Below are 72,089 nucleotides of genomic sequence, written 5' to 3'. Positions count from 1 at the left end.
CATTCAAAGATCAATATTGTGCTGCCACAGTTTCCAATATTCTGTTTCACCTTTTTCATATTCCTCTGTGCGATTTTCAAGTCGTGTCTCGAAAACTGTTTAATCAGTTACCCATCTGGTCATACCCGAGTTTAATAAGCCTGTTTAAAAAAAAAGGCAGGCTCGGGTGACTGAATTTTTTGTTTGATTCAGTTTTTTCTCTTCATCTTCTTTTACCAATAGACTCAACCTTCCCACAGTCAGGCCTTTCCTCCAACTTTCTTAGCCAATTGGTCTCTGAAAAGCTGAACAATTCCAACTTCTTGACTTGGAAAAGGAAGATTGTTGCTTTTATAAGGAGCCAGGATCTCTCTGGTCATCTGGATGGATCAGTCGCAATCCCTCCAGAATTCACCTCGCAGGAAAAGACAGACGATAAAAGGGCACAATCCATCGTTCTTCTAAAAAATCCAGATTATGTCGCCTGGATGAACAGGGATCAAGCATTAGTGGCATACATCACATCAACACTCTCACAGGAAGTTCTTGTTGTCATTCCCGATGATTGTTCATCCAAAGAGTTGTGGGACAAGTTAGTTTAGACATATTCACAGTTCTCTGAAGCAAGAATTGTGTTTCTCAAGCGAGAATTTCAAATGTTGAAGAAAGATTCGATGTCTATTATGGAGTACCTGAATAAAATGAAAGGCATTACAGATCAACTGGCTATTGTGGGATGTTTCGTCAGTGATAAAGACAAAGTGCAGCAAACCTTAAGTGGATTAGGGTCGGACTATCATGTTCTAGAGACATCCTTGTTGTGTCTCCCGGAACATCCAAAATTTGAAGATCTTCGTGCAAAACTACTACAATATGAAATGACCCTAAAAGGGTTCTCTGAGGACACCCATGTTCATTCAGGAACTCAAGATGTGCTGGCCACGGGACTGACTTATGGCAGAGGCAGAGGAGGAAATTCTTTTCGAGGAAAGGGAGGACAAGGGAGAAATGTCTTTAGTGGTCGTGGTATCCTTCCAACGCCCAATATACAGGGACAAAAGCCTATTCCTACCTGCTTCCTATGCAATAAGAAAGGACATATTAAGGAAAATTGTTGGTTCAATCCTCAAAATAAGGGAAAAACTCCACAAGCAGAGGCTAAGAAGGATGGAGAAGTAAAAGAGTTGCTATTGGCATCCTTAGTAGGCTTAAATATGAAACAAAATGATAAAGGCATTTGGTACGTCGATTTCGGAGTAGCAACACACGTCTCAGGTGATGCGAGTAAACTCTTAAATCTTAACCCTTATGTTGGTAAGAGTAGCATAGTCACAAGAGATGGTTCTCATCACTCCATCTCGCATATTGGAAATGCCATTATACCCATGTCCAAGTCTTCTCTTAATCTTTCAAATGTTATTCATGCTCCTAATATCCAGAAGAACATTGTTTCTGTCTCAAAACTTGTTGATGATGTTAATGCCTCAGTTGAATTTACTCCCTCTTCTGTTTATGTCAAGGATCTTCGCACGAGGGAGACATTCGCTGAAGGAAAGAGATGAGGCAACATGTACATCTTCCAAGAAGATCCTTCCTTCGTTGTTCATTCTGCTGATTCATCCTTGAAGCCTCAATATTCGTCTTTTGTTCCTTCTAAATATGTGTTTGCCATATCTGAATGTAATAAGCCAACCCTTTGGCATAATCGTTTGGGTCATGTGGTCGTCATTTTATTGAAAAACTTGTCTCGAATAATTTCATTCCTAAGTCCAGTATGAGTTCAGAAGCTAGTGAAATAAAATGTTCTAGTTGTCATTTATGTAAGAGTCATGTTTTGCCTTTCAATTTAATTAATAAGAGAGCTTCAAGGCCTTTTGAGACCATATGTTCTGATGTGTGGGGCCCTGCCCCATTTGCTTCTGTTTCTGGTAGCAAATATTACCTCATCTTCATTGATAGTTATTCCCGCTATACTTGGATATTCTTCATGAAACATAAATCAGAAGTTTTTGGATTGTTCCAAAATTTTCATTCCTTTGTCAAAAATCATTTCTCTACCAATATACTCAATTTCCAATGCGATGGAGGAAGGGAATTCTCTTCCAGTGATTTTGTTAGTTTCCTTCAACATAATGGGATAAAGAGAAGAGTGTTTTGCCCACATACACCTCAACATAATGGAATTGCAGAGAGAAAACATCGACATATTGTTGAGAGTGCAATGAGCATGCTGCACGGGACTAATTTACCTATCACTCTATGGACAGAAGCTTTCCACTCCACAGTGCATGTGATAAATCGATTGCCCATGACCATTTTAGAAAATAAGTCTCCTTTCTTCTCTTTATTTGGAATACATCCTGACTACCATGAATTACGTGTGTTTGGATGTGTCTGCTATGTTCACGTTGATAACTCATTGAGAAATAAGTTTCAGGACAAAGCATTGAAATGCAGGTTCGTGGGATATGCTGAAGACTATAAGGGGTATAGGTGTTATGATCCATTGAGCAAACACGTCAAAATATCGAGGAATGTCATTTTTGACGAGATGAACTTTGACAATCAGCCTGTTGATCCAAGTTTTCATACTGCTAGTTTAGGTCCAAGTGTTAAGGTGTACAATCCATGGTTAAATTCAGAAATCTTCTCTAATGCTAGAGAAGATTGTCTTACAGATTGCAGCCAAAAGGAAATATGTCAGGAGTCATCAAATATATCCCAAACAGAAGAGGTTACCACACAAAACTTGGAGCCAACAAAGTATAAAGGTATTGTATACACCCGACGAGAAAAGGAGCAAGAGCCCTCATCCTCTTCTTGTAATAATGATTCTGGTCCTTCTACCTCCGCTCCACATATGTTGGACAACATCAGAAGATCCACGCGGGTCCGACATCCGCTTGACAGGTGGGTTAGTTATAAAAATTTTTCATTGGATTTTCAATTGTTCCTAACATCCATAAATAAAGAGGATGAACCCCTCACCTTTTATCAAGCTGGCAACTCTAGAAGATGGATCGAAGCAATGAATGAAGAGATGGAAGCTTTACATGAATGTGGTACCTGGGAAATTGTGCCTAGACCACTAGATAGGAATGTAGTTAGGTCGAGATGGGTATACAAGATAAAATATAAACCAGATGGGAGCATTGAAAGGTATAAAGCTAGACTTGTAGCCAAAGGGTTCACACACGAACAAGGACAAGATTTTGATGAAACCTTCAGCCCTGTTGTTAAGATGGGAACCATTCGTATTGTGTTGGGTCTTGCCATTGAACATGGATGGACGTTGAGCTAGTTAGATGTTAAAAATGCATTTTTACATGGGGACCTAAAAGAGGAGGTCTATATGGAACAACCCATCGGGTATGCAGAACGAGATGCCAATCATTATGTATGCAAGTTGAAAAGAGATTTATATGGATTGAAGCAAGCTTCTCGGTCCTGGTTCGAGAGTTTTTCGTTGGAGATACAGAAGCACAGTTTCTCTCGGTCTCTTCTAGATCACTCATTATTCATCTACAATGAAAGAGATGTAACCACTCTTCTGCTAATATACGTCGATGATATTATCATCACAGGGAATTACATAAGCCATATTGAGGAGGTAAAGAATATATTAAATCAGAGATTTAAAATGAAAGATCTCGGTGATCTACGATATTTTCTTGGAGTGGAAGTTGATAAAACGTGTGATACACTTACTCTTACTCAACACAAATACACGATGGATATTCTTAGTAGAGCAGGCATGAAAGATTGTAAGCCATTGGCAACTCCAAGCATCGTCCATCAAAAATTGAGTTCTAAAGAAGGGGATCTATATAAGGATCCCACTAGATATCGCAACATCGTGGGCATGTTACAATATCTGACCTTTACCAGATCTGACATAGTCTATTCGGTGAATCAAGTATCTCAGTTTATGCATGAACCTCATACATCGCACATGGAGACAGTTAAGCGAATACTTCATTATCTAAAGGGTACTGTTGGTGATGGGCTGGTGTATAGGAAAAGTGAATTAAATAAAGGTGGCCATGAAATCATTATATATGCTGATGCTGATTGGGCAGGTGACCCAGATGAACGACAGTCTGTATCTGGTCATTGTAGTTTCATTGGATCCAACATGGTCTCTTGGAGTAGTAGAAAGCAAAAGACAGTCGCTAGGTCAAGTATAGAGGCTGAGTACAGATCGATGGCTGTTGCGATTGTTGAGGCTACGTGGATAAGACATCTCTTAACAGAGATCGGACAACCGATTGTTCGTTCACTTCTGTTGTGTGATAATCAAAGTGCCATCAATGTCTTTTAACCCCATCTATCACAGTCGAGCAAATCATATTGAGTTTGATCAGCATTTCGTCAGAAAGAAGGTTGAGGAGAAAGAGATTGAACCTGTGTTTGTGCGAACTGACGAGCAAGTTGCAGATATATTCACCAAAGGACTGACAAAAGACAAATTCTGGTTTCTAAAAGGCAAGTTGTTCATGGTCCAGGACCATGCACAACTTGAGGGAGGCTAAACAAATGTCGTTTTTGGTTCTCTAATCTAAGTCGGGTCTGGACCCAATTTCTGTAATGGATCGGATCCAGATCCAAAGTGATGAATGTGTGTTGTAAATATGTTTATTATTAGAGGGTATTTTAGTACCCTAAAAAAGGTTATGTATTAGTTATATATTAAACCTTTAAAAGAATGAGAAACACGCTGAAATCAACAGACGTGTTTTGCAGCCCCTTCTTCTTCTCGTTTTTCTCTTTCCTGCACAGGTGAATGTGGAGGTCTTCACTCTCCAACAATATATATATATATATATATATATATATATATATATATATATATAGAGAGAGAGAGAGAGAGAGAGAGAGAGAGAGAGAGAGAGAGAGAGAGAGAGAGAGGTCCACTCCTTCAAAATGTGCATGTTAGATATATTTTTTTGGCAATATGATCATATGAATGTGATCTCTCCATGGTTGAAAAGGTATGAACAAACTCTTGGAGCAAACGTTTTGGATGTATAGATAGGATTTTACAGGAATCCAAAAATCAACAGTTATGAAATTTGTGAAAATTTCTACGTTATAAAATCTTACGAAAACATCCTAAGTGATCCGAGTTGGGCTGAATATATATATATATATATATATATATATATATATATATATATATATATATATATATATATATATATATATATACAGAGAGAGAGGGTGGGGAATTATGCTGCCCCTTTTTCATTAGGACCCTTTAAAAATCTTACTTTAAGTGTTTTATATGAGATTTGATCAGCCATTAAATGTGTTTATTAAGAAGCAAGATTTGTTTCAACTTGATTTGACGTAAAAATATAAATATTTGTATCATCAAATTACAATTCAATATCAACCTTTGATTTTTTTTTGAATCTTTAAAATACACGTTTGAGAATAAAGATGCTTTATCAAAAACACACTCTCAGAGAACAATGATAAACACATCTAATGGTTCAGATCTAGCACAAAACACCTAAAACTATGATTTTTGGAGGCTTCTAATGATAACTAAACGTGGCAGCATAATCCCCAATATATATATATATATATATATATATATATATATATATATATATATATATATATATATATATATATATATATATAGAGAGAGAGAGAGAGAGAGAGAGAGAGAGAGAGAGAGAGAGAGAGAGAGATGGCATGTGTGTAGCCGTCCATCATAGGGCATGATGGATGGCCACAATCTAAATAAAGGACAAAAATGTGAATTTGTGCAATTTTCCCTTTAGTGACAATTTTTTTGTCACTTTTAAAGATCCCAGTTTCACTGGGATCTTTAGCTGCAATTGAAAAGGCCACTAAATATAATTTTAGTAATGATGTTTGTGTCCTTACATGGGCGTTTAGCTGCGGTTTTGACCGCTGCTAAAGGGCAAATTCATGTTTTTGCCCTTTTTTGTGTTTTTTGGGCACTGGCTGTCCATCACGCATTTTTTGGGCACTGTAGCTGTGCACCTAAGGGTTGTACAACTCTCTTTCTCTCTCTCTCTCTCTCTCTCTATATATATATATATATATATATATATATATAGTCACTGGAATATGAGAACTAATGTGTGAACATAGATTTTCATAGATTTTTTGTTCTTTTCTAGCGACGGATTGGGCGACAGAAGTTTTTTCGTCACTATTTTCGTAAATATTACGAATTTTAGCGACGGTTTGGTTTCTCTCGTTAATCTGCAACAAAGTTGCGATGAAAAAAATTTGTCACAAACTTCCGTCGCTAATTGGCATTTTTCTTGTAGTGTTCATCGAGATTCTGATCAAAGCCAAATGACTTAATGGCCTGATAAAATCTGATGTTCCAGGATCTAGACGCCTGTTTAAGTCCATAAATGGACCTATTTAGTCTGCATACTTTATGCTCTTGACCCTTTTGGATGAAACCATCTGGTTGCATCATATAGATGCTCTCGTCAAGATTCCCGTTAAAGAATGTCGTCTTGATGTCCATTTGCCATATCTCATAATCAAAATGAGCAGCAATGGATAAGAGGATCCTGATAGACTTAAGCATGGCCACAGGTGAGAAGGTTTTCTCATAATTGATACCTTCTCGTTGGGTAAAACCCTTAGTGACCAATCTAGCTTTAAAGGTCTCTCTACCTTTCCGTCTACACCTCTTTTTCTCTTGTAGACCCATTTGCATCCAATGGGTTTAACCCCATTTGACAATTCTATAAGATCCCAGACAAAGTTAGTGTACATGGATTTCATTTATGAATTCATGGCACTCCTCCAACGGTCAGCGTCTGTCCTCTACAACTTCCTTGTACGTGGTGAGATCATCTTCTTGCTCAATGGAGACCGCCTGGAAAGACTCTCCATAAAGCAAGTATCTAGAGGGTCGTCGAATAACCCTCCCACTACGTCTAAGCTGTACAGGCTCCTGATTGACTGGAGCTTGTTCTTCTATTGTCTCTCTCGTATATGGTCCCTCATTTTCTATGTCAGCACCAGGTGGTGACTGATCAATAGGAACATGATTTAATTCCAAGTTATGTGCTAGAGAGCTAGTGAGCATTGGAGGTAAAACCTCCATATGTCTCCCACTGCATTTAGGCACCGTAACTGGTGGAAATGTGGATTCATCCTGAGTAGGTTCAATGCGGATCTTTGAAGTACATAAGCTTGGAATGTCTCCCTTCATCTCCTTCCAAAGAACCTTACTCTTTAATCCATGCTCTTCTATATATGTGATCTAGATGCTTGGTTTTATAAGAACCCACTCTTGAATCATCTCATTTTGATGCATAAACAAGATTTTTTTTAAGGTTTTAAAATCAATGGCTCGTAATGTTCATAAATATTCAAGCATTCAAAAATCACATTTTTTTCAAAGAAAATACATGATCCAATGTTGATTTCTAGCAAATTCACCATGCCAAACACATCCACATAGTTGGATTTGCAAAAAAAAAAACGTTGAAAATGCTCATATTTCAGTTCTCTCTCTCTCTCTCTCTCTCTCTCTCTATATATATATATATATATATATATATATATATAGTGAAAGAATAATGAGCAGTCATAGTGGCATCAGTTGGCGGAGCCCTAGAGGATCAAGAAAATTCGTTATGCATGCAAATTTGGTACAATTTCATTTGGGGACAAGTTGAAATGTAGATTGTGTGCTAATTTTGTGGGGCTCTGCTGTATTCTCTTATCGTTCTTTAAAATATTCTGAAACGCTTCCCTTGTTTGGGTTTGTAAGCTTTTAGAAAATTTGTGGGGTGTTTAACGCCTCACGGTTTTGATGGGTACAAACATCAAATATTCTCAGACTCGAAGTCAGCCAATAGAAAGCTCTTAACACTACCAAAACACAAAGTTTATTGTGATTGGCATCTCTAAACCTACACGTTGAAGGAATAACACAAGAAAATTAAAAAAATGGAGAGTATCTTTGGCTCGTGTAGACCGTAGTCGTTTGCTTGTGTGTTCCCACGTATGCAAATAGAAAAATCATGGCATAATGGGGTGGAGCCTTGGATGGGCAGTCAAGGTTCGATGGTCCCACGGGCGTCGCCCCTCTGCGCAAGCCAACGCTTAGCATAGACCCCGTAGGAAGGAGTCCTAGCCTCAGAGTTTTATGCTGCGGGCACATTGACCGTAGGTATAGTCTTCATGTCCAAAAAAGGTCAGCGATATTCACTGACAATTATCCGTGATATTCTGAATATAGTGTCATTTTCTTTTCATGCTATTTTCAAAAGCCGATGTATTGCTGAATAAATCACAAAATTTTAAAAACATTTTTAAATTTTAAAATACTATGAATTAGTCGCTATATTAACATGATATAGCATATACTACCATTTTTTAGAGGTTTTAATTTTTTTTTTGTGCTTGATTTTTCAAAGGTTCTTTGTTTCAAAATTCATTTTTAATTTTTTTTACAATATTTTTTATTTTACAAACAAAAAACACCAATGTCGAGATTTATGACCATGGTTACCAATAAATAAAGATATGATTTGCCATCTATCTATGGGCTGCCCACAATGTTCAAGTTGTATTGATATTATGATATATAATACTAAGTTGGGGGACGCACTAGTTGGTATTGTTGCCATCTTTGTGGTTGTTTGCTTCCAGAGCTGTTGGTGTTGTTTGAAGAGAAGGGGTATATGCTCATGATGAAGCTCTCCAACGGATGGGGTTTGGTTGTATTGACGCACATCGTTATCTCACAGGGTTGGTTATCACACCCGTTATCTCAAGGTTTCGTTGGGGATATAGCGGAAACAAACTGACAGATCGAGTCTTCTCCACAAGTGTGAATCGATAGAAACAATGCAACAATGATAGTGAAAGAAAATAAAAAAACAAAGACCAAAAGCACACACAACGATTTACGTGGTTCCCTCTCAACTGAAGTACGTCCACGACGATCAATAGGTCAACACCTTCCACTATATTCTTACAAAGATTACAAAGTGGCCAAAAGGCATAAGCCTTACAAACACACGAGGTGTAACAAATAAACAAGAGAATATACCTCACAGAAGAACAAGGAACAAATGATCTGAAGAACCAGCTTGACGAAGCTGTCCTGAAAGAAGTGTAGCAACACTTCTTGCTCTTGTGCTCTTCGCACCCTTTCGGTGCCCTAAAAAGTGTTTCACACACTCTCTCTCTAATGTCTGCATGCACCAGACGACGCTTTGTTTTCTCGCTCATCCATCCCTTAAGTAGATGATGAGACCCGCAGTAAATGCGAAAAGACTAAACATCTTGCACAACTTACGAAGTGCCAGGAGCACCAAATGCTATTCCAACAATACCCGCAAATCACCATGCTGCGATGCCACAAATCGCTATCCAGCGATGACCACAAATCGCCATGCGGTGATGTCACGAACTGACTTCCAGCTGAAGCCGCAAATCACTATCCAGCGATACCCAAATCGTTGTCCTGCTGACAGCACAAATCACTCTCCAGCGATAACCAAATCGCTGTCCTGCTGACAACACAAATCGCTCTCCAACAATAACCAAATCGTTGTCCTACTGACATCACAAATCGCTCTCCAACGATAACCAAATCGTTGTCCTGCTGACAGCACAAATTGCTCTTCAGCGATAACCAAATCGTTGTCCTGCTGACAACACAAATCGCTCTCCAGCGATAACCAAATCGTTGTCCTGCTGACAGCACAAATCACTCTCCAGCGATAACCACAAATCGTTGTCTTGCTGACAGCACAAATCGCTCTCCAGCGATAACCACAAATCGATGTCTCGACAGACATCACGAATCGCCATTCTAGTGATAACCACAAATCGTTGTCCAGCGAATACAAAGTCGACTTACGCAGCTCCAAGCCCAAACCACAAATCACTGATCCACAAAACTCTGAGCAGCTGAATCGTCATTCAGCTGAGAAGGACTTCTATAAATCGTTGTCTAGCGAATACGAAATCGTCCTCAACAAGATCAGGCAATGTGCTTAAAACAGACTACAGCGAATAGGGCTTGGAGTGCAGCGAATCTGAATAAGGAGAAAAACCCAACAATTCTCCCCCTTCTGGACTTATATGGAAGCTTCTTCCATTCCTACTATGAATCGACACTTCTCATGCTTGAACTTGGGCAATGACTTTGTCAGCATATCTGATGTATTGTCATCAGTATGCACTTTCTCCAGATGCAACAATTTTTCATTCAAGACATCCTAAATCCAGTGATATCGAACATCAATATATTTTGATCTTGAATGAAATGAGGAATTCTTACTCAAGTGAATCACACTCTGGCTATCACAGTGAAGAATATACACTTCTTGCTTCAAGCCCAACTCTGGCAAGAATTCTTCACCCACAACAACTCCTTGCTGAGTTCTGTAGTGGAAAGAGCTACACACTTATGCAATTTCGACTGCCAAGCAACTGCTCCCCCTGCAAAGGTAACCAAATACCCAGACGTAGACTTTCTACTGTCTACACCACCAGCCATATCGGAATCTGTGAACCCTTCAAGAACAGGTTCACCTTTTCCAAAGCACAGACTCAACTTTGAAGTGCCCTGGAGATACCTCAGAATCCATTTCACTGTTGCCCAGTGTTCCTTCCCTGGATTTGACAAAAACCGACTGACGACTCCAACAACATGAGCTATGTCTGGTCGAGTACAAACCATTGCATACATCAACGAACCTATTGCCGAAGCATAAAGAATTTTTTGCATCTTGATTCCTTCTTCGTCATTTACAGGACATTGCCTTGAGCTGAGTTTGAAGTGGCCTGCAAGTAGAAAATTAACGGGCTTTGCCTCGTCCATGTTGAACCTTTCAAGAACCTTTCTGATATACTTCTCTTGCAATAACCAGATCAGCCCATGTGACCTGTCATGAACGATTCTCATTCCAAGAATCTGTTTTGTTGGACCTAAATCCTTCATGGCAAAGGTCTCACTCAGTTCTAGCTTCAACTTGTTTATCATGCTGATATCTTGGCCCAGAATCAGCATATCATCCACATAAAGTAAGAGAATGATAAACGTACCATCTGGAAATTTCTTTACAAACACACAGTGGTCTGTGGAGGTTCTTGAATATCCATGCTCAGTCATGAAGGAATCGAACTTCTTATACCACTGCCTTGGTCCTTGCTTTAATCCATACAAGCTCTTTTTCAGCTTGCGGACAAGGTGCCCTTTACCCTTGTCAATGAATCCCTCAGGTTGCTCCATATAAATTTTTTCTTCCAAGTCACCATGCAGAAATGCAGTTTTCACATCAAGCTGCTCAACTTCTAAATTCATGCTTGCAGCTATACCGAGCACAGTTCGGATGGAAGATATCTTCACAGCTGGCGAGAAGATCTCATCAAAATCAACTCTCTTCTTCTGAGCAAAACCTTTCACTACAAGTTGTGCCTTGTATCTAGGTTGGGAGTTGTTGCTGTCAGTCTTCTGCTTGAAGACTCATTCGTTCTTCAACACCTTCTTCCCTTTAGGTGTCTTTACCAGATCAAAGGTGTGATTCTCATGCAATGAATCCATCTCTTCTTTCATTGCCTTAAGCCACTCAGCTTGGTTTGCATCCTTCAAAGCTTCTTCAAAAGTTTTTGGCTCACCTTGATCTGTAATCATCATATACTCATTTGATGAGTATCTCCTGGATGGATGTTTCTCCCTGGTAGACCTTCTTATGGGAGTATGAGGAAGTGACTCTTGGGGTGTTGGCTCCCCCTCAATTTCTGTCTCAACACTTCTTTCCTCTGCATCATCCTAAGGAGGTGGCATCTCCTCCGCAGGATCCTGAACAACTGGTGCATTAAGAGGATCTATGTCAACAAGATCACCCTTACTGGACTCTAATGGCTCAGGCTCACCAATGTCTTCAATTGTCTGATCTTCCAAGAAAACAACATCTCTACTTCTGACCACCTTCTTCTCAACTGGGTCATATAGCCTGTAGTCAAATTCTTCATGTCCATAGCCAAGGAAGATGCATTGCTTGACTTTTGGATCAAGCTTGGACCTCTCTTCCTTCGGAATGTGAACAAATGCTCTACAGCCGAACACTCTTAAGTGTCCAAAGGAAGGTTCTTTCCCAGTCAAAGCTTTCTCTAGAACATCTTCCTTCAAAGGAATAAAAGGAGACAAGTTGATAAGATCAACTGTTGTCCTCATTGCCTCACTTCAGAAAGATCTTGACAATTTAGAGTAAGACAACAAACATCTGACTCTCTCAAGAATTGTGCGATTCATCCCCTCATCAACCCCATTCTATTGAGGTGTCATCCTCATGATCCTTTCAAGCTTGATGCCGTGATTGGTGCAGTATTGATCAAATGGCCCAAGGTATTCACCACCATTGTCCGAGCGAATACACTTTAACTGTCTGCCAGTTTCTCTTTCAGCCATGGCCTGAAAATGCTTGAATACATCTAGAACTTGGTCTTTAATTTTCAGAGTATAAGCCCAGACTTTCCTTGAGTCATCATCAATGAAAGTCACAAAGTACAGTGCATCACCAAGTGTCTTGACCTTCAAAAGTCTACATACATCAGAATGTACAAGATCTAGAACGTGAGATTTCTAGATGCAATGCTTCTATGAAAAAAAACTCTATTCTGTTTGCCATGGAAGCAATGGACACATGGTTCTAATGATGTACCTGCTGCACCTGCAAAAAGCTCTTTCTTGACCAGAACTTGCAACCCCTTCTCGCTCATATGGCCGAGCCTTCTATGCCATAACTCTGTGAATGAGCCAGTCTCCACAACATTCACAACACTCTTGCAGATCTTCGCTTACAAAGTGTAAAGGGAACAAGCATTTGTCCCTCTGGCTACCACTAAGGAACCCTTGGTTAACTTCCACCTTCCATCACTAAAGGTGTTGTTGTAGCCCTTATCATCCAACTTTCCGGCAGAGATCAGATTCAGTCGAATGTCCGATACATGCCTCACGTCTTTTAGCAACAACTTGCAACCAACACTTGTTTCTAAGCAGATGTCGCTTATGCCAATAATCTTTGACACATCTTCATTTTCCATTCGGACATTACCGAAATCACCTTGCGAATAGGAAGTGAAGAAATCAGCTCGTGAGGTAACATGAAACGAAGCTTCAGAGTCAATCACCCAATCAGTCTCCTGACCGATCAAATTTATGTTGGTGCCGTCACAGACAACCATGAGCTCTTCTTTTGTGACTGCGGCGGTGGCACCCTGCTTCTCTTCTGGGCTCTTCTCTCTGCTTTGCTCCTTGAACTTGAGCTTCCTGCACTCCCTCTTCATATGCCCCTTCTTGTGGCAATAATAGCACTCGATGTCCTTTTTCGATCTCGAGTGTGAGTGACCTCTGGATTGGCCACAGAAGTGTGGGGACTTGCTCTTACTTCTGCCTCTCCCCCTGTTTTCAATCACAAATGCCTCAGGGGTAGAAGCAGCACCTGATGACCTTCTTCTGGTCTCATCATTCAGCAAACTACTGGTAACTTGGCTCATAGTTACCGTTCCATCAGGTGCAGAGTTATTAACAGTAACCACCAATGTTTTTCAACTCTCAGGAAGGGAACTGAGGAGCAACAAATCTTGTAGCTCATCATCAAAAGTGATCTTCATTGTGGCCAGCTGATTCACGATGCTTTTGATGTCGTTCAAATGCTCTGTGATAGAGCTACCCTCTTTATACATGAGTTTACAAGCTTTCGAAATAGAAAAGCCCTGTTCACTGCCGTCTTTCTGTCATAAAGGCTTTCTAGTTTGGTCCAAAGACCATGCGCCGAAGTTTCTATAGAAACATGATGAAAGACATTGTCGTCTATCCACTGCCGAATGAAACCGACCGCCTTTCGGTCTAGCTTTTTTCATTCATCGTCTTTCATCTCTTCTCGTTTGCCGCTGACATCCTCAATGGGTCCATCCAGATCTTTACAAACTAAGAGGTCTTTCATCTTAGTTTTTTATGTCATCTAGTTTGTGTCATTAAAACTGATCATACGACCGACAATGTTGTTCTCCATGACTTCACACATGAATATACAAACCAAAGCTCTGATACCAGATGTTGGGGATATAACGGAAATAAACTGACGGATTGAGTCTTCCCCATAAGTGTGAATCGATGTAAACAATGCAACGATGACAGTGAAAGAAAATAAAAAAACAAAAACCAAAAGCGTACACAACAATTTATGTGGTTCCCTCAAAACTGAAGTGTGTCCACGACGACTGATAGGTTAGCACCTTCCACTATCTTTTTGCAAAGATTACAAAGTGGCCAAAAGGCATAAGCCTTACAAACACACGAGGTGTAACAAATAAACAAGAGGATATACCTCACAGAAGAACAAGGAACAAATGATCTGAAGAACCAGCTTGACGAAGTTGTCCTGAAAGAAGTGTAGCAGCACTTCTTGTTCTTGTTCTCTTCACACCCTTTCGGTGCCCTAAAAAGTGTTTCACACACTCTCTCTCTAATGTTCTACGTGCACCAGACAATGCTCTGTTTTCCCACTCATCCACCCCTTAAGTAGATGATGAGATCCGCAATAAATGCAAAAAAAACTAAACATCTTGCACAACTTACGAAGCGCGAGGAGCACCAATTGCTATTCCAACAATACCCATAAATCACCATGCTGCGATGCCACAAATCGCTATCCAGCGATGACCATAAATCGCCATGCGATGATGTCACAAACTGACTTCCAGTTGAAACCGCAAATCGCTATCCAGCGATACTCAAATCGATGTCCTGCTGACAACACAAATCGCTCACCAGCGATAACCAAATCGTTGTCCTGCTGACAGCACAAATCACTCTCCAGCGATAACCACAAATCGCTGTCCTGCTGACAACACAAATTGCTCTTCAGCGATAACCACAAATCGTTGTCTCGACAGACAACACAAATCGCTATTCCAGCGATAACCACAAATCGTTGTCCAGCGAATACGAAGTCGACTTACGCAGCTCCAAGCCCAAACCACAAATCGCTGATCCACAAAACTCTAAACAACTAAATCATCATTCAGCTGAGAAGGACTTCTACAAATCGTTGTCCAGCGAATACGAAATTGTCCTCAACAAGATCAGGCGACGTGCTTAAAAGAGACTGCAGCGAATAGGGCTTGGAGTGCGGCAAATCTGAATAAGGAGAGAAACCCAACATGTTTGTTATCATATCAGCTGGGTTTGTTATCGTTCGTTATCATATCAGCTGGCCACTGCTACTTTATCGGGCTCCACGATTATTGCACAAGCCAACCCGTATGGGCATAGTTAATTGTTACTCAAAACTATTTATATTTTTTACTGTAATGTTTATCATGTATGTAATTTTTATTGTGTTTGTGTAACCACACCTTGTAACTTTATTTATTGTTGAACTCATCAATGGGAAGATAATGAATTCCTGAGTAATATCATATTCTTCATGGTATCAGAGCAGAAAGATTCATTTGATCTTGTTCCTCTGTTAAACCAGGTCATCACTCACATCTGCAGCAAACTCTGACAATTTATTTTTTGTTTGCTCATGCATCACCTTATCTTAATCTTGTCCCTATACTGTTGAGCACTTTCCATCATCAACAACCTCTGATCGTGACCCAGCTATTCTGTTTACTGCAATCCGTTATGGTTGACCAAGTTCCAATAATCCATTTTGAATCACGAGCTGATGCCATGTCACCATACTTGATACATTATTCTGACAATCCTAGAATGGTGCTTATCTCATCCGTTCTTACAGAAGACAATTATTTGACCTGGTGGCGTGCTATGCGGATGGCTCTTAGCCCCAAACATAAGTTCGTGTTTGTTGATGGCTCTCTCCCAAAGCCGATCAATATCACCCAATTTTTTGTCCTGGTGTTGATGTAATGACATGGTACTATCCTACCCTCTCAATGCTCTTTCCAAAGACATCTCCAACAATGTCATTTATGCATACACAGACACAACTCATGATGTTTGGTTGGACTTAGAAGAACATTTTTCTCAAGGAAACGCCACTCGTATTTACCAATTGAAGAAACTCATTTCTGACCATCGTCAGGAGCAAAGTTCTCTTGCTGCTTATTTCACTACATCTCTTCCAACATGCACATGTAGTACATTCAAAGACTTTAATACTTGTCTTAAACAAGAAAAGGTCTATCAATTTCTAATGGGGTTAAATGAAACTTTTGCCACACTCTGAAGTCACATTTTGACTATCGAGACCCTGCCAAACATTAGCAAAGTCTACTCCATAATTCTTCAAGAGGAAACCCAACGATTACTCATGCCACTGAGTGGTGGTGCCAATGATAATCTAGCACTTTTGGCTAAATATCATTCGTCACGTCCCGTGGTCAATCGTACCTCCATAAAAAACAACAAGCTATGACTACAGTGTGATTATTGTGGTTTATTAGGCCACGTAAGGAATCATTGCTATTCGCTTCATGGTTACCCACCACATCATCCAAAGGCCAATTTCAACACTAAAAATGCAGATCATGGATTAGTTAATGCAGCTTCGCAACAAGAGCCTGCACCAATCCAAAATCCACCTGAATTCAAATCTACTTTCATTCTTTCACAACCTATAGAAGATCAACTTGAACAGATTGCCTCTTGGCTTAATGTTGATGCCAAACCAACCTCCGCTAACTTGGCAGGTGATTCATCTCCCTATTTCATTTTCCCTGGGTCATTGACATAGGGACTTCACATCACATGACACCCCATATTCAAATTATTTCCAATATCACAATTTTACCTAAACCACGTCCGATTAGCCTCCCTAATGGTAAGAAAATTTTTGTTACTCATATGGGAAACACCAACCTTTATTCCAAGCTTACTCTCATTGATGTTTTATACGTACCGAATTTTTATTACAATCTCTTATTTATCCTGAAGTTAGTATCTTTTATTCCTTGTATAGCTACTTTCTTTTCAGTTTTTTATCTCTTTCAGGACCCTTCGAAGAGAACAATGATTGGAGCGGGAAGACTATGTGATGGCCTTTACCATTTAATCCTTCTCAACATTCATTATGCTTTGACAGTTTCTACACCAAATAAAGGCATTTTTTGGCATATGCGATTGGGTCATCCCTCACATGATCGAAGCTTTTTATTAAATAAATTTTGTCTCAGACTTTGAGTTTGATTCTTAACATGTCTGTGATGTTTGTCATCATGCTAAGCAAATACGACTGCCATTTTCAACTAGTTTAAATCGATATGCATGCTCGTCCTTTTAAGCTTGTCCGTTGTGATATTTGGAGCCTCTACAAAATGCCATCTCATTCGAGTGCTCATTTTTTCCTTACCATTGTTGTCGACTTTTTTGTTGCACCTGGGTTTTTTTAATGAGATATAAATTTGAAACTTTTTATTGCTTTCAACAATTTTGTGCTTTAGTTCACAATTTTTTTCAATCTTCAGTCAAACGTCTTTGTAATGATGATGACACTTAATTTACTTCTCCTTGCTTTCAACATTTTCTCCATCAAAATGGCATCGATCATCAAAAGTCCTATGTTGGAACACCCCAAAAAAATGGGTGGGATAAACGTAAGCATCGGCACCTCTTGGAAGTAACTAGAGCCTTACATTTTCAATCCCATCTTTCAACCTTTTTTTGGGGCAAATGTATTCTTACCTCCGCTTACTTGATCAATCGTCTTCCTTCTCCGCTTTTGAACAACAAAACACCCAATGAATTACTTTTTGGAAATAAACCTCAATACCATCATTTACGGGTGTTTGGATGTCTATGTTTTGCAAAAAATATCAATGCACACCAAAATAATTTTTCTTCTTACACCAGGTGCTGCTTGCTCGTTGGATATCCCGTTGACCAAAAGGGATATCAACTATTTGATCTTGAAACAAAGCAATTATTTATTAGTCGCGATGTCATTTTTTATGAAAAAGTCTTTCCTCTCCACGATCACGTTGAGACAAATGACATATCCGTTGTTATGCCACTCCCATTTCCTGATAATGATGATTCAGATCTAACCAACATACCATCTGCCCCATCTTCCAATTTCACAACTAATCTGACTTCACCTTCTGATCCGAATACGGTTGATTCTCCACCCATGTGATCCCAACACATTCGCTCTGCACCCACTTATCTCAAAGATTATGTCTGCTCAGCCCTCACATTGGAATCACAGTCTATCACCCACTTCACAACCTGATTCTTCCAAGTGTCGCTATCTCATTGACATTTTTCAACACTTTCATCCACCATCCGATGTTGCTTTTTTTCATCTTTTCTTTCCGATGACGAACCTAGACATTTTGGCAAGGCACTTAAACATCCTCATTGGTGTGAGGCTATGTCCAATGAAATCCGTGCTTTGGAAGAAAATCAAACCTGATCCATCGTTACATTACCTCCTAATGCCCACCCCATTGGTTGTCGTTAGGTGTACAAGGTTAAACATCGAGCCAATGGTTTCATTGCACGCTATAAAGCGTGACTTGTAGCTAAAGGCTACATGCAAATTGAAGGATTTGACTACCATGACACGTTTGCACCGGTAGCAAAACTCACTACTGTTTGGTGTTTACTTTCCTTGGCCGCTATGAAAGGATGGTTTCTCTATCAGCTTGATGTCAGTAATGCATTCTTACATGGTAATTTACATGAAGAGGTCTACATGCAGCTCCTTTCTGGATTTTGTGTCCCATGCAAAAATCAAGTGTGTCGACTCCATAAATCCCTTTATATATGGATTGATGCAATCCTCACGCAATTGGTTTATAAAACTTACCTCTGCCCTTATGGATGCTTACTTCACTCAATCTCGGGTTGACTATACTTTATTCACGCAACAGACATCCAACAATTCTATTGTTATTCTCATCTATGTTGATGATATTATCATCATTGGTGACAATGATGCAATGATTACACAGATCAAGGGATTTCTACATAGCCGGTTTCACCTTAAGGATTTAGGTGAACTTAAGTATTTCCTTGGCATCGAAGTTACACGGATCTCCACTGGAATTTTTCTCAGTCAACATAAATATGTCCTCTATATTCTGACTGATGACGATCTTTTTGGGGAAAAGCCTATGGAATTTCCTATGGATTAAAAGTGTCTACTCACACCAGATAGTGATGAAGACCCATTACCAGATCCCACTCCATATCGTCGCCTAGTTGGGTGGCTTTTTTATTTAACTGTGACATGCCCAGATATCGTATATCCAGTCCAACTGTTAAGCCAATTCATGCAAGCTCCATGGATTGCACATCAAGATGCCGCCTTCAGAATTCTTCCATATTTAAAATCCTCACCAACAAAAGGCCTTTTCATCCAGTCAAGCATTGATCTACAATTATTGGCTTATTGTGATTCGGATTGGGCCGCTTGCCCCACGACAGTTACTAGATACCTCACCTTCCTGGGTCGGAATCCCCTCTCCTGACAGTCTAAAAAGCAAAACACGGTCTCTAGATCCTCTGCCGAGCCGGAGTACCGCGCTATGGCTACAACCACTTGTGAGCTAATTTGGTTACGTGCATTACTTCAAGATTTTGGTCTTTCACATGCACAACCCATGAAATTCTACTGCGGTAACCAATCTGCCCTGCACATCGCCACAAATCCTATTTTTCATGAACGCACTAAACACATTGAAGTAGATTGCCATTTTATTCATGAAAAACTATAAAATGGATTAATTGCTACACATCAGATGTGTTTACTAAGAAACCGATTTCATGAACTGATTTTCAAGTGGGCTGTCATTCAATTGTCTGACTCCAACTTGAGGGGGAGTATTGACGCACATCATTATCTCACAGGGTTGGTTATCACACCCATTATCTCAGGGTTTGTTATCATATCAGCTGGGTTTGTTACCGCTACTCTATCGGGCTCCACGATTATCGCACAAGCCAAAGCGTCTGCGCATAGTTGTTACTCAAAGTTGTTTATATTTTTTACTGTAAAGTTTATCATGTATGTACTTTTAACCACACCTTATAACTTTATTTATTGCTCAACTCATCAATGGGAAGATAACGAATTCCTGAGTATTCTCATATTGTTCAGGTTGATTGGCTGTCATCCTTAACTTAGATGTCAAGCACTTTTTAAATGTTTTCTTATAATTAATGGTAAGACCTAGCCCATGGCATGCTTGACCTAGGCTCCTTATCTTGCAAGTCTTGACCAGATGCGGCTCAGTGGGTATGGTTTTGGATCAAGATCCAACTCCGATCATAATGATCCGGCTCAATACTTTACAAAAATGCTCCGGACACACAGAACACGGAAAACCGCTCCGCGTCTAGCAATTTTCTATGTTTTGTGTTTTATACAGAAAATAGCTATACGGAAGCGATTTTCTGTGTTTTGCATTTTATACAGAAAATAGCTATACGGAAGCGATTTTCTGTGTTTTGCATTTTATACATAAAATCACTGCACTTGCTAGCAATTTTCTGTGTTTTGTGCGGCGCCAATATGTTATAAGGTACTCGGCCCGATCACCTAATTGCGTCTGGGGAAGCGAGCAAGAAAATACAAGGGAAATCTCTACTTATAACCAGGGGCGGAGCCAGGAATCTGAACTACGTACGGTGGGCACAAACTCTAGCGTCGCATGGGAAACAAGATGAACAGCTTGCCATTTGGTTCGACTAGACTCAGAAACTGAGCTCAGTGAGACAAGCTATCATATAGCTCATTTAGGTAAATGAGCCAAGCACGAACATGGCAAGCTTGATTGGCTTGACTTGTACAGGTTATTTTACATATTATATATTTATATATACTTTTATATTATATATTGTATACATAAAATGCATATTATATATGTTCTCTACATGGATTAAACATATATATATATGTATTATGTATATCTTTTATATATTGTCAAGATTTAAAAAATACTTAAAAAATAATATTTTTAGAAAATGAGCAACCTCGTGATTGCCTCGCAAAGAGCAGGGGTGTAACCTTAGTGAGCCAAGCTCAAACAGTCCAAGCTCGGCTTGTTTACCATCCCTAGCAAACCTCGCATGCATTGGGAGATTGTTGTGTTGAGAGAGAGTCATGGGGGCACATAAAAGATCAGGGTGGCCACTGCCACCTTGATCCTTCTTTCATTAGGTCAGGGCTACCCTTCACCTGAACCCCTTTATTAGGGAGTTTTTGGGTCAGTGTGGGCAGTGCCCACCCTGACCTCAATGTGGCTCTGCCATTTCTTTCATTAGGTCAGGGCTACCCTTCACCTGAACCCCCTTACTAGGGAGTTTTTGGGTCAGTGTGGGCAGTGCCCACCCTGACCTCAATTTGGCTCTGCCATTGCTTACAACCCAACTTCTAGACCCTAATACTGGGATGAGCTCACTTTTCTGAAATTGCTGATATATACCACAGTAATCCAATAAAGACCTCACCAACTATACATCATCTTGAAGAACGTAGTTTTTTTTAGCTTCCATATCGTTTGATCTTTCTTTTAAATGATGCAGGAGTGGAGCAGAACACCTGAGTCTATAAGGATCAATTTGTATTTTAAATTTTTAATTGTTGTCTTGGATATTTGTATTTGGATCATTATATTAGATTCATATTTTAGAATAAGTTTTATCTTTTTAGAAGGTTGTCAGTGCTTGATTTAAAATTAAGAAAAAATCTCTCATCTATTTATAGATGGGGGATCTCTATAGATAAGCAGTTGGTTGGGGATGGGATATTGCAATTAGTTATTTTCAGTTTATTTCTAGTTTTTTGTCTTATTTCCTATATTTTTCTGTTATTTCCTGTTTTCTCTCAAGTAAATTGTAGTTTGGTAGAAATTTCTTGTAAATTCAATATCGGATTTAAATAAAAAACCACAGATTCTTAACAACATTGCCATCTAAGTTAATGGAACCTTCCCAAGTTCTTCAAGGACTTCCCTTTGAGAGTAGTTGAGCCAGATTTTACTTTGGTTGGATCTACACCAGTTTTCTTGAGGAAACGATTACACACTCTATGGTCAAGGATAACAGAAACTCTTGAGCTCGTCAAAAGTTAGGAAAGCCTTCCTTAGCTGGTCAGAGACTTCTGTCCTTTGGAAACTTTGGGGTACCTGAACATTTATGAGGTCTTAGTGCAGTTGAGCTCATGTCATTTATGGTTGTTTCAGAGATCTTTGGGTACTATAAAATTTGGCGAAGGTTGTTAAAGGCGAAAAAGTGACCCGTTAAGACTTGTTATTTCAACCAACCTCTTAGGGCCCGAAGCAGTTCCAGTTTTCAAGATGAAATATTTTATAAAAGTACATGGGCCACATAAAACACAGAAAATCGCTGCTGCATGAAACATTCACTGCATGCACCGCGATTTTCTGCGATTCTTATCGCCTGAATACTTTTTTTTCTTTTTGAAAGTCTAGCTGGGGTTAGGCAGATCTCCACCCGTTATTATTCAACATACCACTGGGGTTTGAACCATAAACATCCCACTACAAGGAGACGTGCACTGACATCATGCCTCGTTAGGGCTTTGTAAAGTACTCACCCCTGATCACTGGATCATGCCTCGTTAGGGCTTGTTTGTATGGTGCAAAAACCTGAGACCACCCACTGCGACAGCACAAAAAATGGGATCGCTTTCTATGTGGAAAAGCGATCCCTGTTTTTCATTTTCAACAGAAACTCACCCTTCACTTTTTCTTGAGGTAACACTTTATGTCGGTTTATGGACGGAGGATCAGGTGAAACGTGATTGCACACTTTTAGCGTGTTGTTGCACTTGATCACCCACCATCTTTAGGATACATCCTATCAACTTCGGGCTCAACAGCATATGGTGGGTGATGAGGTGCAGCAGTACACTTAAAGTGTGCAATCATATTGCAGCTGATCTAAATCCAGTTTTCGAGGGGCAGGCGTAAGACTCGTGTTGTGGAAGAGGGCTCTAGCTATATGGCAACACAGATCAGACCCTCAATTCCCTAACCTTGTTTTAAAGGAGGAAAAAAAAGTTTAAATGGTCATGTTACTTTGATCTTTTATTGCGACCACTTGTCCAGAATAGATGTTATTTTAACGTGAAAATTGACATGCTGTGACCACTTAGAGCACACAACCTAGTTTTGATTCTTCCCAAAGAAACGACAGAGAATAGGATGGAAGAGGAATATTATGGGATAGATCACAGATTATAAAAATGCATTTAACAAAAATGTGCATGTCAGGTATGTTTTTTGTATGTAAGTGGGAAGGGAATGGTTCACCCCCTTGTCCTCTCCTTCAAAATGTGCATCTTAGGTATGTTTTTTGGAAAATTTGACCATATGTAGAGATGGTCAATGGGCCAGTAAATTTGGCCCTGGCTCGGCCTGAACCAGGTCTTTGGCACAGCCAGGGCCAAAACGGGCTGGGCTGTGGGCTAACATGGGCCGGCCTGTATATATATAAAAAAATAATATGTATATATATATAAAGTAATGCGTTCCTTAGGCCCCCCTTTTTTGTTAAGTCTCGTTAGGCCTTTTAAAAAATCATAGTTTTAAGTATTTTTTTCTTACGTCTAAAGTTTCATGTCCTTATTCCAGTGCTGTTGAAGCTTTCTGTTAGCAAATTTATTGAAGAGAGCAGTTAGAGAAATTGATACTTTCGCTTAGCTATTCATGGATGCTATGATGCTCTTAGAGCCGATGACACCTTTTCATGATCTTTTCTTATATTCAACTGTGAATAATGTTGCTCTTTCATTTGCCTTCAGGAATGTGAATATCAATGTTCCTACAGCCCCTGAGCTGGGTCTTTTTCTGTATGAATGCCTCTATACTTCATATAATCAGAAGTGGAGAGATTCTCACGAGGAGTTGTCTTTGGAGGGATATGTTGAAGAGGTGAAAGAATTCAAAATGAAGCATATATATGCTCACATTGCATCAACTGAACATAAAGAAGGAGTTGTAGCACTTTGGCTTCACTCTCTAAACCATCGTAAGTATCTTGATTTCCGAATGGAACATCCCAATGGAGATAATGATACTGAAGTAGGCATGCAATGTAAAAATGGTGCCACGAGTGAATTGGTCTGATATGATTGGCTGCCATGGCACATAAGTTTTGTTATTTTCAACTTTTCCTTCCAAAATGTGGATGGTATAAAAAGCTGCCATTTTTTTAGTAGGGAGCCTGTTCATCCTGTATTATTTATAAATGCTCACTATTCTATTAACAAGATTTTTTTTTTTGAATGCTATACATTGCCAGGAATTGTTGCAAAGATGTTGAGAATCCAAATAGCAACCTAAAGTTCAGTTTATATCATACTGTGCAACTGTTTATGTTATATCTTATTAGGGACAAAATTACACAATCCACCAATCCTGTATTAAAAGAGACTTTATGATACTATGATGTATTCTTATGTAACATTGGATGCATACTGTAGGTATAACATAGAAGTAAGCCAGTTATTGAAATTGACCCTGATCACACATTTCATAGTGATTTTCCTTGCCAACATATGCACAAGAGCATTTTGATGGTACTCATGACTGTCGCTACATATAGAAACCTGGACCTCCTTTTGCACTCAAACAGGACGCAAACAGGCCTTCATTGCAAACACTATGTAGTCAAAAGCGCTAGGCAGTTCCTAGTCGGTAGACCCCTAAAAATCCACAACCATTTACCTTTTCTTGATTCTCTGGTTGTGGATTTTGCATTACTCAAATTAGCTTCCTCTTTTAAAACATGAATGGGTGCTGTATGCATTCATTTTCATGCTATTATTGCGTAGGTGTGGGGGGCTCAACTGGCACAATACAATTATATATTGGTTATCTGGTGAGGAGGAAGCGAAAAATGAAATGGTGAGCAGTTTTGAAGTAAATCTGCTTGTACATATTTCAAACATTTTTTTTTAATTTTTATTTTTAAAATTTTGTGACAGATTAGCGACGAATATTATCCATCGCTAATTCATCGATGAATTAGCGACAGATATGTATCCATCGCAAAACCAAATCCGTGCTTATTTAGCGACGGACTCACGACAGATAATATCCATCGCTAATTAGGAATGGATTAGTGCCAGATAAGTTCTATAGCTAATTAGCGACCAAGAATATGTGACAGACACTATCCGTCGCTAATTCAATTTAGCAACAGAATAGTGACAGACAACGTCCGTCATTAATCCGCATTTTTCTTACAAGAGTTGATTCCCACTAAATCGAGCATGCTAAACACATCTAACGGTTCAAATATATCATAAAATACTTAAAACCTATGGAGCAGAATGAGAAATGGGGCCTAATATGTTCAGTTCTCTCTCTCTCTCTCTCTATATATATATATATATATATATATAATGTTTTTGGTGCATTAGATTATACAATATGATCGATTCTACTAGTATAACAAAACGTGTAAGATTCTGCAGTCACCAAATTTTTATGAAGCATTAGGTCTTTGGTATTTTCTGAAATCGTTTGAAGAATGAAACCAAATGTAGTGTTCCCATTATGCCAACAACGGAATTTTAACGTCAATTGCCTCAAAGTGCTTCATTTAGGGGCTTCTCAAATGCTAATTGGACATCATTCTCAAGCATCTGTTAGTCACTTAGTTATAAATATATATGGTTGTACATTAAACCGACTACACTGACACTATTTTCAACGTTATAAAGAATTGCACATTATTGATTTGGATGTGATGTAGCAGTTAACACAATATATGTATGCTTAAAAATAAACAGAAAATAAAGAAGCAGGTGCCGTGTTGTCCATAGGCTACTATGTGATGGTTAAGCCATCTTACTTTCAATCTGGTTGTGCACAAACCCTTCCTTAATTATATATGACAGAGAAATCGTATGGAAGGCCAATAACCATATCTAATATTAATTTCTATTATATAATATGTGATGTAGACAAAGCTGAGTTTCATTAATTAATGTGATTTTTAATATGGTCGCTTTAGCGTGTGATTCTGAAGGCTTGATGGGGGTTATACCGGCTGGCTGGACAGCATGAATCTTCAATGGTTGGCCCACTGCCATTTTCAAGAAACTCATCCCACAAGGTCGTGAATCTAATCATCACAATGTGTATGTATAGGGAATGTGCCTCACCTTCCCCTTTCAAGCTGCATCAGCTCAAACACCCAACACCCCTCTCTCTCTCTCTCTCTCTCTCTCTCTCTTTGCAGTCGAAGTTTATTTCTTTTTCCACACTACAATCTTTGTATGATCATCAAGTGAGTATGAAGCTTGACACAAACGTTTATTTTGTCTTGCTAAAGTATGATTACCTATCAGTTATCACCCACGTTTGAGCGAGACTTGGGTGACATAAACCTGCAAGAGTGGAACTGACCTCACAATCGCACTCTTGGTAAAGTCATGGGAACAACTTTTCATGGTTCAACCTGGAGAGGTCAAGGTTCAGTGGGCTCTCCACCATCTCCCTCTGGCCAGCAGATCCAGTGATCGAGGCCGAACACTTCATGAGTGTTCGGCGCCTAACCACTGGCTGCAAAGAGTGGAGATGAAAATGGGTGATGAGAGTAGAGCTCTCTCTCAACTACATCTTGATGAGGATGTAGTTGAAATGAAGAGATGGGAGGCCATCTCCACTCTCATCTCCCAAATCTGAGCTCCCAAACAGCAGAAGCAGTAGAGGATTTAGTGAATCCCCATCTCTCCCCGTTTATGCTAGTGAACTATCATGCTTATGTTTCCAAAGTTGAATAATTCAAAAGAGCACGGATCCCACCATTTGACATAGGATGAGTTCTATCTCATGATAAATTTTAGCCGTAAAATCAACGACTAGGATTGGTCCACGTTTCCACCTGGATGTGGACTAATCCTAGCCTTTCAGATGCTTCAGCTGCATGGCTAGGATTGACGTAGTATGGAACCAGTCCTATGTCAAAGGATGGGATGTGCTAATTTTCGAGATGATAACATTTCAGGCAACGAGATGAGAATCGCAAGAACATTATGCATAGCAGTGGTAGCACTCTTGGTGAACACCATGATGATGCCCATGTTGTCTTCAGCCACAGGTGGACCTGTTGGGTGTTCGGCCAAGAAAATGAGAAGAAATGATTGGAGCCAAGATTCATTCATAATTTATTCATCTCAAACTAATTTATAGCTGAGTACAACATTCTAGGTTCATTAAAATACTTAGATATAATTCTAAACTAGTCACTTGCCAACTAACTCATTAACATTACTTTCCAACTACCTAAGTTAGCACATTAGTCAACATATCTCCCTTTAATGTGCTATTCTTGAACTCCAAGCATCTCTCGAAAATAGATGAACTTGTTTTTTGAAAGTGTCGTAGTAAAGATGTCTGCAACTTGATCTTCCTGCAAAATTTCAGCTCAACTTCACCTTCTTCAATTGCATCTCGAATAAAATGGTGCTTGATGGCAATGTGGCGAGTTCTACTATGATAAATTGGATTTTTGGCAATGTCAATGGCTGATTTGTTGTCACATAACATCGCTGTAACTTGCTTTTTCTTCTCACTAATGTCTTCAAGAATTCTCCTAAGCCAAATGACTTGTGATGTTGCCAAACTTGCTGAGACATATTCAACTTCAGCGGATGATTGTGCAACACTTTGTTGCTTCTTTGATGCCCAAGAAAACACTCCCAAACCAAGTGAAAAACAATAGCCTGAGGTGCTCTTCATATCATCATGACATCCACCTCAATCACTATCACAATAACCATGCAAGTTTATAGGAACTCCTTTGCTGAATTTCATGCCATAGTTGAGTATCCCTTTGATGTATCTTAACACTCTCTTGGCTGCTCCAAGATGCATTTGACTGGGATTGTGCATAAACCTTGATAATAAACTTGAAGCAAACATAATATCCGGCCTTGTAGCTATGAGATAAAGCAAATTTCCTACAAAACTTTCATACAAGGTGGAATCATCTTTCTTTTCTCCATCTTCTTTAGCAAGTTTTTCACTTACAACAAGTGGTGTAGCCATATGCTTGCAATCAGCCATGCCAAACTTTACAAGAACATTTCAGCATATTTCTTTTGGCAAATAAAGACTCTATCATCATATTGATAAATCTCCATGCCAAGAAAATGATGTAAAAGTCACATGTCATTCATTTCATATCTTTTCATCATGTCTTTCTTAAAATCAGCAACCAACTTTTCATTGTTACCGGTATAAAGTAAATCATCAACATATAAAGCAACAATGAGAATGTTTGAGTTACCTTGAGTCTTCAAATACAAGGTTGGTTCAGTCTTGCTCTTTTTGAATCCTTGCTCCATGAAGTAAAAATCAATTTGGCTATACCAAGCCCTTGGAGCTTGCTTCAACTCATACAATGCCTTTTTTAACTTGTACACTTTGTCTTCTTCTTCTTCTTTGACAAAGCCTTGAGGTTGTTGAACATACACCTCCTCCTTCAATTCTCCATTCAAAAATGCAGATTTGACATCAAATTGGTAGAGATTCCAACCTTTTTGGGCTGCCATGGCAATGGGGGCTCTAATTGTGTCAAATCTTGCAGCCGATGCAAAAGTTTTATCGTAGTCAATTCCGAGCTGTTGTGAATAACCCTTAGCAACAACTCTTGCCTTCTTCTTTTGAATTGAGCCATCAGGATTCATCTTGACTTTATAAATCCACTTGACACCAATGATTTCCTTGTCTTTCAACTAGCTTCCAAGTCTTGTTCTTCTTAATTGCATTTATCTCTTCTTCCATTCCCTTTCTCTAATCCTTTTCTTCCTATGCTTCTTCAAAATTTTCTAGTTCAAGAATGCAAAAGTTGCATCTTGCATAGACATCACTCAAACTCCTCATTTTCTTTGGAGTTGAGCTTGAGGAACTTGGAGATGAAGTTGGGCTGGTTATTGGAGCTGAGTGATCATCACTTCCTTCTTCATTTGCTGAATTTTCTTCTTCATCATGATGCCAAACATCCTGCTTTTCAATCTTTTTCTTATCCCAATTCCAAGCAGCATTTTCATCAAACAAAACATCTCGACTAATAATGATTTTGTTAGTCTTCAAATTAAACAATCTATAACCTTTAGACTTGGAACTATAACCAACAAAAATACATTTTTCACTTACTTCATCAAGATTGCACCTCTTTTCTTTTGGAATTTGAGCATAGAAAATGCTTCCAAAAACTTTCAAGTGTTTCACTGAAGCCTTCCTTCCACTCCATGCTTCAATTGGAGTTTGATTCCACACAGCCTTTGTGGGACTTTGGTTGAGCAAATATACAACTGTATAAACAACTTCAGCCAAAATTTCTTTTGGCAAACCTTTATCATGCAACATAGATTTTGCCATCTCCATCACCGTTTGATTCTTTTTTTCGTAAACTCCGTTTTGTTGTGGTGTGTAGCCAACAGTCAACTGCCTTTTCATGCCTTCATCTTCATAAAATTCTTGGAATTTGTTTGAAGTATACTCCTTGCCATGATCACTTCTTAACGTCTTAATGTAGTGGCCACTTTGCTTTTCAACAAGATTTTTGAACTTCTTGAAAATTGAAAACACTTCAGATTTTTTTTTCATGAAATAAACCCAAGTCATTCTAGAAAATCATCAATGAAAAGAATGAAGTGGTTCTCATAGGTCCACAAACATCCGTGTGCACTAGCCCCAAAATTTCATTGGCTCTCCATGCAACTCCTTTAAGAAATGGTTGCCGATGTTGTTTTCCAAGTGCACAACCTTCACACACTTCATGTTTCTCATCAATCCTTGGTAATCCATACGCCGTCTCATTTTGTTAAAGTACTTTGAGGCTGTGAAAATTCAAATGACCATACCTCTTGTGCCACAACCATGAATCTTCAACGACATGTGCTTTCAATGCTTGAGTTCCAGTATATTTGAAGTTGATTAAAAAACTTCGATTAGTTTGCATTTTGATTTTCATTACAAGCTGCCTACCATCCTTTTTGTCATAGATACAACACTCATAATCATCAAAGTTAAGTGCATATTTATGCTCAAGAAGCTGTCCAAGACTCAATAAATTTTGGTCCAAATCAGAAACAAATAAAACATCACGAATGAACTTCGTACCTTGCTTAAATTGGACTCCAATGGTTCCCAATCCTTGTGCTTGAGCTATGACTCTATTTCTCATCTTCACTTCTGTTTTTACCGATTCATCCAAGTCCACAAAAATGGTTTTATCTCTTGTCATGTGATTGCTACAACCGTTATCAAGGTACCACACATCATTCTTGATTTCAGTGGCCATGTGACAGGCATAGAATAAGCTTCCTTCTCCTTGTTTTTCTTCTGAAAATTATGCTTGTTGGTTGGTCTTGAACCTGCAATCTTTCTCCAAATGGCAAGTCTCTTACAAAAATAGCACTTTGGTTTGCCTTTGTGCCAACAATCTTTCTCAAGATGATTGCCACAATGGCTGCAATGCTGCAAATTTTCTGCATTAGAGGTTCTTAGAAAGTTGTTTCTTTCTCTTCATCTTGAATTTCTGTCTTTACCTCTTCCACGACCATATCTTCCACCTCTTTATGAGTCTCCTCCTCTTTGATAGCAAGTAGAGGTCTCTCTTTCATTGGGTTTGGGGTTGAAATTCAAATTTGATTGGAAAATATTTTCAATGAATTTTTCAGCATGTTTAGCCATCCTTCTCTCATGAGCCTTCAAGGATCCCAACAACTCTTGAATACTCATTGAGGAGATATCTTTTGTCTCTTCAATTATGGACACCATTGAATCAAATTTTGAGGGTAAACTAACAAGAATCTTCTCTACAATTCTGCTTTCATTAATTTCTTCACCAAAGGTTTTCATTTTATTTACAATTTTGGTGATTTTTGTGTAGTAATCTTGAATATTTTCAACATCACTCATCTTTAAATTTTCAAGCTCTCTTCTAAGAGTTTGAAGGGTAACGTTTTTTACCTTGATGTTCCCTTGGAACTTCTTTTGTAGAATCTCCCATGCTTCCTTGGATTTTTCAGCTCCCATGATTCTTGAAAAGATATTCGGAGTCACACCTTGCTGGATATATGAAAGAGCTTTTGCATCATTCTTCCTATTCTCCTTGAGGGCTTTTTGCTCTTGATTGGTGAGACCTTCTTCACCTTCCGGTTCTTCATAGCCATTCTCTACATATTTTCACAAGTCTTGTGATATGAAAATTGTTCTCATTTTTTACAAACCAATGGTCATAGTGCTCACCGGAGAATATGAGAATTGGAGGACCATCACTAGTACGATTGACCATCTTGTGTAGATGAAAAATTACTCATTTTTTTTTGTTTTAGAGGATGAACATGGTTGTGGAACCAATTTTGTTGGGTGTTCGGCCAAGAAAATGAGAAGAAATGATTGGAGCCAAGATTCATTTATGATTCATTAATCTCAAACTAATTTATAGCTGAGTACAATATTCTAGGTTCATTGAAATACTTAGAGGACCAATCACTGAGTTTGAGCTTCTTCAAGTTTCTGGTTTTCTTCAAATGTATGTAGATGAGCTGCCTTTCATGCCAAAGATCTACGGCTACACCATAAGTAATGGACATACCAGGCCAACAACTCTCAAAATTGGAATGTTCCAGAAGAAATGGGCATGATTCTTCACTCCCCAATTTGCAGTTTTTATCCTTTTTCTTTTTTGAACAACAATTCTCAACATCTTTCATGCTACAAGAATAATTGTACTTTCTTTTAAAATTTGTCGTTGATAAATATGCTATGACAAAACATTTTATTAACTTTTTTAATCAGTTTTTGTTAAATATATCATGGCTGTTGAACATACCATGGTAAATGTTTCATGACTGACACAACTCTTGAACACTCCCATCTGGCTTGAAGCACTATGGTAACCATGATAATATTACTTTTCACTGCAGAAATTCCATAGAGATTTACCCAAGAGCACCGTTTTCGCATATGGAACTTCTCAAGAGGCTGCAACCGTGCCAGGCTCAACCAGAGGCCCTCCAGAACGGACCAACTCTCGTCACTTGGGAGAACTACCTCCCAGCCAAACACATACCCCCATGGGATCCAACGGTCCCAACTGCCATATCTAAGACAAGTGGCATTCCCACAGTCGTCCATCTCCACGTCGGGATCCATGAACCGCAAAGTGATGGGAGCGCATTTGCCAGGTTCACTGCCGGATTCAAGGAAATCGGTCCATTTTGGACTAGACGGGCCTACACTTACCCAAATGACCAACAACTGCCAGGCGACCTATGGTACCATGACCATGCTCTTGGCCTAACAAGGGTTAACCTACTCGCGGGTCTGATCGGCGCTTATGTGATCCACAATCCGGCTAAAGAATAGCCCCTGAAACTACCCTCCAGTGAGTTCGACCAGCCGCTTTTCATCTTTGATCGTAGTTTCAGCAAAGACGGGTCACTCTACATGAACAGAACAGGCAATAACCCTTCAACACACCCTCAATGGCAGCCTGAGTACTTTGGTGATGCAATCATAGTTAATGGCAAGGCATGGCCTTACATGAAGGTCCAACGCAGGAGGTACCGGTTTAGGATCATCAATGCTAGCAATGCTTAAAATTGAGCAATGGCCTACCTTTCATTCAAGTAGCCTCAGATCACTCCTACCTAATAGAACCAGTCACCAAGACAACCATAGTGCTTGCAACATCTGAAGTCGCTGATGTGGTAATCCACTTCGCTTCTTCGGCCGGCGAAGTAGAGCTGACAAACGATGCACTGTATCCAGATGGTACTCAGGTCGACACACTCAATAATAGCAAGGTGATCAAATTTGTGATCATGCCCGGAAACCTACAAGAGCCCGACGACGATTCCAGCCAGATTGATTACATACCCGAAGGCGGTCACCGCCGACAGTTTGTAAAGAGATACATTGTTATGTATGAGTATCAGTCTTCAGGAGGGAATCCTACCCATTTGTACATCAACGGAAAGCGTTTGGAGGATCTGGCGATGGAGACACCAGTTTCTGGCAGCACTGAGATTTGGAAGGTCATAAACTTGACCCCTGATAACCATCCTTTGCACATTCACTTGACCACTTTTCAGGCTATCGAGCAAAGAGAGCTCTTGAACCTTGATCAGTTCACAGCATGCCTAAGTCAACTGAATGATGCAATCAAGTGCAACATAAGCAGCCATGCAAAGGGCAAGTTGGATCCTGTTCCAGCTAATGAGAGGACATGGAAGTATTCAGTGAAGATGAGCCCAGGATACATGACTACCATTGTGGTCAAGTTTGGCTATGTCCACAAGAATGAACCACTTGGGTTTGATGCAACAGCTGAGCCTGGTTATGTGTACCATTGCCATGTAAGTATCTCCAACCATTCTTAACCCACATCAAGCCACGACTTGGTCCTAGTTTCGAGCACAGATCCCATCATATGACATATGACGAGGTGCTGATTCTACCTGTCCAGATTCATCCATTGGACGGCTATGATTGACATATGATGCACAGTCATCGTATGTATGTCGTATGTATGATCCAATCGTTTTCTCTAGTTTCATCTAATGACTACATTTTGCTTGCACCTAGCAGAGACTGTTGACAATCTATGGTCCAGAATAAGCAAGCTAAAGCCATGGAGTGAACCACTTCATTTTGTGATACTAGAGGTTCTCAATTGAGAACTATGGCCTGCAAGATTTTTTTTTACTTGGCATTCCTGATTAATTGCTCATAGGAAAATGGAAAATTCCAGTTAGAGGCTTACCATTTGCACCAAATTCAAAAAATGAGTCTCACGTCTCTGAAGTTCCTGATATGGGCAACAGCTTTCCATATATATTTTCATTTGATTCAAATTAATTCAGACTTAATTAACCTGAACTAATGGATACTCCTATGGGTAGGTCTCTAATTGGTAGTATCAGGCCAATATTAGAAAATTCAGAAACATGAGGGCTGTTTTTTGGGATTATGGCCAAAAGGTTGACCCTATATGGAAATTTTCCTGAAAAAAAATAAAAGCAAAAAGTTATAATAACAAAACTGAATTTTGACTTATTTATTTTTATCTTGTAACCCACTTTAATTTGATAATGTCTGCAGATTTTAGATCACGAAGATAATGCCATGATAAGGCCTTTGATGCTGGTCAGGGGCACAGCTTAAACGCAAGAGAAGGATTGCAGTAAACACTGGTCAACTGTATAGAATATGTATTCTTTTGTTGCAAATTGTGGCTTTGCAAAGTCTTATTTTTTATTGAAGCGTGATGTATATTATGTGGTTTGAGTTGATTTATGCGTTAGGATGGGTACAATGTGAATAAAGTATTGGTGCAATGAAGCATCATATCGGCCTTTTCATGTAAATTATTTTTTCAGGAATGAAACTTGAAATTTCCTTGCATCATATTCTTTATGGTAGTTGGATGATTCATGAGGGCGAAGGGATCTTCATTCCAGCCAGGGCCCCTCATCCATGCTGGAGTTTGGTTTGGTAATGGCATGCTGAGCTGTAGCATAAAGTTGGAATTTATTAAATTAGATATGTGATAAGGGAATTTTAATAAACGCAATAAGGGAAGAGAACTATGGTAGAATAAAAAATTAGATCAGCTCTTCATAGACAAACTTGGGATTTGCCATCCCAGGTAAGATCCGTTCAGGATCACGAGATCCTTTTCCATCAGATAGGGCTGTTGCACAAAATGTACTTCTAAGTAATTGCTTCATAGATACTATAACATCTATATGTTTAAGAGTAGGCTCAGGCTTCAACATCTCTTACTGGGTGGGTCTTGGTTTGGTCTCAGTTTGCTGAAACGCATTTTGGAACCCTGTTTCAAACTATTGTCTTCAAGCTTAACGACCGAGGGGGCATTTTGTTAATTTATATGGAACATGTATGCGTGCTTTTGTGTGTGTGTGTGTGTGTGTGTGTGTGTGAGAGAGAGAGAGAGAGAGAGAGAGAGAGAGAGAGAGAGAGAGAGAGAGAGAGAGAGAGAGAGAGAGAGAGAGAGAGAGGCACATGTAATAATGTAAAACCCACACAAAAAATTGGATCGGGCCGGATCCGGACCCAACCCAGATTCGGTGGTTAGTCGGCTGCGTGCTTATAAAAGCATGCAGTGGCAAAGAGGGGGAGGTCTCTTGAAACATCCTTCCCCTCTGCTCTCTCATTCTCTCTGCACTTTCTCTCCCAGACCCCCCTCTCATTTCTGCTCGCCGGAGACCCCCCGAGAACCCACCGCCACCGGCGACCTCTCGTTCGGTAGCCCTCAGGTGACCACCCCTCACCTCTCTTGTCTTCTTCTGTTGACAGGATCGGCACAGGCGACCCCGACCTGAGCTCCCTTCCGAAAACCCAAGGTCGGCAGCCCAGGTGCGCACCTCTCTACCACCTCTTCTTCCCCTTTTCTTTTCTTCTTCCTTTCGTCGACCGACAGAGGCAAAAGCCCCTGCTTGTCGGTCTTTTACGGTAGAGAATGGCCGTTTGACAGAGGATTTAGCCCCTGTCGCCTGTGAGAAGGGTTCTGGCAGGGGGGTTTGGGCCCCCTGCCTGCCCTTTTGTTTTCACAGGGAAGGTCGAGACCCCTCCCTGTCTCTTCTTTTTCACAAGGAGGGTCGAGCCCTCCCTGTCTCCTTTTTGTCGCGCAGAGGAGGGTTCGACCCTCCCTGTCTCAGTTTGTTGCAGGGAAGGGCTTGAGCCCTCCCTGCCTTTGTAGTATGCTGAAGGAGGGGTAGAGCCTCCTCCTCGGTCCCTTGGTATTAGGGGAGGGATCGAGCCCCTTCCTGCTTGTCAATTACACAAGGGGAGGGGTCGAGCCCCTCCCTACTAGTCTATTGCGCAGGGAAGGGGTCGACTTCCTCCCTGCTTTCCTGTTTCGCTGGGGAGGGGCTGAGACCCCTTCCTCCATTGGTTTGGGCAGGGGAGGGACTGAGCCCCCCCTCCCTGCACCCTCTTCTTTAGGGAAGGGGCATCACCCCTACCTTCGCTAGTTTTCGCTCCAGCCTCTGTACTTTTCGACAGGCAAGGGCGAAGCCCCTATCTCTCTACTTGCCTTCGTCAGGTAGGGGTGCAACCCCTGCCTCTGTCTGAACAATCGACAGACAAGGGTGCAACACCCTGCCTGCCTATTCTTGTTGACAGCGGGTCAGCAGAGGCTCGCAACCCCTGCCCCTATTTCTTGCACGTAAAGCAGTTTCATTGATGCTCCCTGCCTCTGCTTCTTTCAGGTCAGGACAACGACAACACCCCTGTCCTCTCTACCTTTCTGATTGAGATAGCATGTTAACATCTTGCTTTTGCAACTCGTACGATGGATCCCGCTCGCGCCCCACGACCCAAACTGTCCATCGCTTACACCCGCAGACGCCAACAATCTCACAACTCCCCAAGGTAGGAGAATATTGCACGGAGGACTTGGACAAGTGAATTGAGTTCAATTAACTAAAAAGGATAATTATATATATATATATATATATATATATATATATATATATATATATATATATATATATATATATATATATATATATATATATACAAGTACACATTTAACTCAAGGACACGATTTTGCGATCCTTGTCCTCTAATTTTTATCATGTTTTTCCTTTGTCGTTGTGTTTTGTGCCCAGGCTTTGCGTTTGCACTCCTGCTTACAGTCTTTCCCTTGTCGTCGCGCTTTGCGCCCAAGATCTTGCTTTTGCAAATGTTTCATTACGACCTTGCCATTGCAGATGACACTCAGGTTTTCGCTCATTGCATATGCTATAAAGGCATCCGTGTGGAGAATGCAAGAGGCATTTACCGCTCTCCCTCTTGCGAATAGAGTTGAGTCAAGGGCTTAATGATACATTATCGTCTAAGGAGAGGGATTCCTAATGGGGATCCTGATTTTTCGAGTGAGCAGTCCTGAAAAGTAGACTTGAGAATTTAAGGAGTTGCGCAAAAGCATCAAAGACTGTCCAAATCAAAGTATTTGAAAGGATGTGATTTGGCTGATTTCGTTTATCTATTCGACATATCTCGGGTAACCCTGAATTGGGGCTTGAGCAAATTTTTTAGCGAGGGTTCTGTTGAGAAACCCACATCCCATTCATCGAGGCCGGTATCGAATCATGCGAGTCATGTAGATACCACGATAGTGGATGAGATTCTAGAAAATTGCATGCCAAATGTTGACACAAGTTGTTGGCTGTTTCAAACGATAAATAATGTCAAAAGTAAAGTTTGAGAAACATTACATCTTTGTGAAACACTTCTGTTGAGGCTCCTATTGAGGAACTATATCTCCTTCATCCTAGAGTACTTATAGTCGTGCACTGTACGCTAGTACTGTGATGATTGGATGAGACAGTCGTGTGACCTCGAACAGTAAGCAACGCCTAATGCACTCATTCGCCCTTTGGTTTCTGTCAAGGAAGATGATGGATCAGTACAAAAACTCCAATAGACACGTTGTTAACAACCACCTCACAGGCAAAGATTCAGCCTCTCCAATCATTGTAGTTAGGGGAAGGGACTACCATACATTATCCTAGGTGGTAGATCTCATAGACTTCTGCAGAAGTTGGATGCATCTGTTGCCAAGTAACTGTCTTTGGGGAATCCTCTCTTGGCTAAAAGTCGTTCCCCTAAGAGCGAACTCAACTAGCTATTCGGGTTATTGAAGATACATAAAATAACAGACGCCTGAACTAGTCTCAGTTGTTTCTATGATTCATTTGCGCATACCCACAAGCTAATAATATTGAAACATAAGTTTGTTCACACTGGTTGATGGGTCATAAGACTTTCGTGTGTTTTGGGTACATATTTTTTGTCAAGTAAAAGCTTATTGATGAAATTATGTATGACTTTGGTGTTTCCAAGATTCTTATGATTACGATGCTTATGCAGGTAAATGACACGTCATGCCTACATAGTTATATTGCAGAAGATTGCATTATGATTGTTTGTGTGAAGATATCATACTTGTATAACATGATTGATAAGTATCATGAATATTTGATTAAAATGCTTTGAAGATATGTGCATGAGTTATACGCTAGAAAGGTTGAATGTGACGTGCTTTGAGATAAGAATTGTGAATGCGTATGATGATGCAATGATTTGAATATTTGCACATATAACTTGAATCCTATGTGAATTTATTGAACTACGTAGGAGTTACGTATGTTGAAGTTTAGTTGATTCATAATATATTATGTGAGTATTCTCATATGTATAAAACTCATGCTTTGATTTCGCATGCTTTGAGATCCTATTTGAGAAATGCAATGTTCCTTGTAGCAATGATGTGATGCGTGATGTAATATGCTTCTGTATGATGTGATTGAAATGCCACGTGATAAGAAATGTTAAAAGCATGCGATAAATTTTCATGGTTCATGAAACTTTATTGGAGGAATGTGTGATCTTGTGTTTTGATTTACCATGTGAGGTGATACGATGCATATTGCTGGTATACATGCTTATGCCCATATTGGTGGCTACTGACTCCAAGAGCGGTCAATTGTATTGATGCATGTATCATTGAGTATGGTATCTGTTGAGAACCTGATATCCAAAGGATTATCTGCGAGGGTGTGTATGATCAAGATCAGGTGATGATCATGCATATATTTTAGCATTTAATTCATATTAAACTATGCATGATTCAATATAAAATCGCATTAAAATCTCGAGTTTATGGTTCGTTTTAAGAAAATGTGCGAAAAGAATAAAATACGAAAAATGCTTGAAAAATAAGTTTATATTTCTGATTTATTTAGAAATTAGTCACTTGTAAGTATTCTAGTAGAATAGGTTAGACAAATAAAGAGGAAAATCTTAGAAATGGGAATAGCTTTAGTTTTTGTTAATTAAATTAGGATTTAGCACATTAGCGTAAATATTTTTCTTAGGGAGATTTATTTGGAATTTTTGAAGAAATGATGGGGTTGTGAATTTTTTTGCAAAACAAACTCAAAAACCCCTTTAAAGCATTCACGGAGAGGAGGAGAGAGGCGTCTCCTCTCACGCATGAACCCCTCTCTCTCCTTTCCCTTCTCTCCCATCCGGAGCACTCCTTCCTCCCTTTTCCCTCCTTTTTTTCCCTCTTCTCTTCTCTTTCCTTCTTCCCTTTCCCTCTTCTTTGGTGAAATCTTGCAAACTGCCGGCGGCGTGAAGGCTGGAGGCCACCATCTCTTCTCTCAACCCTTCCACAAGCAGGTACGACTCTTCTCTTGCTCTCTTCTCTACTTCTTCCCCTTCTTTTTCTCCTTTATTCTTCTTCTCCTTTTCATTTTGTATCGTCGGATAGTGAATTGTTCTAAAAAGAAAAATGAAAAGAATTAGATTTAATTTCATTCAAGTGCAATTTTCCTCTGCTGTTTTTTTTAGATCTAATTAGCATCATTGCTTCCAGTATGATTTATGTTTTCATAACATTATTTTGTTCAGTTCTTGCATCAGATGTTTAGTTTTGATTCTTAATTGTAATATGCTTTTGATTTTCATCTGTCATGCTTTCTTTCCGTGTCGAGTCTAGTTTTCTTTTCTCAGTTCTGGTGATTTTGTTTAGAATTTTTAGCATCACATTTTAATTCGTAGTTCATACACATTATCTTGTTGATATCATAGTTATCTCTTCATCATTTCATTCCCACATCTGCATTTAATATTGCATCGATAGGTAGTTTGATTCAGCATCGCAACTTCATTCATCCGAGTTTTCATCCATCTACTGTGTGCGCCTCAGTGCATTTGCATTTCCTCTGTTTCATCCACCAGACTTGATTTGAAACTCTTGCTGAAACTTAGATCAATGTTTGCTAATCTAAGTTTTAGATCTCAGTCTAATGTCTGATCCTCTAATCATCAACTCTGTGAGTTTGATGTGAGATCACTTAGTGAGGTCGATTTGTGAGTTTTTATTTACTGTGTAAAGTCGATTGCTGAGGTTGATTTGCTGTGTGGAATTTGGATTAGTGTTGTAAGTGAATTGTTGCATATCTTTGTTGTGTGGAATTCAGATTAGTGCTGTAAGTGAATTGATGTATATCTTAGATCAGATCGATGTATTAATTGTGTGGGTTCGATTTATTTTAGATATCATTCGTTCCTTAATATGCTGATATGCTGGATTATAGCAATGTATGATAAATCGATCTGCAAAGATCGATTTGCTGTGGGAATCTGAATCTGAAGCATCAATTTGCTGTGTGAATCCGAATATACAACAATGTTTGCTATGTGACCGATTCACAACAGAGTTCATTTGTGTGATTCAACTTGGTGAAATCAAGTCACTAGTGTGTTTAGTTGTTTAGCAGAGTATTCATCTTGTTGTTTAGTTGTCTAGTAAAGTGTGTTGTTTAGCAGAGTGTGTGTTTCATTCATGCATTTTATACTAGATTAGTCATTGCATATAACATTAGTTCACCTGCATCGTCATTCCATCTGATGTGATTTAATCACCCTGCATCTGAATTACCTCATCAGCAACACAATTCACCACCTGTTCAATTCATCATTTCAGCACTTCATTGGCATCCCCTATTGCATAGCATCTACATTCAAATTGCAATCATATTGCTCTGTTTCACTAATAACCTAATCACATGCACATTAGTTAGTTAGAATCTTAGTTCTGTACGGTTAATTGCATTTATTGAATGTATGTGTGTTTTAGTCTTTTACTTTACATTAGTACACTTAAGCATTATCATGTGTGTATGTTTAGTTTTTTTAGCATTTGATTGTGTTTGTATTAGCATTTAGTTTTAAGTATTCATTTAGTGCATATTAGTATAGTCTAGATCTAGTCTTTCTCTTGTACTGCTCGTTTGTGTTGTATGGTGCAGGAAAGCGTAGAGCAAGAGCAAGTATTATGTTGTTGCAAGCTTTCAAATACACTACGCGAGAAGCAAGCATATAAGACTAGTTTACTTTTCTTTAAATTAGGATTTGAATTTCATTTAAATTTTGGGTTGTAATAAAACTATTTTAAACCCTCTGCGTAGGGTATTCGTTTGTTGTAATAAGTAGTTCCTTTTCGTACATTGTTGTAATTTTGGCAATAAAGAGTAGTTAATTGTTTGTTTGAATATAAAGTATTCCCTGTTCCTTGAGTTCGACCCGGTCTCTACCACTTGTGAGAACCGGTTTTATATTTGGTGTCTGGTTTTCACATTACTTTTCATATCAAAAATCATTTTCTCAAAAGAAGACACTGAATTTTGGCGTTGTTGCCGGAGAATGGCAAAATACGAACATTCACTTTATTGCCTAGTGTTTGTTTACATATATTAGGTTGCTTAGTTTACATTTCAGATGATTGCTTATGATTGTTTAGTTTTTTTTTTTGTATTTAAGATTAGAACTACGTGATTGCACAATGTAGAAAACAATTTACTTTTTCTGCACAACCCACCCATGAGGATTCCCTTAGAGTTGACTGTGTACGGATTGGTACCCTGTACATAGATTTCATTTTTTGCACAATCCCTGTTGTGTGCAATTGCACGGTGTTTGTTTATTTCTCGCTTTTTAGCTTGGTTTTATGCTTACTAGCTTTGTGGTTTGCCCCCTTAGTGCGTTAGTTTGGTAGAAAACTCAAAGTTAGGACATTTGCTGCACCGGACTACTCCATTGGTGCATGCAAGGGCGACGATCACTCGACCCAGAGCTAATTGAGTCTATTGAGGATCCCAAGTCTCTCGTTAGGAGAGCCCCTCATCCCATCACTATGGCCGAAGATTAGTCATTGTTATGTACCTTTAGGGAGTACTTCATGCCCAACATATACACTCCCGCCTCCTGCATCATGAGATCTGATGTAGGAGCAAATCAATTTGAAATAAAGACCAGTGTCATTCAAATGATATCATCCTTTCATGACCTCAGCAATGAAGACCCATATAGTCATCTCGATAATTTTTTGGAGATATGCTTGACAGTGCGGATCAACAACTTTGGAGATGACGCGTTGAGGTTGTTTCCGTTCTCCCTCAAAGATAAAGCCAAGCATTGGCTAAAGGCTCTCGATAACATTTAATTCATATTAAACTATGCATGATTCGATATAAAATTGCATTAAAATCTTGAGTTTATGGTTAGTTTCGAGAAAATGTGCGAAAAGAATAAAATACAAAAAAAACTTGAAAAATGAGTTTATATTTCCAATTTATTTAGAAATTAGTCACTTGTAAGTATTCTAGTAAAATAGGTTAGAAAAATAAAGAGGAAAATCTTAGAAATGGGTATAGCTTTAGTTTTTGTTAATTAGATTAGGATTTAGCACATTAGCGTAAATATTTTTCTTAGGGAGACTCATTTGAAATTTTTGAAGAAATGATGGAGTTGTGGAAATTTTTGCAAAACAATCTCAAAAAACCTCTTTAAAGCATTCACGAAGAGGAGGAGAGAGGCATCTCCTCTCAGGCATGAGCCCCTCTCTCCCCTTCCCCTTCTCTCCCATCTGGAGCACTCCCTCCTCCATTTTCCCTCCTTTTTTCCCCTCTTCTCTTCTTCTCTTTCCCTCTTCTCAGGTGAAATCTTGCAAACCGGCGGCGGCATGAAGGCTAGAGGCCACCATCTCTTCTCTCAACCCTTCCACAATCAGGTATGGCTCTTCTCTTGCTCTCTTCTCTACTTCCCCTTCTTTTTCTCCTTCATTCTTCTTCTCCTTTTCATTTTGTATCGTAGGATAGTGAATTGTTCTAAAAAGAAAAATGAAAAGAATTAGATTGAATTTCATTCAATTGCAATTTTCCTCTGCTGTTTTTTTAGATCTAATTAGCATCGTTGCTTCCAATATGATTTATGTTTTCATAGCATTATTCTGTTCAGTTCTTGCATCAGATGTTTAGTTTTGATTCTTAATTGCAATATGCTTTTGATTTTCATCTAATCGTGCTTTCTTTCTTTTCGTATTGAGTCTAGTTTTCTTTTCTCAGTTCTGGTGATTTTGTTTAGAATTTTTAGCATCACATTTCAATTCGTAGTTCATACACATTATCTTGTTGATATCATAGTTATTTCTTCATCATTTCATTCCCATATCTGTATTTAATATTGCATCGATAGGTAGTTTGACTCAGCATCACAGCTTCATTCATCCGAGTTTTCATCCATCTACTGTGTGCGCCTCAGTGTATTTGCATTTCCTTTGTTTCATTCGTCGAACTTGAATTAAAACTCTTGCTGAAACTTAGATCAACGTTTGCTAATCTAAGTTTCAGATCTTAGTCTAATGTCTGATCCTATAATCTTCGACTGTGTGAGTTTGATGTGAGATCACTTAGTGAGGTCGATTTGTGAGTTTTTATTTACTGTGTAAAGTCGATTACTGAGGTTAGCGGTAATTCCTTGTGAGGTTGTATATTTTTCAGACCAGGTGATCATGTGTTGATCTTGTTAATTATAATAGTGGCTATCGATCCTGAGAGCGGTCATTTGTGTTGATGCGTATATCACAATAATTTTTATTGAATATGGCATTTGTTGAGGACCAGGTTTTCAAAGGATTATCTGTGAGAGTATGTATGATCAAGATCTGATAATCGGCTAGAGTGATAGAATCTTTGTGAAGTACACTGTCCAAGAGCGGGTAGCCGCAAAGATGATGAAATCCTGTGAGAAAGTGTATTGTCCAAGATCAAGTATACCATTTAGGGCGGTAATTCCTTGTGAGGTCGTACATTTTCCAGACCAGGCGATCCAACGTGGAACTTGTGAATTTTGATTACCATAAAAAGTTATGGTGAGCTGTGATGATCTTATGAGATTGATTGAAATAACCAGTTATGAATCTATAGATTTGGCTTTCTGTTTTAGCATGATTATATGATGAACCCAGATGTGAGAATCAGATCTTCATTGATTTTATATCATGTTTTGGACCTTCTATGAAAGGGTGGGTTTTTCTGAGAAACTATGACGACTTAAGTGATTCATAACAGATGACAGTTGACAGCGTAAAGCCATGAGAGATGAGAATAAATTAAGGTTGTTCAGGACAAAGAGTTTGTTAGTAGTGAGAGCGACAAACGATGACCTGATAATGATTAAATACAGAGACCTCGTTCATGGAACGAAAACAAGCTAGAGCAATGTCTCATTATGTCTCTTCAACCGTGTCGAATCAAGTAGAAGATAACATTCTTATAGTCTTTTGCTAAACTCTTTTTATGGCTCTGTATAAACTCTTGCAAAGACAAAAATTTAATCATACATACATTTTGTTCAATCGAGTTTTAAACTGCTTACATGTTTAACTGTTGATCTGCTTTAAACTGCTTAGCATGCTGAATTAGATGCTCTTAATTTAGTTTCTTGTAGTCTCTCTTGTGCACTTACTAGTTTATCGTGAAACTAACTCATTTTATGGGTACATGTGATGATTAGGTACACCACGGACGATGATGCGATGACAAGATGGCTTCAAGATTTTCTTTTCCTGCTCTTAGCTCACGTCCTGGACGTTTTTGGGTTTTGTCACGGATTTTCTTTTGGATATCCGAATTTTGTACTATTTGAAAACTTTTAAATGAAAGTGACTTTTCCAAGTAACATGTATAGTGAGTTTTGGTTTTTTTAGCTAACGTGCCCAAAGTTGCCAGCTTTTCTTTCTAAATTCAACAAAAGATTTATCTTTCGCTGATTACATAAATAAACTTTGAAGGAAAAGAGATTTTCTTTTAGTCTCTTACGTTTTTTCTGAAAGGTTCGTAAGTTTGAAATTTTGGGGCGTTACAGATTGGTATCAGAGTTAAGAAAAGCAAGGACTATTGACCATTGAGCATCTGCATCGCGCTGTGAGTATACAATTTCTCTTGCTTTGTAGTTGTATTTTGCATTGTTAAGCTAAGTGGCTTGACACATTCTATGTATGTACCAACATTACTGAGTTTTTTGTAAACTACTCATGTTACACATGAATAGGAATGTTTTTGGCTTCTATCTCAAGCTTCCTGAAATTTCTGATCTTTAATATTCCTTATTTACTTCAAGGATGGAAAGGAATTCGAACGAAGATTCTGCTGACGAATGGCCAGAACATCGGGGTTTCGTGATGGATTCCCTAAGTACCCTGACTTGTATTTTGATCAATGAATGAAATAGAAATTTCGTGGACGAAATTGTTTTAAGGAGGGTAGGATGTAAACCCCTAAAAAAAAAATTGGACCCGGGCCAGATCTGGACCTGACCCAGATCCGGTGGTTAGTCGGCTACGTGCTTTTAAAAGCACGCAACGGCAAAGGGGGGGGGGGGAGGTCTCTTGAAACCTCCTTCCCTTCTGCTCTCTCGTTCTCTCTCTCTGCACTTTCTCTCCCCCGACCCCCCTCTCGTTTCTGCTTGTCAGAGACCCCCCGACAACCAACCACCATTGGCGACCTCCCATCCGGCAGCCCTCAGGTGACCACCCCTCACCTCTCCTGTCTTCTCCTGTTGACGGGATCGGCATAGGCGACCCTGACCCGAGCTCCCTTCCAGAAACCCAAGGTCGGTAGCCCAAGTGTGCACCCCTCTGTTTCCTCTTCTTCCCCTTTTCTTTTCTTCTTCCTTCCTTCGACCAACAGGAGCAAAAGCCCTTGTTTGTCGGTCTTTTACGGCAGGGAATGGTCGTCTGGCAGGAGCTTTAGCCCCTGCCACTTTGTCGACAGGTCGGCAGGGGTAAAACCCATGCCACCTGTGAGAAGGATTCTGGCAGGGGGGTTTGGGGCCCCTGCCTGCCCTTTTGTTTTCACAGGGAGGGTCGAGACCCCTCCCTGTCTCTTCTTTTTCACAGGGAGGGTCGAGCCCTCCCTGTCTCCTTTTTGTCGCGCAGGGGAAGGTTCAACCCTCTTTGCCTCTGTTTGTTGCGGGGAAGGGCTTGAGCCCTCCCTGCCTACATGCTATGTAGAGGAGGGTTTGACTCTCTCTGCCTTCATAGTACGCTAGAAGGGGCGAGCCCCCTCCTTGGTATGTTTTTGGGTTTTGTCACGGATTTTCTTTTGGATATCCAAATTTTGTACTATTTGAAAACTTCTTTAAATGAAAGTGACTTTTCCAAGTGTTTTGCAAGTAACATGTGTAGTGAGTTTTGGTTATTTTAGCTAACATACCCAAAGTTGTCCGCTTGCCTTTCTAAATTCAACAAAAGAATATCTTTCACTAATTACATAAACAAACTTTGAAAGGAAAGAGACTTTTTTCTAGTCTCTTGCGTATTTTCTGAAAGGTTCACAAGTTTAAAAATTTGGGACGTTACAAATAGTGTCCAAATGCTTGTGGTTTTTGAAAGAGAAATGTGCTGGAGAAGGTTATGTTGGGGCATCAAGACTCAAGAGAAACATGAATCATGGGATCAGATGAGATAGCAGGATGATAAAATGACCATCACAACCAACAAGCCTCGTTATTAGAATCGGATGGGTGCTATTCCCCTGCTTGCGTGTCAAACCAAAATAAAAAGTGACACATAGAATCATGAAATCTGATTCCTTGAAGAATCCAAATCATCGTAGAGAATTGGAGAGTTCTTGCTAGATAAAAGAGGAGAGTTCTTGCCAGATAAAGAGATGAACCTGAAGTGAATGAGCCAACAAATTCCAATAATGCAACACAAAGAACCATTTTTTTCCAACCAACTACTTATGGCAACGAAGAATACTACACCCTCTGACATAAAGGGCAGCATCATGTTAATCACTTATAGTGGTACCAAATATGAAGACGAAAGGATGTAGAAAAAAGTTCATTTATTGAAAGTGCAACTGTTATTGTGACAGTTTCAGGAGTCCTGAACATGATGGCAATGAAACCATGAAAAGTGGATAACACATTGCTGCACAAGATCATCACAGAAGGGATCAATTGATTTAAGCTGGCTTTTTCACAACGAGAACAGGGCACTTTGCATGGTGCATACAGTAATTGCTCACACTTCCGAGGAAAGCTCTGTACCACAAGAGAATCGATTATACTTGGCCAAACAAAAAAATGAAAGATAACACAGAAGGATCATGTGGCATGTGCCACAGTACATTAATAGAATACACAAGGATCATGTGGCATGTACTACAGTACTACAGTACAGATATAGAATAATTGCTTCAGAAAACTTGGTTGTTTCAGAAAATCATAGAATAGGTAACCTAGTTTTTATGGAGCATGAACCACGTATTCACCTGAGGATCCAATTGTTTCAGAAAACTCACTTAGGCAGTCGGTTAATGATAATTAGGGATGTAATCGGGTTCGGATTTGGGTCTGATCTAGGCATTACCAAGTCTGACTTAAACGGGTTTGGCCTAATCGAGTTCGGAGATGGATTCGGATTCGGATGCAAAAAGATAAAACCAAACCCAGATCCGACTAGCTTAAAACCCAGTATTTACACTTAATCGGGTCAGGTTTTTAGTCGGATTTGAATTCAGGTTTGAATGCAAAACTTAATACCAAACCCAGATCCAATTATTAATCGGATCCAGATTTGGCTACCAAACCCGCTTAATGGACTCAGATTTGGGTCGGGTATCGGGTTGTACCCGAACTGTAAAATCCCTAATGATAATTTCACAGCATGAAAACCATTGTTCAATTACATGACCATAACTCCAAGCAGAAAAACCGGTAATATGACTATAACAATCATGGTTAGCATGCCTTACGTAAATGCAGCTTAATACCATCAAACAGAACAAACATGAACCCACAGAATGCATATGTACACTGTAAATCTGGAAACAGAGTTATAGTTCATTATAAGCAAATACGTCAGAAATAGACACCACAATTTCCAAAAAATAATAACTTAATATTTGTTTTATTTTAAATTTAAAACAATAAGTTAATGATTATTTTATATAAATTATCTGAATATATGTTGCATTTTATTTTGCCATGCGAAATTCTCAAAAAAAAAAAGCCTCAAGAAACTGAAATACATTTATAAGTGAAGCAGTTTATAGATTCATGTTAAAAACAACAATGTTATATATATATATATATATATATATATATATATATATATATATATATATATCATGAAATGCAAAGATATTCATAAATTTGAAGTTCATGACTTATGTTCTATTGACATTTTTTTTCTCAAGTAGAAAGCTTTTTTAAGATTATAATTAGATTTTTCAAGAGTAGCAATACCATTATTATTGTAGTATAGTATAAATAATTCATAACTACATACATAACTATAATGAAAATTATAATGTTACATTCTTTCCATAAAAAGTAAGACTGCGGTTTAGTAAGCAACGAAGTAGTGATGGGAGTGTAGTGAAGCTTGGTGAGCAAGAAATACCGGTGAATGATTATTTCAAATATTTGGGATCCATCATTCAAAAGTATGGAGAAATTGATGGAGATGTAAATCATAGGATAAAGGTTGGGTGGATGAAATGGAAAAGTGCAACTGGAGTGTTGTGCGATCGTAGAATGCCATTGCGGTTGAAGGGAAAGTTTTATAGGACGACTATTAGACCCGCTTTACTATATGGTACGGAATGTTGGGCTGCCAAGAGACATCATATTCAAAAAATGAGTGTAGCTGAGATGCGGATGCTTAGATGGATGTGTGGAAATACAATAAAAGATAAGATTCAGAACGAGGAGATACGTAAGAAGGTAGGTGTTGCACCCATTGAAAATAAGATGCGAGAGAATCGTTTACGGTGGTTTGGACATATTCGGCGAAGGCCTAATGATGCTCCAGTTAGAAGGTTGGAGAAATGGGAAAATATATTAGTTAAAAGAGGTCGGGGTAGGCCTAGGAAGATTCGGATGGAGATGATAGGAAAGGATATGAATGCTTTGAACCTCACCGAGGACATGGCATTGGATAGAAATGATTGGAGGAAAAGGATTCATGTGGAAGACCCAAAATGAATTTCTTTTTTTGTTCATATCGCTGACCCCAATTGTTTTGGGATGAAGGCGTAGTTGTTGTTGTTGTTTGTTGTTTTATTCTTTCCATAAAAAGCTTCAATTGTATATGGCACGACTTTCTCATGTATCTGGGATGAGTTCCGGAGTGTGTTACTGATGAGCTTCTTTAGCATTTGGTACTCCTATATACGGTTTCTGGGGTGAGTTTTGTACGATATCTAGTATGAGTACACCGGACATATGAAACGCAAAGGTATGTCAAGCACCAATGCAACCAGGTATCAAACAAAGAATTATAGCATAAAATACTAGGACTTTGTTGACTTCAAGTCTCGCCTATGTTACTTGAATGTTCGACACCCTCTCTGTTTTATACAGTGTAAAACATATGCTAACACACACATATGTATATATATGGGACTAATGAAGGTACATATTTATGTAATATATGTATTACGTGTAGTACATATAATAGTGACCACTATCAGTTTCAGTAATATCTCAGTGAGGCATTTCTTGAAATATTACAGCTTTTTAAAAAAAACTTGGCACTTTTGAGAAAAAGAAAATAATGCAAAAGAAAGGAGATATTGCTAATGTATTCTTTTGCAGAAGCATAAAACCTATGTTACTTAGACACTGACACGGGTGTCGGTGTCAGACACAGTAAGAACAGTTGGACACGGCGGGTCTTAAATGACCAAAGAATTATGCAGACAAAACCATAAAATACAAAATGAATATTACTTTCCCATTTGTAATTTGATCCTTGATAATTTACAGTTTTATGAACATGTAAGATTGTAAGTACAAAAAGTCAAAAACAAATCAACACTAATAGGAGTGTCAATGCCTGATGGATACTTCCCAGATAAGTATCTTCCACACCCTAGAATATTCGACACTTGTTTAACAAGTGTCCATAAAGCTGGACACCCCTGTCCTTTATGCAAGAAACTGGACACTCATGCACACTCCTTGGACATGCCGTGTCCAAACACAACTTAAGGTGTCAGACACCTGACATGCGTGCCCAAATTTTTGGACACTTCTAATTTTGAAAACGATGTGTTGGTGCCATGCCCAGGAGTGATGGTGTCAGCTTAGGTGAAGTGTCCATGTAACATAGCATAAAACAAAGAAAAATCTTTGAAACAAAAAAGGAATAAGGGAAAATAAAAATATTTAATCACAGCGAACTTACATAAATAAAAACATAGTGAGATATATTATAGCAATAATATCATGATAATGAAGATAATTTTCCATTTAAATCATCTTTTCATTATCTCATGAGAATATCATGTTTCTTTTAAAATAACAGCTATGTGTGAATAAGATACACATAAAGACACGAATTATGTAAGTATGTAGGTAGCTTTAGTCAGGCTAGCTTTATTAAGCCTCAACATGTCTGACACACCTTCCAACAGGTTGCAGCAAAAGTAACAACTAATTAAAAGTATCGTCCTAGATTCTCACTCGGTTGGCTTAGCATGGTCAGCAACAATGCTCCAAAGGTTTCAGTAAACTCTATATTTGAAAATCATGCAGGCTGCCTTTATATCGGTTCTTGAAAATATTTATATTTGGACATGTGAATTTGCATTTATATTATTTTCTAATGATTGACCATAAGGGGTTTGACATGAAAATTTTGAGTAGGTGCGTATGTCCATGTAGTCCACCAAGTAATTAATGAGTTTGCTTGAAACCTAACCCAAGAAGGACATAACAAGTAATTGCAAAAGATAGATGCAGTTGCTGCATCTCTACTCATTGTATTTGGATCCATATTTTCACTGGAACCTCTATCAACACCAATGGGGTTGAAGCATGCACATCCATAACAATTTAGTTTCCTATTTTTGTAAATCATCTGGAATACTGGGTTTTTTACCATAAGATTCCATCTTCCTATCGTTCATCTTTGCCACATTCCACTTTTACTTGAATATGAAATCTTATGCAAGAAACCTGCCCTAACTTCTTAATCAAAGTTATCCTACAAAAGCAAGCAGTAGTCTTGAAAAGGCAATCAATATCATTGCCATTATTATACTTTACGTAATACTGGTAAAGAACATAAGAAGATACGTGCATCCAGGGTCTAGATTATGTCTGGGAAAACATGATGTATTAGGAAGCGAGAATTGGAGATTGATAGAAAATAGATCAATCATTTTGAAAGGAATGAGAAAAGGACAAATTAAACTGGTCTAGCATTTACACAATATTATCAATATAATTTCAATACATATGCTCATCACATATTAACAAAGAGTGATATTTCAGTTGAAAATATCAAGGAAATCTTTGCATGCTTCAAGATAGTAGAAGCATAAAAAAAAATCTCAGAGAATAATAATGTTAAAGAAGAAATGATAGTGTAGAGGAGAAATGGTAGCTTATAGACATTCCCCTCTGAGGTCACAATTTAATATATTATTTTAACAACCCATTTTTCTGTTCAAGGAATAAATAATTCCTTAGAAATCACTCTCACAAATATCGGGAGAAAAGATGGCATCACAAAATATAGGTGCTCCAAAGTCCAAAATAAAAAAGGTAGCAACAGGAAAATATGGAATTAAAAAGTTCAATTTCCGAACATTCTGCACTTATACACACAAACATATGTAATATATATATATATATATATATATATATATATATATATATATATATATGTGTGTGTGTGTGTGTGTGTGTGTGAAAATGAATGACTGTTATTTGGATTTTTATTTTGTCGACTTCATGTTCAAAAACTGTCAAAAATTAATCAATTACAATTAAACTACATTTTACATCCTGACAAAGCAAAGGCAGAAGACTTCAAAACTTATGGTTCCATCGTAGTAGTTTATTTGTGTATATTCTAGCTTTCAGATGTTTTAACCCTCCCCCCAACACACACACACACACACACACACACACACACACACACACACACACACAAAATGTAGATCAAAGGTGGTCAAAAGACAGTCAAAGTGTCATGGTTACCAGATTGCAAGTGACTAGGTACCCGAAGATTCCAGTAAGTAAGCTTAAGAAGATATGAATAATATTATATCTTGGCATGCTGGATAAGATGATCTGAACTATAAATGCCCATAAAAAGATAATCTTGGTTTTTTCGATAAGCAAGGCTACTGTTCGTAGTGACCTACAGGTATTCATGACTGAAAGAGATAGTATGGCGCTACGGTCAAACGTTCAACTTAGATTGAAATCTAACAGAAGGATCTATATGCTTATCTGTTTAGATACTGTGTTTTAAGGCCTTCCCAATTTCACATAAATGTGCTCCCTGATTTTAACAGCTATGGCCCTGAACCAATTCGTTATGATGCATTATTTACATATGAGCAAGAGAAAAATGAAAAATAACATGTTAATAATTGATGCCCTTTCTTGTGAAGAACTCATGACTAGATATGATCTCAGTAAATAAATTATTTGGATATTGGTTCCTTAGTGTAAAGAAATATACCCTTAAACAGGTTTTGAAAAAACAAAAAAAACAGGAAACAAAGATGAAAGCAAAATATTTTCTGGTGAAGCCTAAGAATATCTATACATGCAACAGATATGCATCTAACCTTTGTATAGTGCCAAGACCACGACTCCCCAAAACAAGAAGCTCAACCTGGAACTTCTCAGCAGCTTCACAAATCACATCTTTGGAATCTCCTACGTCTGTTAATGTCTCCGCAAGGACCTGCCAAAAGCAACTATCACTTATCCAATATGAATGTTGTGTAGCATATTAAGAATAAGGAATAAATGCTGTTGTGAGGTTATATATAGCGTCAGGTGAAAGGTTATACCTTTTTTGAAAGGTTATACCTTTTTTGAAAGGTTATATCTTTTTTTTCAAGGGAAAACTAAAGAACCAATTCATTACTAATTAGCTAGAATGACAAGAAATAATTTTACAAGCAACAAGATATATGTAATATGGATACAGATGTGGACATGGAACACGATGCAGATCTCCTTGGTATGACATGGCAGCTTAAAAAATTAGGACATGGGGAAACATCCACATACGTATGTTTGTGTGTGTGTGTGTGTGTAGAGAGAGAGAGAGCATAGTGGGCAATCTTGTTCTTGGAAAATTCAGGGACTGGATTTTCCTTGGAAGTTTTCTTAAAAAGTGGTTTTATTTGTGAAAATCCCGGAAAATTCTCAGTTTTGAAAAATTAAAAATTTTTAAGAAAAATTACAAAGGATAAGAAAGAATAAGTTTTAGCAGTGCTTTTCTTACAAAAAAAAGTTAGAACAGCTTTTACGAATAAAAGAAACAAAGAATCAGAAAATTTATATGCACAAAAAAATAAAATAAGAAAAGTTTAAAAAATTATCATGATATTATTGCGATAATATCACAAAAAATTCATTATGACCAATATTTCAAAAATATCATGATCTGTTGATGTTCTCATTGGCAATTATCAAAAACACAGCAATATTGCATTATTTTCAAAATAACGGGATAGAGGTGACTTTATACATACATACATACATACATACATACATGTGTGTGTGCGCACATGTGTGTGGATATATATTTTCTGCAATTGATTGTAGCTACAAATTATTTTGCAAAATCCATTTTTTTCTTTTTTCTTTTTTCTTTTTTCTTTTTTGGTCAACATAACCTCATAGACGTGATCTACATGCTTCGTTTAGCAGGCATCGACCTTTGGTTGCCCGAATATGAAGTGTTAACAAGTCAACTATATTTCTTTATACTAAGTGAAGATAGATGGCAGAGCAAATATACCCCCTCCTTGGCGCATATCTCTTTTGCTCGTTCCAGAAGAGCTTTTGTGAGATTTGTTTGATGTTCTTGGACAGACTGAATCAATTCAGTTGCTGTAAATAGAAAATGTAAACCTTGCTTAGAAACATTGAGGCACAATATAATTCATGCAGTGCATTGGGAAATTCCAAATTCAATTTGTAGAAGCTAAAATAACTTATTTTTAATTGAATAACAATATAGTATGTATTCAATTGTAATAACTGCATTTGCAGGATCAAGCAAATAATATATTTAACAGATTACATATGTCGGTTTGAACAATTTATATTCTTTCTGATACCAATATGCTTCAATGTAAATGAATACAACCATGAAAATCTATAAAATTTACACTGACTTCATCAATTTAGGGCTAATAGTGATCACCTGTAAACAGGGAAAATATGGTTAGAGTACTATCAGAGAACAAATAGGCTTATTGCAATAATGATAGCAACAGATATGGACATTGGGACTTCTACAGCAATTGAAAATTTCATGAGCAATGAAAAATTTAATTTGCTCATGAATGATCATCAAGAGATATGATCAAAATCAATATGAAACAGGCAATGATACAAATTTTATTGGAGAAGATAAACCATGCAGTGTATGCTATCTCCTTCCACAAAAAAGCTTGAAATATCTCCAATCAGTTATCCCAGGAAGCAAGGATGTAGCATTTTTTGTCAGCACAGCAACCAGGACCATCATATATGTGTGTCTTGGTAAAAGTGTGTGCTCTTTTCTGCTTCTGCAAGAATGTCTAGAAAGAATAATTTATGAATAAATCATTAAGTGTGTGTCAGAGTGTCATGGTTCTCATATCCAAGATCTGATTTTGAAGAGGTTAGAGAGAAGAGAGAAGAGAGAACAAAGGAGATAATGAGAGAGACATTGTGGTAAAAAATGTGAATAAGAGATTCAAGAACCTCTGGCCTGATCTCCCCCTCGGTCAGAGATTCATGGATTTGGGGGATTTTAAGGATCCAGCATGTTCCCACGTCAAACCAGATTAGAATTGAGTTATCCAAATTCCAAACGCCCCCTAAATCTCACATTTTTCTCAGCAATGTTAACAGTTTTAAAAAATCATAGGTTTTCCTATAATAGATCTTCCCTGATTTAAAAACTGATGAATCTTGGCTTGATTCAGGGGATCTTATAATAAGATTTGGTTTTGTGTGTGCGTGTGAGTGTGTGTGTGTATAAATGAAGGTTCATGCTGGAATCAACAAACAACATATACAACATCTACATCATATGTACTGAAAGTAGATATGTTGACCGCCGACTACCAATTGAATGACGGTATAGATTCAACAATCTAGGGAAGAAAACAACTCCCCTGTGCCCAAGGCATCTTAAACTCATTGTCCAAAGTCGTGCAAGAAACTGGTCTTATGGTCATGGGAGTGGTCTGTGTCGTCACATTTATCATTCATGCTATCAGCAAACAGAGGATGGTCATGCCATGGCCGAGATGCAAACATGCAAGCTCATACCATGCAGCAAGAAGTGAAGCCACCGTGAAGTATGGAAGTATACTATCTGGGCGAATTTAACACGCTTCTTACATAATAGGAAAACTACAAAGAAATGAAACAGCAAGATAGATTCAACATACACCTAAGGGATATTGCTGCTTAATATGTGCTTTTGACACATAAAGGCTAACATCAGTTGCTACTTGCTAGGATATTATTAAAATAACTGGAGTCATGAACCAGTGTTGGATGCATTGACTACCCAAAAAGTTGGTAAGTTTGGGACCCCCCATTGTGGAAGACAGTACACGAACTCCCCTGGTACATCACCCCAATGCTGGATTAGATTCCCCAAAATCATATAATGACCCGATGAAAGGAAATCTGTGTAGATTATATCTTGTTTCGGTTATGACTTGCACTGTTCGTTACATTGTTGTCCTGCATGCTACTTGTCGCTACAATTGGGATTTCTTATCACCTGTCTCTTGTATCTGAATAAATTTGATTTAGCTTTTCAAAGGAAATGGTTAAATCACGAATACACACGAGAGAGAGAGAGAGAGAGATTCAACATTACCACTGCACATGAAGATCAACAAAATGTTGAACCCATGAACTGAACAAGAGCAAAAGCCAAACAAATAAAGAAAGCAGATGAGAAAAAGAACATCAGACAGACAAAACGAGCTCACGCAGAAGCCGCAGGCCCAGAGGACGGCAAAAGAGAGGGAGCATCAGTAGGAGGGAGCGGAAGATCAATAAGATGCATAGGCAAGATCGCATAAACATCTACCAAGATTTTATGCACCAGGTTATGAATGTTAACCGGAATTTGACGAAAATGAGCATCCTTTAGCGCCATCCAAACAAACCACCAAGAGGTAAGCAACCACGTCCGCACCTCCACCTTGTGCTACGCCTAATACAAACAGGGCCCAATATAAGATCCAGCGCAAACGACTCCTCAGAACAAGTGAAACTTAGATTCTTTCACAGCCTGACAAAGCTCGGGAGCTCAATGCTATCGTGCAAAATTAGTAAAGTCAGTACTGGAGAACGGGGAGAAGGGCCCTTCGCCCAAATCACATTCTCGGGTAACCAATCAGCCTTCGGGGAGCAACGATAGACTTTTGAGGTGAGAAACTCTCCACTTGGCGCCAGCCTTGACTGCAACCACTACCAAAATTTTCTGAGTCCTCAAAATGGTCCCTGAAGAAGGCTAAAACCCTCAACCATGAGAGAGAGAAAAGATACACTAACTTAAAACACAAATCACAAATAACCCTTGAAACTAATAATGAAAAAGAAAAGTGGAAACAAAAGAGGAAAGAGAAAGGTCTACCGTTTCCTCATCCAATAGGTTAAAAACCAAAATTGAAAAAGGCAAGAGTCTAATAGAACATGACCAAACACTTCCCTCCTCAATATCAAACAAACCATCATGAACTAAACAAACACAACCAACCAACAAAATCTTCTTCTGCAACAACAAACGAGTCTAAAAGAGAAGATGGGTATCTTCCAAAAAGAAAGGAAGAAAAATAAAAGAGACAAAAAACGAAAAGGGTGACATACGAGCGGATCCATAGCCAGCGGATCCATAGCCAGCATAAACATAGCTGAAGTTTGGGAAGGGCTGAGCGTGGAAGAGGAGAAGAGGGGAGGAGATTGTAGACTTGAGGTACTTGAGCACCCACTCGAGAGCGTAGTGGCTAACCTCGCTCTCGTCGATCGCCACCATCACCTTCTTCCCATCACCCATTTCTCCTTCTTTTCTCCTTCCTCGTTACAGATACTCTGCGAGAGAGAGAGAGAGACTGTAAAGTCAAGTCTTCATTGCAAATTGCGATTCTGCGATTGCTCATTTACGGGGGATGGATGACATGAAACGAGAAATGAGCTAGGAAGGATAAAATTAAAACTCTTGCACGATGGCGATTGGACGGACTTACTCTTGCTCCCTCCTTGATGCCTGTTAAGAAAATTATTATTATATTTTTATACATATCATAAAATCTTATATATATATATATATATATATATAATCTTAAGTTCTTAACAGAAAATCATTTTTTAATACCTCCTTCTCCTTTCTTTAGTGAGCTGTGCGAGCTCTTATTTCTCTCTTCTCCTTTTTTTTTTTTTAAAGCTACAGTGGCAGAAAGACAGGGAAAATGAAGCTTCCCCGACTGATTTTGTTTGGACAGGGCATGGAGGACATGAAAGATGGGAGATGAAGGTTAAAATCAAAACTCATGTAGGGATCAAGGCGAAGATGGAGGGCAAAATTTTGTGATGAGGCAGAGATGAAAACCTTGTCTCTGCCCCCCCGGTCCACTGCCATCCCTAATGCCAAATTTTGTTAAAAATTCATGGGAATCAGGTTGAATCGGAGAATGGGAACTGATTCTGGGTCCGAATCTGATCCAACCCAGATAGTCAGATTTTTGGATTTTATGGATCCAAATACAGTCGGAACTGAACAAATATGTTAGGGACTATTTCATTGTCACTAGAATCCCATTGAACTCGGCCTACTCGAATCCAATTGGCCCCAAATCAGTTCACTTCAGAGAAAATTCAATCACGAACCCGTTGGATTTGAGCTAAAATCAGGGTTCACTAAGCCCTTTCTCGGTACTTTTTTATTTTTAAAATTGAAATTATTTTTTAATTTTAAAAAGTTTAAATCCAACCCATTCAGTTGAGCCTGAATCGGCTGATTCTCTGAATCCTTTTGAAAATCAATTCATTTTCTAAACCAATTTTAACAGTATTGGTCTATTCGGATCGGGGTTGGAACCAGATAAACATATACAAACTAAATCCTTGTAACTAGTTTTTATTTACAAACTTGATTGGTGCTATCTCTAGGGTGAAAGGGGACAAATTGCCAAGCCTCATTGATGACAAAAACCCTTTATCCATGCATCGACGTTAGAGCATTTATCATCATATTGTTTATGATATTATATTCAATCACCACTGCACATCTCGCTAGATGATGGCCGGTTCCCAAGAGTGTTGTGGTGGGAATTGAATGTAACCACTTAACCAGTGATCTATGACAATAACCTCTCTCTCTCTCTCTCTCTCTCTCTCTCTCAACCAGTGATATAAGACAATAACATCTCTCCCTCTACTTAACCAGTGATCTAGGACAATAACCCCTCTCTCTCTCTACTTAACCAGTGATCTAGGACAATAACCTCTCTCTCTACGTAACCAGTGCTCTAGGACAATAACCTCTCTCTCTCTCTCTCTCTCTCTCTCTCTCTCTCTCTCTCTCTCTCTCTCTCTCTACTTAACCCGTAATCTAGGACAATAACCTCTCTCTTTCGCTGCCAGGCTGGTATCTAGGATTCTTTTGCATGGATAAGACCAATGTAGGAGTTAGGTGGGGGTGTGGTGGTGTGTGTGTGTGGTGGTGGAATAGTAGTAAAAGTGTAAGTAGGAAAGAAAATTTTATTTTTTCATTCGTTCTCAAACGGGAGAAAAAAATTGAAATTATTTTTTTCTGAAAAACTTAGATTTTTTTTAAAAAAAAAATCCTCTACCTAAAAGGGGTGGAGGAAATTTTCTTATCAAAAGTATTGTTTTTTGCATTAGAGCAACCTCTTACTCTCAAAGCATCTCATTCCATTGGTCACTTTGCTACCTTCTCTCTCTCTCAATCTGATTAATCTCAGCTTTCTTCTAATCTTCCTCCAAAAAGGGGCTCACATGTTCAACCATACAACACCTGAGTGACTTATCATATTTTGTTCAGCTCATGTTTCTCATGCCACACAAACAAGTAAAAAAAAAATCATTTGAAAAAAAAAATCATATAAAATTTTCACATGCAATTTTTTTTATGAGAATTTTTTTCTTGCCTCCAAAAGTAAAGAATTTGACAACTTTGATGTCTTGTTGTTTGATGCAACTAAGTTGGCAACTATGATGTATCTCTTGGACATTTGTTTCTGACCCGGTTTGACATTAAAAGGTAGTGAGGTAGTGGGTGTAATGGTGGATTGAGGGCAGTTAATGCCATGAAGGAGGGGGTACGTGAATGTGAAGTGTCCACATTCACTGTACAACCTCCCCTTCCTCCACTATATATATATATATATATATATATATATAGTGTAGGCAGGCTGCAATGGATGAGGAGAAGTCATTGCATAGCCTCAGCCTAACCCACGTAATCACCATTGGGTTCAGGGTCCTGTTCACCGACGACTTGTTTGGCCTGAACTCATCGTGGGCGTCGTCCGACTGAGGAGAACGTCGAGTTTCCTACACGCAGTTGTGCTCCATGGCGAATTCAGATACGCTTCCTATGTTTGTTTTACAGAATTCACCAATATTGGGTTATGGGCCCACTATCCACGCATTTCGCTGCGCGTGGCCGTGTAGGGCCTTTTCGGCGTTTTTGCGACTATTGTCGTTGTCTGATGACTGTGACAGATTGAGCCTGTCTAGCTCAGCTATATTCAGAAACACAGTCGCCAGCGACTGTAGCCCTAAACAGACCTGGATCAGACCCGACTCAAAATGTACTCAGGTAGGATCCGGTCCTAAATGAACCAGGTCAAACCTGATCCGAGAGGGATTCAGATCTTTTCGAATTAGACCCAGAACCATTATGGGTCCAGGTCAGATCCAAGAATAAATGACAGACCCTATCCACCCAAATGGGTTTGGATCGGGTCTATAACCGGGTCACCTCGCCAGACCCGATCTGGTAACCCAGTTAAAACAAAAACAGAAAACCTGATGGTTTTCTGTTTGCGGTTTTCACAGAAACCGAAAGGGTTTCTCTTATGAGAAAACCCTTCGTCGCCCCACGACGACCGACGCCGGTGGCCAGCCGGCGACGGTCACCTCCCCCGGCGACAGCCCCCCTGTCTCTGACTGACCCATATGGCGGCAACAACCCATGCTTCAGAGGAGTACCAATACCCCCGGTGACACCCCAGTGGCGCCAGCAAGGCCGTCGACGACCGACGGCTGCCCATGCTGGCAAATCGCCCCACAACGATCAACCCGACGAACCCACCCCCGACGACAGGTAAGGGATACAAATTTTTTTTTTTGTCGTCGGAGCAGCCCGTAAACCGGCGATGCTGTTGGGAAGCCTGTGGCGCCAGCAAGGCCACTGCTGCCACCTGCAGCTCTCCGGCAAAAGCCTATTGACCAAAACCCCCAACCCGATGGCTGACGAGTTTTGGTGAAAAGGGGGGTTTTTAACCCCGCTATTTCCTAGCGAGCAGCACAAGAGGTAAGGGGTTTGCCGCACTCCGCTCGCAATCCAGCGGTCCGGCAAAAACCCCCTTTCTCCGGTGATATCTCACTACGATCTCGATGCCGACAGAGTTTTCCTACTACCCAAACGATGCAGATTTAACTCTCAGCCTCATGTTGGGAGAGCTGTCGCCTCACAGCGACAATTTTCATACTCTGACAATCGTCATCGCCCCACGACGATGGATGGTCACTGACGAAAAGGCACTGTCGCTAGTGAAGGTTGTCGCCCCACGACGACAGTCTATCAAAAAGGGGGGTGTCCGACGACTGTGTTTTTTAATACAAATGAGCTAGACAGACTCAATCTGTTACAATCGCCGAACAACGACAATAGTCATAAAAATGTCGAAAAGGCCCTATACGACCACGCACAACAGAAGTGTCGTGGGTTGTTCAAAAGACTCCTTACGAGTTATGGATAGGTAGAAAACCTTTTTTGTCATATATGTGCATATGAGGATGTCCAGCAGAAGCTAAATTGTATAACCCACATATAAAAGCTTTTGATCATAGGACAACTAGTGGTTTCTTCATTGGTTATTCAGAAAGATCAAAAGGCTTTAGGTTTTATTGTTCATCTCATACATCACAAATAATGGAAACAGATAAAGCAAGATTTCTTGAAAATGGTTTTGTTGGGATAGATGCGTCACAAAATATTGATTTTGAGGAAATGCAGGATTCAGGTTTCACACCTGCTAAGAATAAAGACCTGATTTTTTCTATCATTATTCCTTCGAGTAATGTAAGAGAAAGTTCAGTCAATGAATATCAATCCCAACTAGATCCGTTTGTTGATGAAGATATACAACAACAACAGGATACAGAGGCTCATTTTGAACCACCTACAACACCTATATGGAGGTCCACCAGAATTAGAAAATTTGCTATTTATCCGGACTATGTGGTGTATTTACAAGAGTCAAATGATTTCATAGACATTGATGAAGATCCCTTCACATTTGCAGAAGCCATTGAAAGTGAAAGATCAACATATTGAATTAATGCCATGAAAGAAGAGCTTGACTCTATGGCAAAGAACCAAGTGTGAGATCTTGTACCTCGACCTGATGGAGTTAGATTTGTTGGAGTTAGACCTGTTGGTTGTAAATGGGTTTATAAAACCAAAACAGACTCTAAGGGTCATGTAGAAAGGTATAAGGTTAGGCTTGTTGCAAAAGGTTTCACACAGATAAAGGACATTGATTATAATGAGACTTTTTCTCCTGTCTCAACTAAGGAATCATTGAGAATAATCATGGCCCTTGTAACTCATTTTGATTTAGAGATGCATCAGATGGATGTGAAAACTGCCTTCCTAAATGAGGATCTGAATAAGGAGGTATACATGCAACAACCTCATGGTTTCAGTATAGATGACTCGAATAACTTACTTTGCAAATTGAATAAGTCAATTTATGGACTTAAACAGGCCTCCCGCCAGTGGTATAAGAAGTTCAATCAGGTAATAATGAACTTTGGATTCACTGAAAACATTGTTGATCAGTTTATTTACATTAAGATTAGTGGGAGTAAGTTCATAATATTGGTTTTATATGTTGATGATATTCTTCTTGCAACTAATGATTTGAGTCTATTATATAAAACAAAATATTTTCTTTCCTCTCATATCGATATGAAAGACATGGGTGAGGCCACTTATGTCCTTGGAATCGAGATCCATCGTAACAGAGCTAAGGGTATCCTTGGCTTCTCTTAAAAATCCTATATCCTTAAGGTTCTTAAAAGATATGGGATGGAGAATTATTCTCTTTGTTCGACACCTATAGTAAAAGGGGATAAATTAAGCTTAAAGGACTGTCCACGGGATGATATTGCGAAGGCTCAGATGGATGTTGTCCCATATGCTTCGGCAGTTGAGAGTTTGCAGTACGCGCAGACCTGCACTCGACCTGATATAGCATTTGTTGTGAGAATGCTTGGTAGATATCAGTCAAATCCAGGCATTGCGCACTGGAAGGCAACGAAGAAGGTTATGTGTTATTTACAAGGAACAAAAGACTATATGTTGACCTACAGGAAAGCTGACCACCTAGAGGTCGTTGGATACTCTGATGCGGACTTAGGAGAGTGTATTGACAGTAGAAAATTCACTACTGGATACATTTTCCTTCTAGCGGGTGGTACTGTCTCATAGAGAAGTGGAAAGCAATCCACCACTGTTGCTCATACCATAGAGGCAGAATTTATTGCTCTATACGAGACTTTGTCACACAGAGCTTTTCTGTCAGTGATCGTCCATCGTCGTGGGGCGACTATGGTTGCCGATGTACGAAAACTGTCATCGTGAGGTGATAGCCCCGACACCGACAGATTCAGATGGCGATGTCAGTCAATGCATTAGAGGAGCACGAATGCCCTAGGCGACACCCCTGTAGCGCCGGCAAGGCTGCCGACGACCGACAACCGCCCCTATCGGCATATCGCCGCACGACGATTAACCTCGCCATACGGCGACCAACGTCGGTGCCCAGTCGACGACGATCACCACCTTAGGCGACGCATCTACGCCAGTGCCCATCGGCGACCAACGTCACTCCATGACGAAGTGACATTCCTCTGCAGTCTGATGGCTGAAGGGGTAGAGGAAAAGGGCACGACACCAGAAGTAGCGCCAACAAGGCCGTCGATGATCGACGGTCGATCCTGCTGGCACATCGCCCCACGGTGATCGTCCGATCCTCCGGCAGAACCCACTTCTGGCGAAAGGTATAGGTTATAGATTTTTTTTCTTTTTGTCACCGGAGTTGTCGGTAAACCGATGATGTCGTCGGGCAGCCAACGGCACCTGCACCTCCCCGGCCAAAACTCTCAACCCGATGACAGAAGGGTTTTGGAGAAAAGAGGTTTTGCCTCACTCTGTCGGCAATTCAGCGGTCCGACGAAAAAACCCCTTTCCTTAGACGAAAACCCCCCTTACTTCTTGTGTTGATCATCGGGAAAAGGGCTACAGTCGTCGACGACTGTGTTTATGAATACAGATGAGTTAGACATGCTCAATCTGTCACAGTCGTCAGACAACGATAATAGTCGCAAAAATGCTAAAAAGGCCCTACACAACCACACACAGCGGAATGCGTGGATAGTGGGCCCATAACCCAATGTTGGTGAATTCTGTAAAACAAATGCAGGAAGTAAACCTGAATTCGCCATGGAGCACAACTGCGTTTAGGGAACTCGACGTTCTCCTTAGTCGGACGACGCCCACAATGAGTCCAGGCCAAACAACTCATCGGTGAAATGGACCCTGAACCCAATGGTGATTACGTGGGTTAGGCTGAGGCTATGCAATGGCTTCTCCTCATCCATTGCAGCCTGCCTACACTATATATAATGGAGGAAGGGGAGGTTGTACAGTGAATGTGGACAATTCACATTCACGTAACCCCCCTTCATGGCATTAACTGCCCTCAATCCACCATTACACCCACTACCCCACTACCTTTTAATGTCAAACTGGGTCACCCAATGGGTTGGACCCGATCCAAATGTCCAACATTGAGTTATTCATAGCAATTATCCTGCCAAAACAATTCCACATTCTGATATCGTGGAAGGGTCCTGCTCAGGGCTATAGTCGCCAACGATTGTGTTTCTGAATACAGATGAGCTAGACAGGCTCAATCTGTCACAGTCGTCGGACAATGACAATATTCACAAAAATGCCGAAAAGGCCCTACACGGCCACGCGCAGCGGAATACGTGGATTGTGGGCCCATAACCCAATGTTTGTGAATTCTGTAAAACAAACGTAGAAACCATACCTAAATTTGCCATGGAGTGCAACTGCGTGTAGGGAACTCAGTGTTTTCCTCAGTCGGACGACGCCCACGATGAGTCCAGGCCAAACAAGTCGTCGGTGAACAGTACCTTGAACCCAATGGTGATTATGTGGGTTAGGCTGAGACTATGCAATGACTTCTCCTCATCCATTGCAGCCTGCCTACACTATATATACAGTGGAGGAAGGGGAGGTTGTACAATGAATGTGGACACTTCACATTCACGTAACCCCCCTTCATGGCATTAACTGCCCTCAATCCACCATTACACCCACTACCCTACTACCTTTTAATGTCAAACCGGGTCACCCAATGGGTTGGATCCGATCGAAATGTCCAACATTAATTTAAAAGCAAAACCAAACTTATCAAGTTTTGAAATTGAAATTAAGTTCCGACTATAAGATGGAACATAAAATGTATCGATCAAATCCAATATAAATCCCGACTCCAATACAATTTTGCAGGTCCCAACGCTCTTGACATGCGAATGCATCTTATTTCCTAAGAAGGTGTTTCTTTTATACTCCGTTGGTTTCTTTTTGTTCAGAAATGCCTGCAAAGAGTTGACAATGTGCATCGTGGCACCAGAATCAATCCACCAACTATGCAATGAAACATAAATTAAATTGCACTCATGAGAAACAAATGACTTATTACCTTTATTTTCGAGTCACTTCTTGTACTTCAAACAATCCACCTTCTTATGCCCCTTTTTTTTGCAGAAGAAACACTTTATAGAAGGGCCTCCTAACTGAGATTTGGCTTTTGGTCATAGAGTTTTTATGAACTTTTGTTCATATTTAGTATCGGTTCATAAGGTTTAGAACTGGTTCAGACCCTTTGATGACCGGTTCAGGGCGGTTTCAGACTGATTCATGGTGTTTTCAGACTGGTTTCTACTTGGACTCTGGGTTTTACCCATATGAGCATGCTTTTGTTATTTTTTATGCTTTATAATGTGTATAATGCATGACTTATGCATGTTAATTTATGTGTTTCATGTTGGTTAAGTTATGCATGATGGCTTTAAGCATGAATTATGACTAAATTCATGACAATTAGTTTATGTATATTAGTTGAAGCATGAACTCGTATTATGTCATGAATATACATGCATTAAAATATGTGCATGGGTGTGGTCCATAATACAAATAGGTTTTCGGTAAAAGATTTTGATTGACCGATTCATGTAATCACCAAAGTGATCTGACTTGTGTTGATTGAGGATTCTTTAGACCGTATTAAGATTCGTTATTATGATTGTGTGTGAATTTATGAAACATCGATTCTACCCAAAGGTAGGTCGTTGTGTTCCAAATTTACACAAAGTGTCATAATAGATGTGTTTTCCATCCCATGAAGCATATTCGTACCCAAAGGTACAATGTTGAATTGCCTATGGATACATGGTCTGCTAGTTTCATCAACTGAAGTCAATTCCTTGAGAATTGAAGAGACAGAGCAATTATGAGTATCGTCGTTTCCACCAAAGTGGAACGATAATGACTCAATTGTGCTTGTCTCAGAAAAGGTGAATAATAAGGGGTCTCATATTTACCTTTTTAATATGAATCTCGTGTAGAGCGATTTATCTCTCACTCATACGGAGAATAAAACAACTGTTTTGAAGGTTGTCTACGAGAAGTGGGATCACTCAAAATGATGTTCATGAAAAGTGAGAGTATTCAAATATCTTAGCCTATTGCTTTTGCAATTGTGAGTGACTCAGAATATTCGAGGTGTTATTTCTCACTGCAGGACAGTGAAGAAATTTCTGAAATCTATTGGAACAGAAATTATTGATTTTATACGAGAATTTATCTCAAGCCATTTAGATAAGAAGTTTCATTATGGATCTTGAGATTGTGGACTCTATTGAGAGACCACTAAAGATTTTTTTGAAGCAGCCGTGTCCTTTTTCAAATAACAACAAGAGCTCAATCTTGTGTCGACACATAGAGTTAAAATACTATGTTGTTAATGAAAGGACTAAGAATCATCTGGTATGTATTGATACAATTGGAATGAAGTAAATGACTGCGGATCCTCTTACTAAAGGGCTAGCACCGAGATTGTATTCCTAACATGTAAAGGGGATGAGTTTTTTTATTCCTTCTGATGTATGACAATACATTATGTGATCACATTTATGTTTATGTTTTTTATTCTCTAAGGTTTTGTGTTATTGTTGATTTTGCATAAAGAATCTCTCATATGGGTTAGAAAGAATAACAGAATAACAATATTAAAGGACCAATAGAATATGTGAGAAACCAACCTATTCATAAAGATAATTTTCTACGTGCCTAAGCACTGAAGGTGAATTGTAATGTAGTACATGGAAATATGACATTTCATAAAGGAGTGTTCATATCCCTAACTCATATGATTCACCCTTGTGATAAAGGGTGACATGTGAACCCATATGAAGAATTAAATCGAGATAACGATGCACACCTCGATTTAGTACACTTTTGGTGTCAATGGGTCAAGTAGGCGAATGTTGGATATTTGGATCGGGTCCAACCCATTGGGTGACCCGGTTTGACATTAAAAGGTAGTGGGGTAGTGGGTGTAATGGTGGATTGTGGGCAATTAATGCCATGAAGGGGGGTTACGTGAATGTGAAGTGTCCACATTCACTGTACAACCTCCCCTTCCTCCACTATATATATATAGTGTAGGCAAGCTGCAATGGATGAGAAGAAGCCATTGCATAGCCTCAACCTAACCCACGTACCATTGGGTTCAGGGTCTTGTTCACTGGCGACTTGTTTGGCCTGGACTCATCGTGGGCGTCGTCCGGCTGAGGAGAACGCCGAGTTCCCTACACGCAATTGCGCTCCATGACAAATTCAAGTACGCTTCCGGCATTTGTTTTACAGAATTCACCAACAATATCCTGTTTTACCATCAATGAAACAAACATCGCCACAAGACGACTCAATTTCTTTTACCACCTACCACTTTTTATGTGTAAAACCTCTGTCACTGCAAAAGCTTTCACATGAAAAAGCCGAACCTGCAGGATAGATATTTTAAAAATCTGTGCCCATTTCCATGTAAAGTCTTTCCTTTATGTGGTAACTAAACAAAGTTCTCAATTCCCTTTGTGTTATACCAACGGTGAACAAGCTTTGATTACTACTGCGCAACTGATTCAAGTCTAGCTATGATGTGATCTGAGACCAAAGCTGGGCCATGAAGAAATGGTCACACGCATTTCTTGGATGGCTCATCACAGCCATGATGGGGCAGTCCAGCCTGTTTCTGACCTGGCCGGGCCAGTTTATCAATTGTACGTGGTCCACACTACAGCCTGTCCATTTTGGTACGCCAGGCTTTCACGTTTGGAAGTAGGAAAATAGTAGTAAAAGTGAAAGTAAGAAAGAAAAAAATTATTTTTTCATTGGTTTTCAAACTGGAGAAAAATTTTGAAAGATTTTTTTTTCTGAAAACATAGATTTTTTTATAAAAAAAAAAACCCTCTACCTAAAAGGGGTGGAGGAATTTTTCTTATCAAAAGTATTGTTTTTTGCATTAGAGCAACCTCTTACTCTCAAAGCATCTCATTCCATTGGTCACTTTGCTACCTTCATCGTCATCTCTCTCTCTCTGAATCTGATTAATCCACCTTCTATTCTTCCTCCAAGAAGGGGCTCACATGTTCAACCATACAACACCTGAGTGACTTCTCACATTTTTTCAGCTCATGTTTCTCATGCCACACAAACAAGTAAAAAATTTTAATTTGAAAAAAATTCATATTTAAAAATTTTCTTTTCTATGAGATTTTTTTTAAAATTTTCTATGGATGTTGCAAGTTAGAATCCCAGTAGTATAGTTGTATAACTGGTAAGGGTCAGCCTAACCCCAGTTTTCTCTGTCTAAAAAAGAAAAGCCAGGCTAATGGTCAAAACTCCAGAACAGTTTCAACCGCGTGCCCATTTACAAGCCTGTACATAGGTCAGTTTTGGCCACGGCTTGTTGCAGCTACACCATGGAAGGCCACCTAGCCTGTTGACATGCCAAGCTTAAGCTCAGTTCTGGCTGAGCTGGGTCACAACAATTAAAACAGGCTCGACCTACTTAGGCCAGGGCACGAGCATCGGATGGGCTGTTTGCCCCAGTGCCGAGCCAAATTGTAGGTTCGGGTTCGGCAAACATGTCACTCTTGAGATGGGCATTGAGAGGGATGCAAATCTTGAACTGACTTTTGTTCTCTACTTTCTATTTTTCTACTTTAGTTTGCTGCTTATGGTTTGTCCATTTCTGTTTTTAGGGTGACCCCTTTGTTACATTGGTTCCATATCTCATCACTCTTTTTTTGATAACAAAGGAGACCACCCTTGTGCAGGACGGACATTGGAACGTTGTGGACAGGGAGAACAGTTTTCTAAAAAATAAAAAAAAAACATGTCCTGGACAGTGTGTCTTGGATACGAACTTCTTATGTTTTAATGGGATTCTTAAAAGGAACAAAAAAGATTGGATTGTTTTTGCTTCCATAGTTCCGATTAATTTGTTTTTTTTTTTTTTCTGGTTTCAGGGATTAAGCTAAATTTCTTTGAGAATTTTGAGTTTTTTCGTGAAATTGATGATTTGGATCTAGATCCAGATCCAGTTCCAAATTCAATATCCAGGGTATAGAGGTTGGATTTTGGTTTCTGGAGGACTTGATCTGGACCTGATTACTCCAATTTTTTTTTTATAATTTTTCATTTTTCCCAATTTGTAAAATCAAAGACAGAAATATTTGTGCTGGATTAATTGTGAATTCAAACATGGGACAAAGTTGGTCAATGACTCTTTTGTTATAACCTGTAGAAACCGTACTCGGCACAAAGACCTGGTAGCGTTGGCTCAGCCTGCCATACCTAGTCATCGTGCCACCAGCGTAAAACTCCAGGGCTAGGACCCCTGCCCCCGAAGCCTATGCTACACATTGGCTTGCTCAGAGCGGCAACACCCATGAGAATCGAACCTTGACTGTCCATCTAACAGCTAAGGCGAGCACTTTATACAGTGTTCTGCCCAACTAAGGGGAGCCACGTAGTGGCTGCTGCCCTACAAGAAAACGGGAGAGGGGACCCCACATTGCCTTGAACACCCATTCTAATTTAATTCTTGACTATACAGCAGCAGAACTAGGTCAACTAAATTTAAAATGTCCAATTTGGGGCTTGCCTCTCTTCATTCCTTTTTTTTTAAGGGGTAAATTTTCAAAAATGGACCCAACCTTTTATGAATATTTCAAATAACCTACCACCGAGGTGGTATCCCATATGTTAAGCCGGGTCCTATGCGAAGCTGAAGGCTCAGGTTTGAATCCTTCTGCCACATGAGGCTTAAGAGATATCTGGTAGGGGTTTGCCTAACCCCAGCTTGTCTTTCAAAGAAAAAAAAAATCCAAATGCCCTAAATGTTTTTGTTTTGGTTAATTAAGACAACCATGCATGGATAGTTTCCACATTAAATTATTTTGCAAAATCTCAAATTAATAAATCTCAATTACTTTATTTTCTCTTGATCACCTCCAAACTTCAATATCGCTTTTCTTTAATTTGAATCAGTTTGTAATGGGGGTGGAGACGATAACAATCCAAAGATGAATATATACATTTCATGAATACATATAAACAATGAAAGTAAAAAATTGAGGAGAAATGTATTAATTCAGCAGCCACTTAATTCATAAGCTTTAAAAAATGATGCAGGAATATAAGAAGGGCACATTCTAATTGTGTGAAGGTAAAAAGTAACATTTTTAAATAGATTAGCATTAACTATAGTCTTTTTTTAAGGCTTGTCTTTGATCTATATAAATAAAAACTTTGGCTCCTTTTTAAAAATTTAGAACTGTTACGCGAATTTTTGAATTATGACAAAAATTAGGTGTCATTTTGAAAAAGTCTCTCTCTCTTTTTTTTTTGACAAACTGGAGTTCATGTAGAGGGAACCATCCTTATTGAAAGTCCTATCAAAGATTATTAGGTGCCTGTCAAACTCACCAGATGGTGCATCAAATGGGGATTCCAGCAAAGGATCACGCACAACATAGGCACCAATGAGACCAGCTAGTAGGTTCGCCCTAGAGCATGGTCATGGTACCAAAGGTTACCGGAGAGCTGATGTTGGTTTGGGTATGTGTAGGTCCTTCCGGTCCACGCCAGTCCGGTGTCTTTAAGTCAGTTGTGAACCAAGACCATCACTTTGCGCTGCTTGGATGCCGCCGTGCAGATGGACGAGAATTATGAAAAATATCATGAGAAATTGCCTGAAAGTTTAAAACGGAAATTTCTTGCGAGATTTTTCAAAATATCATGAGATTTATGAAAAAACATATATACCACGATTTAAATGCGATATTTACATTTTAAACAGCTATTTATCGTAAAAAACCATGTATTTTTATTTTTAAATATTTTTTATTAATATTTTCTTAATAAAATAATTTTTTTATTTTTAAATTATTTTTTTTATTGCCGAGATTTTGCCAAAAAATGCTAGATTTATGAAAAAAATTTAGTTTCTAGAGAGTTTTTGGAAAACGAGATTTTGCCGATTTTAACGTTTGTCACTATGGTTTCAGCTAGCAAGTTAGATTAACACAATTATGCAAGATGCCTTTAGCATGGCTTGTATATATATATACTACATTTGTAGTTTTAATCATGTCAAATAGATTATTAGATAGATTCAGCATTCAAGATTATTTTTTCCAAAATGGGGAGGCATGGGGCCCACCTCTGATCGGGCAGCCACTACGTGGCAACCAGTGGTTAGTGGTTGGGGGCGAACACCTTATAAGTATTCGGCACACCCGTCACTGAATCTGATATTTTTTCCAAAAGGCCAATGATCATGATGCAGTTAACTTTCATATGAGAAAATAATATAGAATATGCCAAACATGATGGAATTTTTTTTTGTTTTGTTTTGTAATGACAAAGAACCCTGACTGAAGTGAGGAAAGTGAGGCGCCCATGACCACCCTGCCTTACTTGGCCCACCTCTGAACACACCCGTGCACTAGTGGGATTTGATTTGGTACCTTAATCGCAGCGCCTTCAATACCTGGCTGGCCAATTGAAGGTTAGCGTTTGACTTTGGAGACTAGATCTATGTGAATAGAGCATATCATAAGGCATTGCAGTTCAATACTACAATGGACACAATTTTATAATTATACCACAATACCTTATGACAGGCTCTTGATACATGCTTGATGAGTTTTTCAGGGTTTTTTTCATTTTATTTTTAAATTCTAACCCTGCAGATGTGATCTATGTACTTGATTTTATAGGGATCAGCTTTTTAAGTGTTCAATTCCGATACATGGGTGGGTTTTTTATAAGGTTTGAAAAATCAACGGTCCAAAATCTTTATAAATTTTTGAGGCTCCAAATAACATTCCTAGTAAATCGATCATGCCCAACACACTTATGATGGGGTCAAAACCACGAAAAAAACGCCAGAAGAGCAAAAAAACCCATCAAGCATGTTTAATTAGCAAGCACCTAATGCTCAAACACTTATGTTCTATTCGTATATATATATAAAGAGAGAGTAAGAGAGAGAGAATTACCCATTTCTTCTGGTATATGCCTAACCTAATGTGCTTAGGCTTGGGCAAGTCATCAACAAACATTTGAAGCGAGCCAACTACTTGTTGCAGTTCCGGTTTAGTGACAAAAGTTTTAAGCTCATCCCAACCATCCTAAAAGATTGCATTTGTAACCACTATCATGAAACAACAAAACAACTTCATCTTTGATATTCCCTACATAGGCCCAGATTTTGGCATATCCAGTAGCAAAAAAAAAAAAAAAAATTTAC

General features: G+C 39.1%; 1 protein-coding gene and 1 pseudogene across 2 annotated transcripts; one reads left to right on the top strand and one right to left on the bottom strand.

Annotated features, from left to right (window-relative positions):
• Positions 1-31,307: 31,307 nt before the first annotated feature.
• Positions 31,308-34,140, top strand: LOC149831963 (multicopper oxidase LPR1 homolog 1-like; annotated as a pseudogene).
• Positions 34,141-46,688: 12,548 nt separating this feature from the next.
• LOC149831962 (universal stress protein A-like protein) lies at positions 46,689-57,502 on the bottom strand. 2 transcript variants are annotated; one of them, XM_090014230.1, is made up of 6 exons: positions 57,233-57,502; positions 57,105-57,124; positions 56,728-56,949; positions 53,642-53,733; positions 52,455-52,573; positions 46,689-46,902 (listed from the first exon to the last, which is right to left on the bottom strand). In XM_090014230.1, exons 3-6 carry the CDS (start codon positions 56,912-56,914, stop codon positions 46,824-46,826), a joined length of 477 nt encoding a protein of 158 aa, XP_089870356.1. In that variant the 5' UTR covers positions 56,915-56,949; positions 57,105-57,124; positions 57,233-57,502; the 3' UTR covers positions 46,689-46,823. The 2 variants fall into 2 exon arrangements, 1 of the variants encoding a protein (XP_089870356.1); XR_016433321.1 differs by lacking the exons at positions 57,105-57,124; positions 57,233-57,502 and having other exon boundaries at positions 55,979-56,949.
• Positions 57,503-72,089: the final 14,587 nt, after the last annotated feature.

The sequence above is a fragment of the Nuphar pumila genome, chromosome 7 (assembly GCF_984573655.1).
Source record: "Nuphar pumila chromosome 7, dmNupPumi1.hap1.1, whole genome shotgun sequence".
Taxonomy (NCBI): Eukaryota; Viridiplantae; Streptophyta; class Magnoliopsida; order Nymphaeales; family Nymphaeaceae; genus Nuphar; species Nuphar pumila.
The sequence above is the reverse complement of the archived record's forward strand: the minus strand, read 5'-3'. Positions and strand labels throughout refer to the sequence as shown.

Excerpts from the sequence above, each read along its gene's own strand:
- LOC149831962 (XM_090014230.1), bottom strand. The coding sequence starts at position 56,914 with ATGGGTGATGGGAAGAAGGTGATGGTGGCGATCGACGAGAGCGAGGTT. Across the intron at positions 53,734-56,727 it reads CGCTGGCTATGGATCCGCTC|CAACTGAATTGATTCAGTCT; the intron begins GTATGTCACCCT and ends TTCTATTTACAG. Across the intron at positions 46,903-52,454 it reads GGTCTTGGCACTATACAAAG|AGCTTTCCTCGGAAGTGTGA; the intron begins GTTAGATGCATA and ends CTTGTGGTACAG.